Source organism: Sorex araneus, chromosome 5, assembly GCF_027595985.1.
Source record: "Sorex araneus isolate mSorAra2 chromosome 5, mSorAra2.pri, whole genome shotgun sequence".
Classification (NCBI taxonomy): domain Eukaryota; kingdom Metazoa; phylum Chordata; class Mammalia; order Eulipotyphla; family Soricidae; genus Sorex; species Sorex araneus.
In genome coordinates, this window is record NC_073306.1 from 59,397,605 (window position 1) to 59,469,693 (window position 72,089).

The 72,089-nt window shown below is 42.7% G+C and overlaps 1 protein-coding gene across 3 annotated transcripts; it reads right to left on the bottom strand.

The window, feature by feature from the left end:
- Positions 1-10,344: 10,344 nt before the first annotated feature.
- PDPN (podoplanin) lies at positions 10,345-47,178 on the bottom strand. 3 transcript variants are annotated; one of them, XM_055140271.1, is made up of 6 exons: positions 46,724-47,175; positions 22,406-22,542; positions 19,222-19,354; positions 13,802-13,840; positions 13,152-13,257; positions 10,345-12,099 (listed from the first exon to the last, which is right to left on the bottom strand). In XM_055140271.1, the coding sequence occupies exons 1-6, from the start codon at positions 46,788-46,790 to the stop codon at positions 12,093-12,095; spliced, it is 489 nt and encodes a 162-aa protein (XP_054996246.1). In that variant the 5' UTR covers positions 46,791-47,175; the 3' UTR covers positions 10,345-12,092. The 3 variants fall into 3 exon arrangements, with proteins under 3 accessions (XP_054996246.1, XP_054996245.1, XP_004603706.3); XM_055140270.1 differs by having other exon boundaries at positions 13,146-13,257; positions 46,724-47,172; XM_004603649.3 differs by lacking the exon at positions 10,345-12,099 and having other exon boundaries at positions 13,142-13,257; positions 46,724-47,178.
- Positions 47,179-72,089: the final 24,911 nt, after the last annotated feature.

Here is a 72,089-nt window from a genome sequence, read left to right on the forward strand (position 1 = left end):
TGTATTCCATTCTCCATGTCAGGGTGGGCTCTGCTCATTGTTCTGGGCCATATTTCTTTCATCATGGATTCCTCCAACATGAGTGAGATATTCGGATGACAGTATGGGAAGATCTAGTAACATCTGTCTGTCACAAAGGAAGCAGAGCGGCTGCCAAGCCATTGTTTGCAAGCATCAAGGGGATGGCTCAAGGTCAGCGTGGGTGAAGCCAGTGTTGCTCTCCAGCTGGAATGGGCTGGACAGGCAGAGGGATGCTGCCCTCACAAAGAGGTTAGTCAGGGGGTGTATGAGTTTTGAGGGCAACTTTAACAAACTGGGCAGCTTAATCCAGCAGAACGGTATTTCCTCATCGTTCTGGCGTCTACATGCCTAAAATATAGGTATCAATGGGCCCATGTTAGTCTGAAGCAAAAGCCTTACAGTTTAATCCAACTTCTGGTTATCCCATGGTTCTCAATTTATGGCATCATCACTCCCGTCTCTGTCTCCAGTTTCAGATTCTCTTACCCGTGTCTTCTGCTCATCTTACTACATTTGTTAATGGGCTTAAGGTCAACCTAATTAATCCAGATCATTACTTCTTGAGAATTTTAATTGGTCTGCAAATATCCCCAACTTTTCAAATAAAGTCAATTTTATAGGGTTGGGGAATCATAATTTGAACATTTCAACCCATTATTGGTTATAGTTTCTTTCAAAAGATGCTAACAGAATGAAATGTATACATACATATGTATGTATGTATATATACATATATGTATATACATACATATGTATATACATATGTATGTATTTTAGACCAGGGTTTACCCAAGGGATTTTTATCAGAGCCAATTTTACAATTAAAAAAATTTTTTTTATTTTAGTTCTGGGGTGAGGAGATAATACAGGCGGTAAGGCAGTCTCTTTGTGTGAGCCAATTCCAGTTCAACCCTGGCACCACTTATGGTTCCCAAAGCACTGCCAAGTATTACTCCTCAGACAAAGCCAAAAATGGCCCCTGAGTACTGCTGGGTATGACCCAGAAACAAAATAATTTCCCCCCCCTTATATTTGGGAAAATATTTTCCAACAGCTGATATATCTCCCTTGTAAGTTTTAGAAAATACCAATTTTAAAATTTAACTTATTTGCATTTTTATTAGAAATAACTAGTCCAAAAATGTTTTTAGGGAAGGCAGATGAGCCATTTTTATTACTTTGTAAAAATAACCCATATTTTCTCAAATGTTAAATGTTTTCATGAAAGAACAAAGATAGAGACAAAGGATCATTATGACATAAGAGAAAATTTATTTATTTTTTGTGGGGCTTGTTGTTTGGGGAGTTACACCCAGCTGTGCTCATGTAATCCTGGAGATCAAACCAGAAGTTCCTTTGTGCAAAGTATTCACTCCAGTCCTTTGAGCTGTCTTCCCAGCCCAGTTATTGGGTATTTAAATCCAATTCATTTGATCTTTACATAAATATCATACACAGAGTCTCTTGCCCCCATGCCTGGCTGTCTTCACCAGGGCCTCTCGGAGGTGGTGGGCTGAGTTTCCCTCCCCGCCCCGAGCAGAGCTCCCTAGGCCGAAGAACTCTGGAACCCAGCCACAGCCATGCTCAAGGCCACTCTTCACACATTCGGATGAGCCTCATGCATGAAGGAACTGGCAGAAGAACCCAGGTGTGTGGGACCCAGGACTGACATCTCCAAGCCTGCTTGGATCAGAACTGGGCCTCTTCTGCCTAGATCTCCCATTTTCCAGTAGCTAGGCAGTCACATCCAGAAACTGTCCGCAGCGCCGTGTAATCCCATCAATGGCAAACTATAAAACTATAAAACCAAGCTATAAAACCAAGCTCCCAGTTATAGGCTAGTTCTCCCTCTTGGGAGAACCTGGCAAGCTACTGAGACTTTTCCTGCCCGCCTGGCAAGCTCCCCATGGTGTATTCATATGACAAATATAGTAAACAATGATGGGTCTCATTCTTCTGACCTTGAAAGAGCCTCTAATGCGGCACCGTTGGGAAGGACGAGTAAAGAGAGGCTGCTAAAATAGCAGGGCTAGGACGAATGGAGCGTTACTGGGCCCGCTTGAGCAAATGGAGGATCAACGGGATGATAGTGATAGTGATAGTGATAAATATCATACAAAAAGAATGATGCCAAGCGTGTCCTACTCTGGATATATAAATATTTTAAAATTAATTTTGTTTTGCTTTTTTCCTAGATAACAAACTACTTATCTCTAGAAAAATGGAAGTCCTTCCATTATAATCTAATTTGTTACAAAATTGTTCAAAAAAAATTAAAACTTAGGAACATACCAGCTATCCACAGGGGGAAAAAAAACAATGGTGGGCTAGTTATGATCTAATTACCCTAAATACAGAGATGTACTAGAGCTCTGGCATTGCAAGGATAATATAAGTGGATGGAGATAGCAAGACACAGAACATGAGTTCGTGGATAATGAAGTTGAAAGTATATACAACAATGCTATTTCAGATTATGGGCACATACAAATAAACTGTCATATATATGCATATGTATATGCACACATACATACATATAAAATGTATGTATATATTTTTCCAAAATAAAATATACATGGTTCAGGAAATTAATCCCTCTGGGAAGGGAACAAATAAGAAATGGGTATCAGTATGTCAGAAAGGTCCCCAATGGATAATATGCAAAATATTTTGGTATTTGAAAATTGTGTAGAAAATAGGATACAATGTTAGATTTGGTTAGAACTGATAATAGTAATATGGGACTTTATTGTTACCTTTTTTTCAATACATTCAAAATATTTTATAACTAGGTCCTTGTTTTCCATTGGCTGAAGAAACTGTCTTCAGCGAGCACTCCTGTTGAGGTAATGGGGAGACAATTGATTAGATAAGATGTGAACTAAGCAAAGGAGTAAGAGGAGTCTAGACACCCCAGCTCTGGCTGGCTGTAGTTATGTTGTAACTCTGTAATTTTAGGCAACTGTTTGAACCTCAATTTCTTCATCGGTAAAGATGAAGATAATTTCTGCCTTGCCTACTTCACAGGGATGTTGAGAGTATAAATGAGGTTATGATAAGAGGAGTAAGACAGGGTCATTGGAATAATTGCCACTAATTATTGAGCAGTTACTGGGTTTTCAGTCAGGTATTAAACATTCATTATTTACTTTAAGGCTGATAACAACTCTATGATGTAGGTATTATTCACACATATTTTCATGTAAAACATAGTCAGGCTTATAAACAGATAGTTTTCCCACGCTCTACACTCCAAAACCGCTCTCTGTCAACAAATATCAGGTAATGGCTTGGGGGATGGGAGATCTCACCAGGCTTGCAAACCTGTGTGTCTGGTCACAGGAAGTTCTGACCACAAAAGACAATGGTGAAATATCCAGGCTATGCCGGTCATGCATCTTGATTGTCCTGGGAAGCAGAAGAGAGACTAGGAAATAGAGAGACTATCACTTCATCGATGGCAGTAGCCAAAGGTGAGAGAACACAAGAAAGCTGGTGTGAAGGTTTGGGGGACCCTGCTGGTTCACATGTGACTTGAGATGTGAGCTAGTGGAAAGTATGAAGAACAGACGGAAAGAAATAAAATAATCAGTTTATTATTTAGTAGTGGCAGCAACTATAGAGGAACAGCAAATGAGTTCAAATCACCCAAAGACTGGACACCAACAAATGCCATGTTTTGTACTAGTTAGGATTCCAGCAGGAAATAGATTGGGGCCCCCTCCCCCAGAAAAGTCTGAGAAGAGTTGCATGGCAGGATAATTATCAAGGGCAACATGGGGTTAAAAAACTAGCAAGGCTTGCCAAGCACTTGGGGTAGTGGCCAAGGGAAGCCCTTAATATTCACAGTCCTAAAGTGGAGGAGAGGTTGCTTAATGGAACATGGCCAGGCCTGTGACTGATTCAATAGGGGCTGTATCTTTTGGTTGAGAAACATAACCGCCGACAACATGTGGCCCGGAAGAAAAGGAGTCGGAGGAGAGCATACCCTAGAGTGTCAGTCCTGTTGTCCTTGGATCCCTTCACAGGGCCTCCCATTGCGCAAACTCAACCTGAACCCAGAAAACTTGGTTCATTTAGGTCATGTAGGCCAGCTTCTCAGGTCAGAGAGCCAAGTGGGGGAAAAGTGGAGCATAGACTCGGAGGGACTCACGAGAGCTGTCTGGTACAGTTACAGACGTGTCAGAACTCAGCATGTTTAGAAAACTGAAGTTTTCGGAGTGGCTGAAGTTGGTGAGCTCTGCCTCTGCCTGGGAGTTCCCGTGGAGTATTTTTTTTCTCCCTTGTTTACACATATATTTGTAGAATAGCTGCTGCAGTAGCTGCTCAGTAGATGAGTCCTTCTATCGCAGAGCTTCTGTTGGTTGAAGCTGTGAGAGCAGATCAGTTCTGAGAGGGTGAGACTAGAGAGAACTGAATAGCAAATCTTAGATATGCTTATAAGGACAGAGGGTCAAAGTAAGACAAGAATAGAGCCAATGGGCAAGAAGAGAGAGAGCCAGGAGAGGCAGCCAGATAGTGGCTTGGCATATTACCCAAAGGAAGAAAGATGGAGTCAAGGAGGGCAGGGGCCAGATAGTGCAGGGACTATGGAGCATGCTTTTCATGAAGCCAACCCCAGTTTGAGCTTAGACACCACCTGATGCCCTGAGCATCCTTGGGTGCAGTTCCAGAGGGCTGCCAGCACTGCTGGGATAACTGTTAAACCCTGGCACCACAGGGCCTGAGTAACACCACATCCTCAGGCCCCTGAATTGAAGCACCATCCTAGATGGTGGAGAATAGAAGAGAGGGTTCTTTGGGTACTCCCTTTCAAAAGCAGATCGATAGGATTGGTTGCTGCCTTTTGTTACCAAGCATATTTCTAAGAAAAGACCCCTGGCATTGACAAATGAGAGGTCAAAGCATTCAACTGAATGAGTGAAAGCTAGTGAGCAAAAGTAGGTCATATTGGCATTATAGTTGGGACTCACAACAAAAGGGCTGCCTGGGGAGGGCAGGCAGATGCCCAACTTAGCAGTGGCAGCTTGATATGCTATCCATTCTCTCAGGTTCAATCATCAGATCTGTAATCATATATGCATGAACCGAGTCTGTTCTAAGGCTGTACTTAATGCTTATCAGACCCATTAGGCACCAGTTCATACTCCACCTGTCGGTCATTTTGGTACTTTTAATGAGTGAGATTCTTTTTCAGTGATGGGAATATTTATGTCCAGTGTTGAGGTTATCATCCTATCTCAACATGAAGTTACTTGGAGAGCTGAATTGATACCCAGAAGGCTATTTAGTCTACTAGAAGAGAACAAAAGGATTTGGGTAATGCTGAGCTGTGTCTCCTCCCGATTGTCATAGGAGACTCCTCTGGTGACTTCTCTGCTATCCTGGGCTTTTAACCATTAAGTTCATCTTTGCTTGAATCTTAAGACGTGTCTGTTTCTGGTAATACTTGTGCCCTTGGTATTCTCTTTGTTTTTTGTTATTATTATTTTTTAATTGAATCACCATGTGGAAAATTAGAATGCTTTCAGGCTTAAGTCTCAGTTATACAATGCTGAAACAACCATCCCTTCACCAGTGCACATATTCCACCACCAAAAAAAACCCAGTATACCTCCCATTCCCCCCCCTGCCTGTGTAACTGATAAATTTCACTTTACTTTCTCTTTACTTTTGTTACATTCAATATTTCAACAAAAAACTCACTATTATTGTTAGGAGTTCCCCACTAGAGTCAGACCTGCTGTGAAGAGATATGAGGTTTTGGATTTCTGTATTTTAGCAACTAAATCCAGGGAAATTTTTCCAGAAATTGGATCGTTGCATGCTTGTATCTCTCATCTGTGGTCCTCATAATATGGTGGCCACCACGCCCTCAGGCATGGGGCTGAGGCTTAGTTCTCAGTCTGGAGACATTCTGCAAGGAGCTTCCGATACCAAAAGTAGTTTAGCTGACCTCTGGAATCATGATCGTGCAGCTGCGGTGAGGCCACACATGTGTGGCCCCCAGGATCACATCTCGGCGGAGCTTGGTATTCTCTTTAACATTTACTTTTTCTCTTTAAAGTTATGGACAACCCCCAAATTGTCTCCAGCCATATATCTCATCTAAGCTTCAAGTTTCAAGCTGATATCCAGATGCCTGCTTGAAACTTCCTCCAGGATCTCTACAGCTATCCTAAATTCTACACACTCCACACAAAACCCCTGCTTCTTCCTTTCAAACCTGCTTCCATAGGCTTCCTCGGTTATTTGATGAAAACTTCATTTCAGATATGCTTAAATCTAAATCCTTGGGTTCATATTGACTTGTCTTTTTTCCCATCTGATAATAATTCTGTTGTCATTCCTCAAACTAGATCAATCTCAAGCCACAGCATTTCTCTCATCTTAATCTGTACCACCATCATGTCATCTTTTGCTTGTATTATCACATTGATTTTTTAGCAGGCCCAATTTCCAATAGGGAGAAAAAATTGTATTTTCTGAACATAGATTAGTTCATGTTACAATTCTCCTCATAACCTTCCAATGGCTGCCATCACATTTCTGACTTAGTGTCCTACCATTCTACCCTGTGTTCACTCTGCTCCAATCAGCCTCTGAGCTTCCTTGCTTTCCTAGAACACCTCAAACACTCCTAATTCAGACCTTGATATTCTTCTCTCCAGAAAGTTTTTTCCTCCTTCATGTCTGTATCACTGTATCACTGTCATCCCATTGTTCATCAATTTGCTCAAGGGGGCGCTAGTACTGCCTACATTTGCCCTAGCCCTGAGATTTTAGCAGCCTCTCTTTACTTGTCCTTCCCAACAGTGTTGCATTGGAGGCTCTTTCAGGGTCAGGGGAATGAGATCCATCATTGTTACTGTTTTTGGCATATGGAATACACCACGGGGAGCTTGCCAGGCTCTGCCGTGTGGGCAGGATATACTCGGTAGCTTGCCGGGTTATCTGAGAGGGAGAACTAGACAATAAGAGGTCGCTTCTGGGAGCTCTGTTTTATAGTCTCGGGATCTTGGCCATTGATGGGATTATCCAGCGCCAGGGGCATACAGTGTGTGTGGCTGCCTAGCTACTGGAAAAGGGGGGATCTGGGTGGAGGAGGCCCAGGCCCGATCCGAGCAGGCTTGGAGATTTCAGCCCTGGGTCCTGCACGCCTGGGTCCCTCTGCAGGTTCCTTCATGTCTATTTGATTTAATTTCTCATCTCTTCAGGAACTCTGCTCAAATATCAGCGAGGCCTTTCCTGCCAGAGATCCAGGGTTTGTTTCCTGCCCCCACTTCTCTTCTCATGTTGCATTCTCTTTGCCTCTACCACTCTACTTTTTCATACTCCCTGGTTTTATTTATTTAGGGTTCTCCTACACTAGAGTATAAGTTCTACACAGGCAGAGAGTGGTTTCTGTTTACTCTGTGCTCCCAGGACCTAGGACAGAACCTGATAATAAATGTTGATTGAATGAATACATGAATGAGTATCCATGCCTTCCTATGAAAGTGTATCTCTCCAGCAGCCCAACATATCTTGCATACAACTGAGTGTTTTTGTTTCTATTTCTTGTTGGATAAACATCCACATTATGCTTCCCTTTCCAGCTGAATCCAATTTTTTTATTTCTTCAAAAATTTACATCAGTGGCCACATGGAGGCAGTTGGAGAGAAGGAGGTGGATAGAAAAAAGTGGGAGGAACAAGATTTTGGAATCATGGAAGGAAACCTCTGCATTGTGGCTCAGATCCTTTGGATGCAGAAATAGAACACATGGTGCCTTGCATCACATCTGATAAAATAATCCCCCGGGGAGAGTAGCAGTGCTAAGGAAAGATGTTCGGTGAATCCAAGCTGGCAGTTTGCCTGTAACAGGCAGATACATGTACTCTGGGCTCTTGGGCCAAAAAACACACTCCTCACCCTCCCCAGGAAATCTTTTTGCTCTAAGGTTTTAAGTTTATTCTGCACTGCTGCTCCTTAACTGCAGTTACATAATTTATACCTATTGATTTGGATACCTTCTAACCTTATTTTAAGCTCCAGGGAGTGCTCAGGCCTCTAAAGCTCCCAAGAGGATAACAGTGAACTCCAAGTACAGGTGTTAGAATCTAGCAATATTTCAGGGAAATTCTCTTCCTGCTTTCATTGCACTTTGGTGCCATTTATTTATTTTGACTGAAGTATTATTAGTTTATAAGAGTAAAAAGTTTATATATTTTAGGGATAAAATATTACCATGCTTCTACCAAACTCATTGCACTTTTTATTAGGAAATATTAAAAAGTTGGGGCCTGAGGATTACGCTCAGTGGCACACTGAGCACTTATCTTGTGTGTGTGTGTGTGTGTGTGTGTGTGTGTGTGTGTGTGAGGCCTGAGATTAATACCTTTTTTTATTCCACAAAAATTGAAAGTGCTAGTGGCCAGAGTGATAGCACAGCAGGTAGGGCACTTGTTTGCCTTGCACGCAGTCAACATGGTTTCAATCCCCAGCATCCCCCGAGAACTCCCAGGAGTGGTTACTGAATGAAGAACCAGGAGTAAACCCTGAGCGTGGAACCTCAAACAAACAAACCAACAAAAAATTAAAATACTTTAAAATCAAAATATGTGTTGGGCTATAACTGACCATACCAAGTGGTAGAAGACTTGTTTTGCTTGTTATTTTAAAAAGAGAAAGTTAAACTTTTAAAGTATGTATTATTGTTTCTCAAAATATTTGTCACAAGCAGCTCCATGCCCTGAATTAAAAAAAAAATTGACATGAATGTGAAGACAGCAAAGATTTGAGTTACTGAGTTACTCCTTGTCTATTCATTAAAATTAGTCCAGGAAGCAGAATGAATGAAATCCTGCATTTAATTGGTTCTCCCAGTTTGAAAGAAAAAAAGTAGGGGTTCAGGGGCCATAGAGATAGTACAGCAGGTAGGACATTTGCCTTGCATGTGACTGACCTGGGTTTAATCCCCGGCACCCAATATGCCCTCCTGAGCATAATTAGGTGTGGCCTAAAAACAAAACAAAATCGCCAAAATAGGGGTTCAAATAGTTTCCAATATGACATAGCTCCAACTGCACATTACCAGTCCCTAGATGTCTCTGGTGGAAGTTTTATTAGAGCCATTTTTTTAAAACCCCAAATGCCCTAGACAGTTCCATTAACTCCATTGAGGTCATCTGTGAGTGATGAGTAAAGAAATATAAGTTTACACTTGATTTAGCTGAGGCCCTTGTTCTCTTTCTTGGTCTGTGAGACTCAATGAATGTGGCTAGCTTTTAGCTTTAACCGAGGCACTTTTCAAAACATCTCACGAATGTCCATCTGAGGGGTTGCAGCCTTAAAGCAGCAAGAGGTATAATTTCTGTGTTTTTTCCACTGCGTTTCACCACTTATGTAAGGAACACATAAGATTTCTGACATCTGGAAAATTCAACAATCCTAATGGAGCAACAAAACGGTAAGTTTGTTATGTGGAAGGCATCATGCTCATGGCTCTCGCTTCTAGCATCTAACCTTTATGACTGAGGAAGGAGTTAGCCAGGAGACTCGGAGGTACTGGATTCCACGTGGAGCCATGTGGTGGGAGGCAGGGTCAGAAAGGGAAGGGTACAGAAACAGAGGACCTGGCCCATGTACCATGAAGAACATTTATAGCTAAAGATCCAAGGAATAGTGAGATATCCTGGACTTTTTTTTTTCTTTTTGAGTCACACTGGCAATGCACAGGGGTCGGCTCTGCACTCAGGATTTACTCCTGGCGGTGCTTGGGGGACCATATGGGATGCTGGGAATTGAACCAGGGTCTGCCACACGTGCAAGGGAAATGCCCTACCCACTGTACTATAGCTCCAGCTCCTGTCCAGAACATTTGAAGAGATGTGCTACCCAGTCCCAAAGCAAAGGAGTACCCCTTTACATGGGGGTCATTATTTTCTGCTCTTATAATCCAAGTCTTTGCCTGAGGTTGGTTTCTCAGGGAGAACTGGCATCAGTAAGGTCTAATTGCTCCCTCACTTCGCCCCAGCCTCCAGTACAGAGACATCAGAAGTCAAGCCAAACCTTTTTGATCCTTCGTGGAAAGAGTACTGAAGGCCTCAAGTGCCACATACTTTCTTTTCCCATTCCTTCACTTGACTGGAGCCCCTCTGCTTTGGCCGAAGGTGTAGTTTCTTTTCTTTTCCCTGGTTGTACTGCCTTATAACCATTCAGAATTCACTTCCAATCAGGTCAAGAAACAGATGCAGGCATGATGTATTGTCACACTGAGAGACAACGCATGACCCAGACTGAATGACGATTTCCAAACAAAGACTTGACTCATGGTTATACACTGTCATCTGTTTTATTTTAAAACATGTCTACACTGTATTGAGCACCAACACAGATGTGACCAAGAAACCCACAGTCCCGTCCCAGCAGGCAGTGAGTGGGTCCAGTGTACGACTTGGGCTGAACTAGTATTTTCACAACAGGGGGTGGGGCAGGGGTGTGACGAATCAGAAAGATGAAGTGAACATTATTCCTAACACCTGTTCAGGAATCTGATGAAACACAAGGATCTTTAACTCAGATAATTCTTCGAAATCCCTTCTCTCGATCAGTTATATTCAAATACGGAACTTGGGTTGGAGGTCCAGGTGGACGAGGGTGGCCCAAGGACATACAACATCCACTTATTAATGCACAAAATGGGAGGAACAGTCAATACTTTCTGACTGGTCTTATATTACACTCTGTAGCATAAACCACAAAAATTCAGAAGTTATCAGATTTACATAGCCACAATCATGATAAAGCATCTCCTCAATGGAAACACTTGTTGTGTTGGAAAAAGAACTCAATTGATCTCTGGGGACAAGGAGAAGGGATGCACGATACCCCATATTGGATGGTACCCATACAGAATAGCAGTGTGCTGCTTTATTTAGATCTTTTGAATTATGACTCCCCCGAAATGTGTGGTTTATCATTTAGACCGGGAATAACTTTTATTTTAAAATCAAGTTTCTAAATGAAGCTGCTCTAAAGTTAGTATTTTACAAATTTATTTTTGCTTCCCATATCTTTTCTCTATGGCAAGAAGTGTATGTCTGACAACTAGTAAATTCTATCCCTCATGTGAGAGGCACACATCCTGTTTCTGTTTGGGCACCACCATGGCTCTAGATTTTTGGAACACTTGAGCGTTTGTGACAATATGGGGGTCTCCAACGACCTCCCTGGCATTCAGGACTGAGCTGTCCACATTCTAGAACAAAATCTAAAGGACTTACAGCATTGGAAAGAAAGCCAGAGGCCCCCTGAGTTGTAGATCCTGGTGATGTGAGGGAAACAGAGAGGGGAGCAGTGAGCAAACCTCTGATTCATCAAATCATCACTGGAGACAGCAGTAAAGCAAGTCTAGAGACCGCCATGTGGCCTTGTTGTGAAAACAAAAAGTTTCCTCCAAAGTATCGATTTCCTGTTTATGGCCCCAAATGGATGCCTTTGAAGTGATTTATCCTGACCAATGGAAGACGGTTGCTCGTTATATATTATCCAAGTTTAGATTTTTCTGCTTGATTATTTACACCAAATGAGACTTCAAAAATAGAGTAAACGCGACTGGAATGTGTACATTTCAAGAGATCAGACATTGCAAAATGCTTATGCCATTTACTGACAAAGCACTAGACTCAAGGACACCATTTATATAAATATTTCCAGATTCCTTTGCATTTTAGCAATAACAGAATGGTCAGAATGAAGACATGATTAAACATTGAATTATATTGTCTAATCTTAGTTATAAATCAATTTACAGAGTTTTACCCCATTTTCTATGCATTCTGCCTTTTAAATCATCTTTTACAAAATTTTTATTTAAAAAAAGTTTCAAAAGACAAATGCTTAGAGGAGCAAGTCTGGCGAATTATCTTTCCTTCGGTTACTTTTGGCAAGAGGAGGGATCACCATGGATTTTGAGGGAGGGGCAAGCATTTCCATGGGTCATCTTCTCCCGCATTCTCAGGGATGAGGAGAGTTGAAGAAAATGGTTTTTTAAATATGTTGGTTGAAGGGCACAATCCTTCAGCTCTTTAGGGCCTGTGAAAACAGAGAAAGGCAATTGTCACTTCTTTTACTGACATGGTGAATGATAATTCTGTGAGTCAAAATTCCTATTGTCCTTGGTTTAAGTCCTCCAGTTCTTGGGGCTGGAGAAATGGCACAAGGGGCTGGAACACCTGCTTTGTAGACAGGAGGTTCAGGTTCAATTCCTGGTGCTTCCTGGTTCCCTGAACACTTTGGGGAGTAACCTTTGAGAACAGAACTAAAACACCTGAACACCACCACATGTGATCCCTGAACAAACAAAACAAAACAAAGCAAAGTAAATGTCTTCCAGCTCTGGGGCCTGATTCTCTCTTCTCCTTTTTCTTCCTCCAGATCTGGTCCTCATAAAACTGGGTTCACATTTCCCAGGAATTTCTAAACACAGACATCTGTGATGGTAGTTGTATTCCCTAGGCAACTCCACACCAGTGGCATAGCATGTATTTGTCTTCTTTCCACTCTCCTCCCTCCCAATACCAGTCACATGCATCAACTCTTCAACAGAAGTAAGAGGGTTTCTTCTAACTGAATTCAAATGTTCTGAATTCTTAAGGAACTCCCTTCATCACTATGTTGAAAGCAATGTGTGTGTATATGTGTGTGTGTGTGTGTGTGTGTGTGTGTGTGTGTGTGTGTGTGTGTGTAAAAAGATCCCATCACCAGCAGAATTTATCACGAAAATGGGGCTTAGGCTCTGCAAAAGTTATTCGGGGATCAGGATGATTAAGTATCGGTTTAAACTTGATTGGGATTTTCCGTCAAGTCCAGCTGGCTGACAAATTAAGACTAGAGGTCAAATTGGGCAGATTTCAACAGAAGTCAATGAAAGAGCCTTGTCTGACTAATTCAGACACTTTACTTGGAAATTTCTAAGGCCCAAGTAGATACCCATTCTTCCATAGAAACTTGAGAAACTTACAGAGGAAGGGGGCTTGAGAACATGATCTTTACTAGAGTTTTCTATTAGTCCCAACATTTAAGCACTAGAAAGGACAACTTTCATTTCCCTGCCATAAGCAGCTAAGTGATTTACTTACGAGTACCTTCCTGACATTTTTCTCACAACCACAAAGATGATCCCACCGATAAATCCAATGGCTAGTAAGACCCCAACTATGATTCCAATCAGGGTCACTGTCGCCAAGCCATCTAAATGAGAGGAGAAAAAAAATAGAAGCTTCAGATAAATAATATATCTTGAATGAAATGTTACAGTCATTACAAACAATATCAATGGCTCCAATAAACAGAAAATAATGTTCTTTGTGGTTTCTCCTGAATCCCAGGAAAGTTCTCTTAAAAGAAGAGAAACTCTGGGTCAATCTAATAGCAATTTGTGAATGAAGTGATTTCTGAATCTCAGAGTCTATCAGTATAGTATTCATACTGGAAACTTAACCATTCACTATAAATTAGCCCTAACTTTCATTATTCATAAAAAATATATTGTGATAAGATACCATTTCCCATAACTTAGCAAGTGAATGGACTCATTGTGGTTTGCCCATTTTCAGACCCAGGCAAGTCTCCTCTATGTCACACAGGAGGTTTAAAACCTATTCTCAGAGGGTTATGTAGTCTGCTTTTGTTATTCATCATAAATAAGGTTCAAAATATAAGGTTCGTAAACATAAGGTTCAAAGAAACTTTTTTAATCCCTCAAGGACTATTTTCATACCCCAATCAAGCTTACCTTTCTCAACAGTCGTCTCTGTCTCTTCATCCACTTTCTCTGTAAAGAAAAAAATGTTGTGATAGACTTAATAGGATTTAATAACTATAATTTGATAATTGGCAAAAGATTAATTTACCCTAGACGGAAGGTAGGAAAACACAAAGCAAAAAGGATAATTTCTCAAACACATGGAATCAGGGGATTTTTAAAAAGCAAGCTCTGACATGATCTTGTTTTCAAAACCATTATTACTGAATATTTTTATACACCTATGAGTCCAGAGTACTTTTGTTTATGATGTCTTCTCATCTACTTTGGGAAAAAAAACTAAACTACAGAGAATTAAATAAATGGTCAGAGGTTAAGGTAACAAGAGAATCTAAGGTTGATGATTCTTTCAATTCAAGAAAACAAAAAATTCACCTACGATGATGAGGTTTATTTTGAAAGATTTTAATTTTGAAAGCAATACTGTAATATTGTACAATATGAGAAAAATGCAGATTAAATTTTTTTTCTTCAAGCAACATAATTTTTGAAGTCCTTAACATTTAAGGTAATATTTATCTGTTGATTGATGAAGGAAAAGTCAAGCTGCCTTTATTTAATTAGACAATGAATATGGGCCCTCTCCTAGAATCTTAGTATACAACAGCAAAATATCACCAATTCTTGATAACTTTCCTACTCAATGCTGAACAGCCCATCATTATTAACAAGATGTTTAGTTTTTCCAATGGCTGGGCAGGAAAGAAACCATACTTTTTGCGTCATATCTCTTTCAAAAGAGGGAATCTTTTCTTTTCTTTTCTTTTCTTTTCTTTTCTTTTCTTTTCTGCTTTTTGGGTCACACCTGGCGATGCACAGGGGATACTCCTGGCTCTGCACTCAGGAATTAAGCCCTGGCGGTGCTCAGGGGACCATATGGGATGCTGGGAATCGAACCTGGGTCGGCCTCGTGCAAGGCAAACGCCCTACCCGCTGTGCTATTGCTCCAGCCCCAAGAGGGAATCTTTTCAAAACAACTTCAGAGTAGAGTCATTGAATAAAGCTTTCCCTGGGTAATCTGAACACATGGCTCTGGAACTGACTACTTGAGTTCTCTGAAAACTCAAATAGACAGTGCTTTCCTACCATTAAACCATGCTGGAGGGCTACTAGGTCTGGGTCTTTGCCAGAACCAAGATGAGATAGAATGAATTCCCTTAAAATTATTCCTGGTAACTACAAGCATAGATAGCTTACTAACAAGATGGATGCTCATAACATATCATTATTACCATCAAAAATTGCATTGACTAGAAAAATATATAATAAAAATAAGTTTGTGGAATATTCATTACTAACTTAAAAGATTTTAGTCCTGGGGTGCTGGAGCAATAGCACTGAGAGTAGGGCGTTTTCCTTGCACGAGCCCGACCCATGTTTGATTCCCCTGAACACCACCAGGAGTAATTCCTGAGTGCAGAGCCAGACGTAACCCCTATGCATCTCTGGATGTGACCCATAAAGCAAAAAAAAAAAAGAAAAAAAGATTTTAATCCTAGACAGATCCCTAAGTCCCTCCCAGTTACATTGGCTGTGACCATGAGAATAAATTACAGCTGTGACCATCAATGACCTTGGGTTTTTCTTGGAAAAGAACTGGACTAATAGAATTAACTCTAAAAAATCAAATATTTGTAATTAATTTCAAGTCACAAGTGAAAATTTCTTGGGACAATGACGTCTGAAATAGGAATGGATCATATAACAATTATTATCACATAGTGGGGCAGGGGAAAGGACAGAAGAATAACTATATGACTATTTCCAAGTAACTGAGAATGACTTATTTATTTAGAGTAGTGACGTGCCTGGCTGGATTAAAGGAAAAAGAAAAGACAAGTCAACCTGGAAGTCTCCATTTTCTTCTCATTGCTAGCTGTCAGTTCATCTTCCACATCATCAATTATACAAATTTTAAATACTTTCAAATAATCAATTATATTGTTGATTCTTTGCATGCTTAGCAATATGTTTCTCAGTTGTATATAAATGTTAGCTATTTTTGTTATCTTGGATTGACCACTACTCTATTTTCAAAGCACTTTATAAAACTATCTTAATCTCATGTGGTAAAAATATACATGGCACAAAATTGATTATCACCACCATTTTTAAGTATACTGTCCAGTGGTATTAAGCACATCCATGCTGTTATGCAATCATCACTACCATCTATCTCCCAAACTCTTTTCTTGCAGAACTTTTTAATCTATACTCATTAAATAATAACTCCCTACTGCCTAGTCTCTGGAAACTACACTTCTATCGTCTGTGTCTGAATTTGACAGCATTATGTACCTCATCTAAGTGCTGTTAAATGGTATTTATCTTTTGGCGAATGGCTTATGTTCTCTTAGCATAATTTTCACTTAGCACAATGTCTTCAAGGTTTACCATATTGTAGCACATGTCATAATTTTATGCCCTTTAAAGTTCAAATAATGCACAGAGATGATACAGTGTGTATGACACTTGCCTTAAAAGCGGCTAACCTAGGTTTGATCCCCAGTACCCAATATGGTCCCCCGAGGCCATCGAGAGTGATCCCTAAGCACAGAGCCAGGAGTAAACTCTGAGTAAAGCTGGGGGTGCCTCCCCCAAATAATTAAACCTTCTATTTCAAGCAACGTTTAACACTGTGTTCCCTGGCGTTAATGATCCCTGTAAGGTACTCAGACAGCATGGGGATAGAATGTCACTTTCAGAGGTTATTTTCTTTCTAATTTTCTTCTAATTCCTTATAACTCACAAAAGCAGAGAAAAGATAGGAAGTTCAGGAGTTGCCGTGTTACAGTGAACCCCTAAATTTCTAAATCTTAAGCAGTGGGCTTTTTTAGCTCTTAAAAGCTGAAAGAAAAAAAATGCTATCTTAATTTATAGATTTAGAACCAAGATTTTTTTTCATTTTATTTTATTTTATTTTCTTATGACTGAATTATCTTATAAACTTTTTTTTGAGGGCACAGTTACAGATTTATACATTTTCGTGCTCATGTTTCCCTCATATAAAGTTCGAGAACCCATCCCTTCACCAGTGCCTATTCTCCACCACCAATAAACCCAGCATCCCTCCCACCCTCCCCAATCCCCCCCCCCCAGCCACTGTAGCAGGGTCTTCCCTTTTGTAGAACCAAGATTTTAAAAGAACAATGAGAGAGAGCTGATATTATGGAAATGTTCCATATCTTGTTTCGGATCCAAAAAAAATCACCAATATCTGTACTTTAAACTATGTGAATTTTATTATCTGTTAGACCTTACTTATGTGTTTTAAATGGCAGTTTTATGTATATTCATTATAACTCCATTTCTTAAGTCCTGTTTGGCTGATGGCTCAATTTGTACAAAATATTTTGGTGCGAGTAGGGTTGTGTATTTTAATTTTTAGTTAATTCTTTGGGAGGAAAGGTATTTGGGTGCTGTTCACTGGTGTTCAGGGACTATTCTTGGCTTTGTTCAGGGTCACTCCAGGGGACTGCGTGGTGCCAGGAATCAAACTGTGGTTGGCCACAGCAAGGTAGTACCCCAGGTGCTATCTCTCCAGCCCTCCAATTAATTCCTTCTTTCCCCATGCTATTTATAAACAATACTAACAGGTAGAGATATCTATTAACATATATTAGTTGTTACTTTCCTTTTCATTGCATTAAAAGACCCAATCTGGGGCCGGAGCAATAGTACATTGGGTAGGGCATTTGCCTTGCACGCAGCTGACCTGGGTTCAATTCTCGGCATCCCATATGGTCCCCTAGCACCGCCCGGAGTAATTCCTGAGTGCAAAGCCAGGGGTAACCCCTGAGCATCTCTGGGTGTGACCCAAAAAGCAAAAAGAAAGAAAGAAAGAAAGAAAAAGACCCAATCAAAAGCCTCTTTGCAGGGCTCAAAGCCCAAGTACAATCCTCAGCACCACAGGTCCCCCATGTACCGCTGGAAGCAATCCCCAAGCACCTCTAAAGAGACTAAAAAAAAAACCCCAAAAGGTCTCTGAACCCAATCTCTGACACTTCTTTTTGGTCCTATAATAATTTATACAGAAGAGAAAGTCTGTTTTCTTCTTCCCATGGTGCTTGCTGTAATCCCAAAGATTACAGGGTGTTTAGCAAAAAATTTAAATCAATATTATTTTGATGCAATAATAATAAATAAATGTTCCTATTGATCAGCTGCACAGTGGGTAAGGTGGTTGGTTACCTTGCACGCAGTAGACCCGGGTTCGATTCCTCCACCCCTCTTGAAGAGCCCGGCAAGCTACTGAGAGTATCCCGCCCACACAGCAGAGCCTGGCAAGCTACCCGTGACTTATTTGATATGCCAAAAATAGTAAGAAGTCTCACAATGGAGACATTACTGGTGCCTGCTCGAGAAAATCGATGAACAAAAAAGATGACAGTGATACAGTGATACAGTTACATAATGTTCCATTGCATACATATACATTTTAACTATTGTGGAAATGTTGCTATAAATATAAACATAGACATATAAATATGCATTAAAATGTTCAGGAATGTCATAGAATTTTAAAAACCTGATTGGTCATTGGGTCTGAAAACATATACTGAACAATAAAGAACAACTTTCCAGGTGTTCAGCTAAACAACTGACTTTAGGAAACATTGCTTTAGTCAAGGTGACTCTGCTTACATTTATTTAAAGATGTAAACAACTATATAGATAAGTTATATAATTTTAAGATTATATAAAATTCCAAAATTAGCAAAAGTCATAACAGTTTTTGAGTATTAGTTCCTTTTATTCACTATCCCTATCAACTACAGTATAAGGTACAGTTTATTTTAATCCTAAACACATTTCTTGATATTTATAAAGAAAGCTCTAGAATGATAAACTATTTCTTTCTTTTGGTTTTGGGACCACAAAACCAAAATAAAGGGTCTGGAGCAATAGCACAGAGGGTAGGGCGTTTGCCTTTCATGTGGCCAACCCGGGTTCAAATCCCAGAATCCCATATGGTCCCCCAAGCACCACCAGGAGTAATTCCTGAGTGCATGAGCCAGGAGTAACCCCTGTGCATGGCCGGGTGTGACCCAAAAACCAAACAAACAAACAAACAAACAAATAAATAAATAAAGGTAAAGTTTACAGTAGTTTATAATACTTTTTTAAGCATCAGGTGCAAAGATATATTAATTAAATATAAGATGTTAAATATTAATATAAAATTGACTAAGATTTATGCATTTTGGCTGAGTTTATGCTGTTCTTTAAATGAATTGAATCTTGACCCCGCCACATAAAGTTTGGATCATCATTTGCACTTGCATGCCAAAGTATATCCTAATGACCATTGTATTTGTTCATATATTATTTGAAACACACTGATTATGCAACATAAAATAAACCTTTTTTGTGACAACTAGTTTTCTTACCTGTGGGGTAACTGTGACTAGTGGCCATACTCATGGTTGTGGTGGTCTGGCTTTCTTCTTGAGCCGGAGTTGTAACTTCTACAGTTGACTGGTCTTCTACGTGCATGTCAGTTATGCTCTCTGTACTTGTTACCTAGTAGAAATGTAAAGGAGGTAAAACAGAAATAACCATAATGTTTAAATATCTTCTGCCATAAATAAAAACCAAGTGGTTAGTATGGCAATTTCCTATTATCTTAATTCTTTAGAAAATGTGGGTCACTGGGTTCAGTTTTTCTCTCTCTCTCTCTTGAACTTGGATCACACTTTTTCCTGTACTATTTACTTGGCACATATGATGTATTACTACATGATGTAATGCCTTATCCAGTGAGAATAATAGGTATCTTTATTGAGAGATTATTATATGCCAAATCTTCTAAACACCTCCTATGGAATCCAAAAATATCTTATTAAGTAGGTATTATAGTATGAACAAGGTATAGAACAAGATTAACTAATCCCTCTTGCTCAAATTCACACAGTTAACAAGCAAGACTTGAAAGAGAATAAGAGAGAGTGATAAAGCAAGCAAGTGAGCAAGAATGAGAGAAATGGAACTATCATAAGATCTAGCAATCCAACATTTGGGTATATGTACAAAAAGTATTGAAAGCAGAATCTGAAAGGAGTATTTGCACATCCATGTTTATATCTGCATTACTCATAATAATGAGATGGAAATAACCCAAACCACATATTACAGAGGAATGGATATGCAAAGTATGGTATATACACAAAATGGAATATTACTTGGTCTTCTTGGGGAAAAAAAAAGGTAATTCTACAACATCCTAAAATTGAGGACATTATAATTGCCAGGAGACATTACTGTAATATAGTAGATTCCATCAGACAAGATACTTAGAGTGGTCAGTATTATAGAGATAGAAAGTAGAATGATAGTGCACAGGTGCTGGAGGAGGAAGGAAACGTTAAGTTGTTTAATGGTACCACACTTCAGATTTGCAAGATTAAAAAATTCTGGAGACCAGTTCTACAAGGGGAATAACTGAACAGCACTGTAACTTAACTATACACTTAAAGTAGTAAATTTCAGGTTTGAGGAGATAGGTTAAAGGGCTGCAGTGTATGTTCATGTCTATCATGCATAAGATGCCAAATTTTATCCCAGGCAGTATACATCACTCCCACCCCCACCCCAACACCAATAGTCCTGGTCATCCCGTTGCTCATTGATTTGCTCAAGCAGGCACCAGTAACATCTTCATTGTGAGGCTTCTTGTTACTGTTTTTGGCATATACAATACACCACGGGGAGCTTGCCAGGCTCTGCCGTGCAGGTGGGATACTGTCGGTAGCTTGCTGGGCTCTCCAAGAGGGACGAAAGAATTGAACCCAGGTCGGCCGTGTGTAAGGCAAACGCCCTACCTGCTGTGCTATTGCTCCAGCAATAGTCCTGGTGGCCCAGAATGATCCTGAACCCAGGCACTGAAGAATATTGCTGGGAAAAGCCTCCAGTGCCTTTGAGCTGTGATTTGGAGTCAACTCCCAAAATGATACAGTGCTTGTTATATTTTAACACAATAAAATATGCTAATGAGTACCTACTACTATGCCCTTAAGTTTCCAGACCGTGGGGATTTAATGTATTACGAATTCCTTCTCCTCTTGAAATTTACATTTGGGAAGTGTGGAAGCTGTGAATATTCGATAAATAAAGCAAAAAAGTAAGTTTAGATAACCTTGAGTGCTTTGGAGGGAATTAAGTTAGGAGCAGGGGTTGGTAAAATACTGTAGAAGTCAAAGGATGAATATATTCAGCATTAGAGACCACTGAGTTCTGTTGTAACACACTACCCTACTCTACCCTCAGTCTGAAAGCACAGACAAGCCTTACAGACAATTCTCAGAGGAATGGACATGGCTGTCTTCCAATAAAACATAATTTACAGGACCAGGGATGTGTGACTCAGTGGTAAAGTGGATGTTTCACACGTGTGAGGCTCTGGAGTCAATTCCCAGAACAAGACATGAAAACCAAAACCAAAATAACTTAATTTACAAAAATAGGCAGGGGGTCAAATCTCGTGGTAGTTTGTTAACCTCTGGGCTAGAGAGTAATTCTAGTATGGAAATGGTGGTAGTAAGGTCAGCATGACTGTAAGACTCAGAGATAACATTTGAATTTGAGAATTCTAGAATTTGAATTTGAAAATGCTTTAAGTTTGATAAATCAGCTGTGGGAAGCTCTGGGGAGTGTATGAAGCAAAAGAAAAAATGTCTAAGTGGTAACATGAGCCTTAGTCAGAAGGACTAACATGACTAAGATAAAGTGAGGGGGAATGAGGTGCAATGGGGTCAAATAGGAAGGTCTGTTCCAGTCACTAATTAAATGATAAGCTCCTCTGAGGTGGACAGTGTGGCTTATATAGTTCCTCAATGTCTCCCAGTACCTTCCATGGTGCTTAATGCTGCCTAAGGTCGGTGCTGGAGATACTCGTGGATTGATTAAAGTCCATGCAATGAGGAATGTGTCCATTGAGATTCTTACTTAGCCTATAATACCAGTGTGGTCTGTGGATGAGATGCTAATCTGTGTTTATGAATCGTTTATATAAGACAAGCACAAAAAAAGACACATTGTAATTTTCATAGCAGGGATAGTGCTGCAGTGTCTAGATTTTTACTGTATTGAATATTGGGCTATAGCAGATGAGACATTTAAAAGCCTACCTCCTCATCAGTCTTAAATCATCTGTGATCACCATACTAGCTACCTGCTAAATTGATTAAATTAGGGATTTAGTTAAATTAAGGATTAAATTAAACAAGGCTTTTGTTGCAAGCCTTATAAGAATCCCTCTCTTTTTTCTTCTTTTTTCTGGCTTTTGGGTCACACTGGGAGATACTCAGGAGTTACTTCCGGTTCTGTGCTTGGAGCTCTGTGTGGTACTAGGGATCCAACTCATACTTCCTGCATGCAAAGCATGCACTTTGGTCCACTGAGCTATCTCCCTGATCCTCCCCAATTTCTTTGCATGGTGACTCACACAGAATATATTTATATATGAAATTCACTCTGTCTGTCTGTCTACATATTCATCTGTATAGCTATCTTCTCCTGGAATACTATGGCATGTCTCCAGACCGAATTTTAGATAAGGCTTCCTAGGACACTCACCAGACTGTGTAAGCTCGTAGAGTCAGAGGGCTCTTCAGTGGCCCCTGGCGTCACAGCATTATCTTCTGCACCTGTTGTCTCCATGCCACCTTCCATATCTGTGGTAACAATGTCATCCTCTGGCTGGGCTGTGGTGGCTGAAAAAAAAAAGACTGAGTCAGGACTTGTACAAGCCATTCTCTTTGCTGTACATACGCACATCAATGACCTAACCATCTCCACTCAGGGGGTGGGTAGGGGAATGGAAGCTAGAAATATAAAAAGAATAAAGTATCCACCCCTGTCTCCAAGTACAACTGATTTGGGCTGGATGGAACATGTACACCTTCCTTTTAAATAATCATATTTTCATTGGAGCCACTTCATATGACAAATTGATGCACTCAGGTCAGTAAAATACTATTTAGATCTGGAGCAATTCTAAATTAATGTCACCTGGAATGATTTCAGAAAATACTCATTTTCAGAATTTGTATAAATAAATCTTTGAATCATAATGCCTAAAAAGTAGAGTCACTGTCTTCTAAAACTCAACTTTTTTTTTTTTTTGCCAGAGGAAGGGCAGAAGCTACACTTGGCAGTGCTCAGGCCTTAGCCCTGACTCTGTGCTCAGGGATCACTCCTGGCGGGGCTTGGGGACCATATGTAGTGTCAGGCATCAAACTTGGGTTGACCACAAGTGAGAAAAGCATCCTACTTTTTTAAAAAAAGTTGTTCACAATAATTTATTACATTCAATATTTTAATACCCACCACCATTACACCTTCCCACCACCATTATTTTGAATTTTCTCAACTACCATCCAAGTCTGTTCCAATAGTAGGCCCTAAATAATTTATTGTGCATTACTTTTTATGAATAATTCACTAAAAATGATCAAAAAAGATTTCCTTATAAGAAAGTGTGTGGAGATTGTTGTATCTCAGCCTGGAACCATTAAGCCTTTGTCTAAGAGATTTCTAACATGTTATTTATTACAGATTAAGCCTGTATGCTAATATTTTTTAACCGAGATTGGTTGCCTTCTATTTTACATTCCACCCAATGTAGTGTGATACTCCTGGTGCATCAGTGGTATAGAATATGAGATGTTGCGCTCTCCAGGAATCCTAAAATTTTAAATAAGGCGATGCAACTGGAGTTAAATTTTTAACTGGATGGTGACTTTGGGGTCTGGAGGCATCTCTGCAGCTTGTTGATCTCTTCTGAGATTTACTTGTGGGTCTCTGGATTGTGACCAGTTAATGAGCTAATATGGTGCCAGAGGCAGTTCCTTGTCGTAGCTCCAGGATCCCCGAAGAACTGAGGGATGCAGGGAGGTTGCCCATCCTTGAATCTGTGAGAGCCTGGAGATTTGGGTCACAAAACCAAACATCCTACTTTTTGTGCTGTTTTTCTATCCAGATCTCTATTTATTTAATTTTGAAACTGTTATCTATGTAAATAAGTAAAACCATTGGCTGTGACCAAATTACAGAATTCAAGCTCTTATTTTTGAGTTGAGTGGGTTCATGTCTACAAGGATAATATTCAAGATAATCATTGAGAGATTTACAAATGAGACCCTGCTATCCGCCTTTAATGTTGGCCGAGCTAGACTGTTGTGCTAATGAGAAAGACTTTCAGAGGAACAGCAAATAGGTGGAGAGTGCTAATGGATTGAATTCCACAACTGGGAAAGAAAAGATTACAGCCCCTTCTTCTTCAACCTCTGTTGTAATCTGAAATAAGCATGACCAAGCACATGCATCATCTCATCTCATCAAATAACCCTTTTCACGAGTTCAGAATCTGACTCATGGGTCACATGCTTCCTTCCCAAACTCAAGAGCCGCTCTGCAATTCCATGATCAAATACAGTTGCAAAATATAGCATCTCGGAAGCAAGAGGGAGTGAGGTGCTTGGACACTCCTTAGTGAAATTCAGAGTAGAAATTTATATTTCAGCAGTGCTCCACTGAGCAAACCCATCCTTGCTTTAATTATTTTATCTTTTCCTAGGCTTAGGCCAGTCAAAGGCTTAGCTAATAAATATTTGATCAAAACTTCTTTGCTTATGCCTAGAGGGAGAAAAACCTCTAGAATAAATTCACTGGTCTTGTGAGCATTGTCTTTGTATCTGGGGTCCTAATCCACTGCTGCCGATCAATAGCTTTGGAGGATCTTTGAAGCACATGCATTTATTCTTTAGCTGGGGTGAAAAGAGACGGTCATAGTTAGTAATTGAAGACCTTAGTGCCTGCAAATGATTTGTCTCTCCTCCTGGCCATTTGCTGGCCTGGAGGGTGTGTTCAGCTCTCACAAGGATTTATAACTCCATAGTGTAGACAAAAGTTGAATGCATTGATCTAGTTCAAAAAGAAAAAAAATCCTGTTGCTGCAGAGATAATGCTTATTTTTTTTTCAAATAAGAAAAGAAAATAAACTAAGTATCTCAATTTCCTTTTCTCCTCTTCTGGATTGAACACAGTTAACAAATCATCAGTTAAGAAAACGCTTTTCTGGAGTGGTTTAGAAAATTGCTTACTGAGTATCACCCCTAACTTAAGAAACAAAACTACCCTGGCTTTAAGAAAAAAGAAATATCCAGTGCTGAATGAAGTAGATTTGAATTCTTTCATAGAAAGTTCAGTTCATTGAAAGCGTAACTTGATAAAAATTCCTCCTTGTTCTTTTCTGCTCTTGGCCCACAGAGCTAAGGACTAAAATCGCCCTGAATAGACAAAGGGTGTTTTATGAATGACATTCATGATTAAGATGCATGTCTTTTGTCTTAGGGTCCTGGCTTTCTTTTTACTTCATGGGAAAGTTGATCTTTAACAAGAGGTCTTCAATTGTCCCTCTTATTATTTTGGCAGAAGGCTTTCCCCAGTGAAGATTTCCTAGGAGCCCAGCTGCCGAGTTTCTAGCCAGCATTTTACATCCTTTGCCACTGAATGGTGAAATTCAAATCATGTTTTGATGCCTTTGCTCTCCAATACTTCTTATTCCCCCTAAAATGTTTGTGCCTGTGTGCACGTGCATACTCTCTCTCTCTCTCTCTCTCTCTCTCTCTCTCTCTCTCTCTCTGCTGCTTATATAAGTACATAGTGATGAGCTCACAATAACAATGCCTGTTCTGAATCAGTGTACCCTCAGCTCACATGAACACCTTTTCCTGCCACACCCAAACAGCCTCACCCTGCTTGTGGTCAGAACCAATGGAAGTTTCCAAATATATCAAAAACTCATGCATTTCCTTGGGAGCTTTTGTTTTGTGTCATTCTTTAAAAAAAAGACTAAAGTTTATATTACCTATGAGAAGACAAGGTGATATATCAATTTATGGCTTTTAGGATTGAGAACAAATAACTCAAGAGATATTTATTTAGATGAAAATGCTAGTTCTGAAGTGCTTTGATCTCTGCATTAAGTCCTAACATCATTAAAAACATTATTCCAGTTTCTATGCATTTATGGGGTGTTATTTCTTGACATATATTCTAGAATTGAGATGCAAAAAAAAAAGAATCACAGTTATTGTAACTGTTTTGTAGTACACACACATTCTTGATAAAAATCTTCTGAACAAGTGCTTTTTCCTCTTTTGGTTTTATTTACATTCTTTGACTGGTAAGCTATTTCAACTGTTTGTAGACCATCAAAGATATTCTTTTGTGACCATTTTTATCATAATATTAAACGTTTTACAGGTTTTTTTTTTCTTTCTGGATCACACCCGGTGATGCACAAGGTTACTACTAGCTCTTCACTCAGGAATTACTCCTGGCGGTGCTCAGGGAACCATATAGGATGCTGGGATTCGAACCCAGGTCGGCCGAGTGCAAGGACAAATGCCCTACCTGCTGTGCTATCGCTCCAGCCCCAAATGTGTTTACAGTTTTATAACTACTCTTGATAACTTAAAGATATATTCTTTGGAATAGACATTGAAAACATGGTTTTTTTAAACATGGCGAGCTATACTATTTAGGTTGTTCTGTATCTCTGAAGTCATACTTACCAAACATACCTCAATATATGTACATATTCCTTGATATTTTTATGACAGTTTTGTTCTATCACTATAGTATTTCTATTTATCTTGTTTATTTTGAAGTATTATGCAAAATGGGAATACAATTTGGTATTCCCCCAAAGATAAGGCAGTTGTTTCAATAAAATTCTCTTCTCTCCACTGTTTCAAAAGTAGCTCTTATCAAAACAAATGTCTTCCTTAATTAAGTCTGGGTCATGGGAGAATACTTCCAGCTGTAAAGACCTGGGCACTGTTGATTGCCCACCCCACAACACTCTGTTCACCTCAGCCTCTTTCTGGAACAGATACCCTAAGTCTACACTCTAATCAGCGTAGGTCAGCTGACCCCTGATAAGTTAACCCAGGACTAACAAGGTTACCAGGTAAAAATGCGGTAGAGGATCAGGGAGATAGTGCAGTGAACTGAGCACACACTTTGCATGCAGAAAGCACGGGTTCAAGCCTCAGAACCTGGGTATAATCAGGAGCATCCCCCAAACACAGATCAGAGTAGCCCCTGGGCAGTGCGAGTCTGTGTGTGTGTGTGTGTGTGTGCGCGCGTGCAGGCGTGCGTGTGCATGTGAAACCTAAAGAGAACAGGGGATGCCAACCTCAAACTTTACTACAAAGCAGAAACAATTAAAACAGCATGGTACTGGAACAAAGGCAGAGCCGTAGACCAATGGAACAGGGTGGAATATCCCTACACACAACCCCAAATGTATGACCATCTAATCTTTGATAAGGGAGCAAGAGATGTGAAGTGGAGCAAGGAAAGTCTCTTTAACAAATGGTGCTGGCACAACTGGACAACCACATGCAAAAAAATGGGTTTAGACCTTGACCTGACACCATGCACAAAAGTCAGATCAAAATGGATTAAAGACCTCAACATTAGACCACGAACCATACGGTACATTGAAGACAAGGTCGGCAAAACCCTCCACGATATTGAAGATAAAGTTATCTTCAAAGGTGACACGGAACTAAGCAATCTAGTAAAAACAGAGATCAACAAATGGGACTACATTAAACTAAAAAGCTTCTGCACTGCAAAAGTTACAGTGACCAGAATACAAAGACTATCCATAGAATGGGAAAGGATATTTACACAATACCCATCAGATAAGGGGTTGATATCAATGGTATATAAAGCACTGGTTGAACTCTACAAGAAGAAAACATCCAACCCCATCAAAAAATGGGGCGAAGAAATGAACAGAAACTTTACCAAGGAAGAAATACGAATGGCCAAAAGGCACATGAAAAAGTGCTCTACATCACTAATCATCAGAGAGATGCAGATCAAAACAACCATGAGATACCACCTCACACCACAGAGACTAGCACACATCCAAAAGAACAAAAGCAACCGCTGTTGGAGAGGATGTGGGGAGAAAGGGACCCTTCTTCACTGCTGGTGGGAATGCCGACTGGTTCGGCCCTTCTGGAAAACAATATGGACGATTCTCAAAAAATTAGATATTGAGCTCCCATTTGACCCAGCAATACCACTGCTGGGAATATATCCCAGAGAGGCAAAAAAATATAATCAAAACGACATTTGCACATGTATGTTCATTGCAGCACTGTTTACAATAGCCAGAATCTGGAAAAAACCCGAATGCCCTAGAACTGGTTGAGGAAACTTTGGTACATCTATACAATGGAATACTATGCAGCTGTTAGAAAAAAGGAGGTCATGAATTTTGTATTTAAGTGGATCGGCATGAAAAGTTTCATGCTGAGTGAAATGAGTCAGAAAGAGAGAGACAGACATAGAAAGACTGCACACATCTATGGTATATAGAATAACAGAGTGGGAGACTAACACCCAAGAATTGTAGAAATAAGTACCAGGAGGTTGACTCCATGGCTTGGAGGCTGGCCTCACATTCTGGGGAAAGGGCAACTCAGAGAAGGGATCACCAACTTTAATGCAGTCAAAGGCCATGTGGGGGAAGGGAATTGCAGGCTGAATGAGGGTTAGAGACTGAGCACAGTGGCCACTCAACACCTTTATTGCAAAACACAACAGCTAATGAGAGAGAGAGAACAGAAGGGAATGCCCTGCCACAGTGGCAGGGTGGGGTGGGGGGAGATGGGATTGGGGAGGGTGGGAGGGACGCTGGGTTTACTGGTGGTGGAGAATGGGCACTGGTGAAGGCATGGGTTCCTGAACTTTGTATGAAGGAAGCATAAGCACAAAAGTGTATACATCTGTAACTGTACCCTCATGGTGACTCACTAATTAAAAATAAATAAATTTAAAAAAAAAGAGAACAGGGGATGCAGAGAAAGAGAGAGGGGGGGGAGGGAGGGAGGGAGGGAGGGGAGGAGGAAGGGAGGGAGAGAGAGAGAAAGGGAGGGAGGGAGGGAGGGAGGGAGGGAGGGGAGGAGGAAGGGAGGGAGAGAGAGAGAAAGGGAGGGAGGGAGGGAGGGAGTGAGGGAGGGAGGGAGTGAGGGAGGGAGGGAGGAAGGGGGAGAGAGAGGGAGGGAGGGAGAGAGGGAGGGAGGGAGGGAGGGAGGGAGGGAGGGAGGGAGAGAGAACTACTCTGAAGAAATTCACAGAGGTCGTTCCAAATTTTAGATTCTACATAGCCAAAAGGTGACATTTGCTCAGCAATGAAGGTTTTACTTGGTGTCTTCTGACCAACTTACTGGATAACAGCTCCTCAGGCAGGTTGCATTGACATAACTATTCTCGGTCACTTATCACATGAGGAAAGGGAGGTTGGCAAAGGCTTCTCTCTTTGACCAAGCTTTAGGTAGGCTGTTTTGAACTTTTTCCTTTTTTGGTTTTTGGGCCATACCTGGTGGTGCTGAGGGCTTGGTCCTGGCTCAGTGCTTTGGGATCACTCTTAGAGGAGCTCAGGGGATCATATATGGGGTGCCAGGCATCAAACCCAGATTGGTCATGTGTAAGGCCAGCATCCTACCCAGTGTACTTTCACTCTAGCCCCATGTTTTGAACCCCTTCTCACCAAGGCCATGTCCTTGAACTTCCAAGTCCCTACCCACAGAGCACAGTTTTTGCAAGATTTCTGCTATGTCGGTTTACAGAAAATCCTCCAGCCTCTAATATCTGATCTAGTTCCTCAGCTACCACCTCTGATGTCTCAGCCTTTGGCAAAAATCTACCTATTCTTGGGGCTGGAGCGATAGCACAGTGGGGAGGGCGTTTGCCTTGCACGCGGATGACCTGGGTTCGATTCTCAGCATCCCATATGGTTCTGAGCACCGCCAGGAGTAATTCCTGAGTGCAGAGCCAGGAGTAAGCCCTGTGCATCGCCAGGCGTAACCCACCCCCCCCCCCAAAAAAAATACCCACCTATTCTAAATGTCTCCTTTTCCTATTGGTCCATCCTAACCCCCTCAACCTGCTCCTCAGCTACAAAATCCTCATTGCCCGTGCTGAATTCAGAGTTGAGCTTGCTCTCTCCTATGCTGATAGGACTAAAGTTTTCCACCTATTTTTAACAAGTGGCAGAATCTATTTTCCTTTAACAGGAGCAGAAGTTAAATGATGAAGCAAGTTCTCGTGGTACACAAAGCCAAGTACTTCGCTGACTCAACCGTGTGCCCCCAAAGCACTTTGTGCCTCCAGGGCAGCTGTGGGCAGAAATGCCTGCTGCCTCCCTCCCTGCTTCTGACATCCTCCCTCTTCACCCCTGTCCTCATCCTCTCTTAAGTTATAGTGCCAGAGGTCAGAACTACTGCTTCCTCTAGCGCGTCTCATCTCCTGTTGTGAAATCCCATCTTGTTAAACTCTCCGAGTCTAATTACTTAATGATCAAAACTTGGACATCCTCAAATGAGCTCCTTTTAGAACTGGGCTTTCAGATGTGGCAGGTGAGAAGGAAGTGGATTTGCTTTACCAAAGTGCACATCTCTGAGCTACAACTCTTCTCTTTCGGCTCTGAGAGTTAAGGCAGCAACAAAGATCAAGACTTCTCACACTTTGCGTAGACGGACTCAGCTCCTCACACTTGCATGTGTTGTAAAAATGTCTGCTGTTTACCTGCTATCTGCTGGTCCCATTCTGGGCACTGGAGACAGAGAAGAGAGCAAGCCGAGGTCTCTATTTGAAAAGACTTGAGTAGCGGGTACTGTTGGAGTGCGTGACTCCAACAAGGAAACAAGGAAAATCTTATCCCCTTCAGAGCTTTGCTGAAAGGGTGCTTTCTCCAGGAGTTACCTTCCCACCACAGAAATCTGCACGCTAATCTCCTACACTCCCACATTTATGTGATACCCAAGTATTTGCACCCATCATGTTGTGTGTCCACTCCTGGATTGTCCCACCACAATGCAAATGCAACAAAGACCATGTATCTCAATATCCCCATTGCCAAAGACTAGGACTGGAGTGATAGCACAGTGTGTAGGCGTTTGCCTTGCACGCAGCTGACCTGGGTTAGATTCCTCCATCCCTCTCGAAGAGCCCAGCAAGCTACTGCGAGTATCCCGCCTGCACGGCGGAGCCTGGCAAGCTACCCATGGTGTATTCGATATGCCAAAAACAGTAACAACAAATCTCATAATGGAGACATTACTGGTGCCCGCTCAAGCAAATTGGTGAACAACGGGACGACAGTGCTACACTGCTATCCCCATTGCCAAAGATAGGATCACACAGATGACAGTCAGTGAGCAATGACTGAGTAAATGAGTTACCTCCAGACAGAAGAAGAACTGGTTCTAACCATCTTGGGAGCTAGGAATGAGCTGCTCAGGGAAGGGCCAAAATAGGAAAATGTGGAAGGTGAATGTTCTGGAACTCTGTGAGTAAAGGAAGGTGCCAGTATTAGTAGATGCAGGGAGACAGTTTGAACATTTCCATAGCCCAAGCAGATGGGGCTGCCATGTGAAGGGATAGGCAAATGACTGAGAAAGTCTAAAATTGTGACCCACCAACAACCAGAATCAATAGAAAACCCCAGAGCTAAGAACTAGTTTTATCACAGTGACCACTTCAGGTATGAATGAAGGTACTGAGTAAAGTAAGACTTTGCTGCATTGTTTCCCGAGTTTCACCTTGTGTTATTAGGATGGTCTACACGGGTCCCTAAAAAGAATTTAGGGAGAGAGTTTCTGACTCCCTCTCTACCTATCCATGATGTGGAAATTTCCTTGGGTCTTCTTTTCAGCTGATTTGGAGCCTCATAATCAAACAGCTTTGGCGGTGTTTTCTCTTGAAAGGGTAGAGTTGATTTTAAAAATAACAAAGCCGCAAGCTGAGTTACTCTTGGAGTTAAAAAACAAAGTCTGGGGTGTTGGCCAATAGATCCAGGCTGTCTTTCCCACTGCAGGGTGTGCTCCAGCATCCCGGGTTGTCCCTGCATCTTAATGTGCCTTTGAAGCTGGATGAGCACATGATCATGGAATGACTTTGGCGCCAGAGAGAATTGCAACACTCTTTCTTTTCCCTAACAGCATTCTAGTTTCTCCCCCTGAAGAAGAAACTGGAGGTTAACCATTAACTTTAGTGTGTCCCCTCCCAGTTACATTTGGAACGAAACAATACTTTTAGAGGGAGGTCAAAATACTCACTTGGAAAATAAAACGAACTTTCCGGCTTCTGCTTCTTTGCCCAGACACAGACCTTTGCAAATTATTTTCCTCTCACAATCTCAAGACATGCTCAGAAGTCCAAAAATAAACATACCTTGATCTGTACCACCAAATTTCCAACATTTTCGAGGGCCCTGCAGACCACACGCCATGATCACTGAGATGGTCAGATCTTTGTAGGGGCCTTCACCTCACTTCAAAGAATCCCCAGTTTAGCTGTTTGATGGCGTTCCCTTCCTTGCCGTGATGTGGGTTTTCACAACCAGGAGGAAGGTGTTAGGACTGTACTTTTATTCACCACAACTTTGAGTGACTCCACATGTCTGATAGGCCACCGCTTTGCTTGATCTTGTGTAGAATCTTTCTTTGAAAAATTAAAAGGCGTGCGCTAACCCCACGCTGTGTACTGGAGCCTCAATTCCTGGTAGACTCTGGGTTCTGGTGAATACGATCACTGATGTGGCTGAAAGGTTCTGTCTGCACACACCCTTTCTGTGGGTCGTGGTACATTGCTTTCTGGATCAAAAAGTTGGGCATGAAAAGGCCACACAACTTTGGAGGTCTGCCCCTGTCCTCAGTCTACCACTGACATGCACAGTCTTTTTTTTTTTCTTTTTGGGTCACACTTGATGATGCACAGAAGTTACTCCTGGCTTTGCACTCAGAAATTACTCCTGGTGGTGCTCAGGGGACCATATGGGATGCTGGGAATCAAACGCAGATCGGCTGCATGCAAGGCAAACACCCTACCCGATGTACTATCACCCCAACCTTCATGCACAGTCTCTTAATTTCCCTCCAGGTAAATGCCTAACGCCCACAAGTCCAGTAATTCCAATGTCTGGCACCATACATGGTAAGTACTTTTTGTAGGGTCTTCCAAGAGTTCTTAGGGAGCACATGATCATAGAGACCCCAGAGATACTTAGCCAGGGTTCTTGGGCCCAGCAGTACTTAACAAGGCTACCCCAGTGGAACCTAGAGGGGACCATGTAGTGCTGAAAATTAAACCCAAGGTCTCTACATACCAGGCACATGCTCTCGGGTCATCTCACTAGGTCACTGTAGTAAGCATTTACATAGTTTGTTGAATTATTTGAACACTTTACACTCAAGTGAGAACTTTATTTCTTTAGGGGGGAAGAAAGTTGCTCAGAGGATATTCATGGTGGGGCTCAGGTGCAACCATACATGGTGCCAGGGATGGAACCAGAGTCAGCCACATGCAAAGCAAGTGCCTTACCCCTTGGACTCTTTCTCCAGCTGTGGGAACTTTATTTTGAGTTCTCTTTTTAGTGTAACAGTCCTGCTGCTGAACGCTACACGGTACTCCGACTTGTTAGACACCTTTCCCTGATGAAAAGAGAACAAACTCCTCTCAAGGTTGAACTCTGCTGCGTATAAGCCCACCTAACCAGCAAGTGACAATGTGAGAATCAGACTTGAGAGTCTGTCACTTCCAATCACTGTGCACACAGCCTTCTCATGGGCGCTCTCAGCTCCCACTCATAGTCCTCTCTTCTCCACGAAGGGATGGAGTAGGATGAAGCTGCTATGATTGCATGCCAAAGGCACTGCAGAATTCAACCCATCACTACCAATTTCAACCCTTCTCCTCTTCTACCTGGCAAAGGTAAAGTCTGTATCTTCCCAGCACTACCTCAAGGTGCCAGGGGAGAGTAATCTCACTGAAACTAATATGAGACCCGATAACCCTGGCATATGTGATTTTTGTTCATATTAGCACTTAGAAGCTTCTTGAAGGCAACAACCCATCCATCTTGGCCACTGTCAGAATCTTTGATAGGTGAAGGACTGGATAAATGAGTGTTCACAGATTCAGTTGTCTCAAGAATGAATCAACTTATCTGCACAGCGCTAACCACAACTCAGAAGGGCTTAAAAATTGAAACGAGATGCTTGTTTATAACCTCAGCAAGAGTACCGAACCTGGGAGATGTCTGTTTCCAGAATGTTTTCAGCAAAAAGAGAAAATGAGTCCAAAGGCAGTAATCAATACCTCTGTAATAACTTTTCTGAAACCTCTCCGGGACCAGGGTCTTCCATGAAGACTTTATAGGAAGGATCAGTTAATGCACAGGTAACCATATGAAGAAGGATTGCTTCATAAATGCTGCCCTGGGGTGACAGATAGTACAGGTATTTACTGTGTTTGCCCTGCAAACAGCTGACCCTGGTTTGATCCCCAGTATAACATATAGTCCCCTGAGAACCAGCAGGAGTAATTTCTGAGTGCAGAGCCAGGAAGAAGCACTGAGCACTACTAGGTATAGCACCCCCTTGCTCCTTGGTTCCCCCCCCCCCACACACACACAAAGTGCTGTTTAAGAGTGTAGTATCTTGAGGAAGGTTCATGTGGGTGGGTTGGATGTGATGTTTGGGAAACACTGGCAATCTGCTTGGAAATAGAGTTTGATTCACTCAGACAGTCCGCTGAGTGGCTTCTGGTTTTGCAAGAGTGAAGAGAGAAACCCCCTTTCGATTGTGACCTCACTACCCACCCATGCAGCTGCGGACAGCCCAGGATGAGGCTCTGCAGGAATGTGCAGAATGTGGCTATGTTTCCCCTGGCTGCCCTTGGCCTTGACCCAAAGCCTGGCTTGGGAGTCTGACATGTGCTTTGATAGGTTTTAAAAAGTGTTAATTGTTCCTAGATAGGAATATTTCTTCTGACTTCCTTGCCATCTTTTCGTCTTTGTTTTTAGTAAGCTCAAATATATTTAAAATAGAGTGATAAGAACAGTCAATAAAATCTTGAGAAAGAACTAATAGGGGAACTCGTACTTTCCAGTTTTAAAATCTACTACCAAACTACAGTCAGAGATTGGGTTATACCAGCTTAAGGGAAGAAATGTAGATCAATGGAATCAGTTTGTGAATTCAGAAATAAATGCACACACAATATACAACTAATTTTTAAAAGATTTTTTTGTTGTTGTTGTCTGTTTGGGGGCCACACCCAGCGATGCTCAGGGGTTACTCCAGGCTCTGTGCTAAGGAATCATTCTTGGAGGTGCTCAGGGAACCATATGGGATGCTGAGGATTGAACTCTGGTTCAATCATGCAAGGCAAATGCCCTTCCTACTGTACTATCTCTCTAGTACCTCAATTGATTTTTTAAAAACAAAAATTAGTTTCTACAAAAGTACAGGACAACGGGATATATAGACAGTCACAAGCAAAAGGATGAAGTTAGATCTCCACTTCATACTACATCTAAATTAACTTTAGGAGTTGGAGAAAACTCGACCGGCAGAGTAAATGCTTTTTGTACAGAAGAAGGGGGTTTGATCCCTGACATTGTGTGGTCCTCTTGAACACTACCAGGAGTGACCCTGGAGCACTGAGCCTGGAGTTGTCCCTGAACACTGCCTGCTATGATCCAAAACAGCAACAACAACAACAAAATATTAAATCCAAATGAATCAGAAAATAATGTAAGAATTAAAATGTAATTTAATTACATTTTAATTTAATTACAATTACACTGGAAGGCAATGAGTAAATCTTGTACTCGGGTTAGGAAATTTATTCTTAGATATGACAGCAATAGTCTAAATAAATGTATGTGCTTCAGTGAACATTACGAAGAAATTAAAAAGGAAACCAATAAAAATAGGAGGAATATTTGTAATTCACATGTATGAAAAAGGTTTAGTATATAGAATAAATAACTCAATAAAGAAAATACAACTCAATTTTAAGTGAGAAAGGCAATTTTAATGGGAAAGGATTTAAATAGAAATGTCTCCAAAGAAAATATATAACTGGCCAACAGTCACATGAAAAAATGGCCAACTTCACTGGGGAAAGACAAATGAAAACGAAAATGACATACCATTTCAGACTCATTTGTAAGGCTCCTATCAAAAATTAGAAATTACTAAGTTTTGATGAGTACTAGACAAATTGGAACCTTTTTGCATTGTTGATAGGAATGAAGATGGTGCAGCCTCTTAGTAAAACAGCTTCCCTAAGGATATTTACCCAATACCCATCAGATAAGGGGTTGATATCAATGGTATATAAAGCACTGGTTGAACTCTACAAGAAGAAAACATCCAACCCCATCAAAAAATGGGGCGAAGAAATGAACAGAAACTTTACCAAGGAAGAAATACGAATGGCCAAAAGGCACATGAAAAAGTGCTCTACATCACTAATCATCAGAGAGATGCAGATCAAAACAACCATGAGATACCACCTCACACCACAGAGACTAGCACACATCCAAAAGAACAAAAGCAACCGCTGTTGGAGAGGATGTGGGGAGAAAGGGACCCTTCTTCACTGCTGGTGGGAATGCCGACTGGTTCAGCCCTTCTGGAAAACAATTTGGACGATTCTCAAAAAATTAGATATTGAGCTCCCATTTGACCCAGCAATACCACTGCTGGGAATATATCCCAGAGAGGCAAAAAAGTACAATCGAAACGACATCTGCACATGTATGTTCATCGCACCACTGTTTACAATAGCCAGAATCTGGAAAAAACCCGAATGCCCCAGAATGGATGACTGGTTGAGGAAACTTTGGTACATCTATACAATGGAATACTATGCAGCTGTTAGAAAAAAGGAGGTCATGAATTTTGTATTTAAGTGGATGGGCATGAAAAGTTTCATGCTAAGTGAAATGAGTCAGAAAGAGAGAGACAGACATAGAAAGATTGCACACATCTATGGTATATAGAATAACAGAGTGGGAGACTAACACCCAAGAACTGTAGAAATAAGTATCAGGAGATTGACTCCATGGCTTCGAGGCTGGCCTCACATTCTGGGGAAAGGGCAACTCAGAGAAGGGATCACCAACTTTAATGCAGTCAAAGGCCATGTGGGGGAAGGGAGTTGCGGGCTGAATGAGGGCTAGAGACTGAGCACAGCGGCCACTCAACACCTTTATTGCGGGCCGTAGAAGCTAAAAAGAGAGAGAGAACAGAAGGGAATGCCCTGCCACAGTGGCAGGGTGGGGTGGGGGGGAGATGGGATTGGGGAGGGTGGGAGGGACGCTGGGTTTACGGGCGGTGGAGAATGGGCACTGGTGAAGGGATGGGTTCCCGAACTTTGTATGAGGGAAGTATAAGCACAAAAGTGTATAAATCTGTAACTGTACCCTCATGGTGATTCTCTAATTAAAAATAAATAAATTAAAAAAAAAATAAAGTGCTGAATAGCAAAAGAAAAAAAAAAAAACAGCTTCCCTGTTCCTCAAAAAGCTAAACATAGAGCTACCACTTGATCCAGAAATTCTCCTCATAAATTTATACTTAATATTTACATATAATATTCAGAAGTAATATTTATAATTGCCCCCAAGTGGAAACAACCCACACATCCATCAATAGTGAGTGGATAAACAAAATGTGGTGTGAAATAAACTACTATTTAGTCATAAAAGAAATGAAGTCCTGACATATACTACAGTATGTATGGACCATGCACACATACTGAGTGAAGTCAAACATTTAAGGTCCCATAGTGCCAAATTCCATTCAAATGAAATACCTGGAGTAGGCAAAACCACAGTAAAAGAAAAAATGGGGGAAGGGTTAAGGGAGTAACTGCTTGATTGTTTGGTTTGGGGAGGAAGTAGCACTGTCAGCCCCTTCTTCATCGATTTGCTTGAGCGGGCACCAGGAATGTCTCCATTGTAAGACTTGTTACTGTTTTTGGCATATTGAATACAACCCGGGGAACTTGCCAGGATCTGCCGTGTGGGCAGGATACTCTTGGTAGCTTGCTGGGTTCTCCGAGAGGGACGGAGGAATTGAACCCGGGTAGGCTGCGTGCAAGGCAAAGGCCCTACCCTCTGAGCTATTGCTCCAGTCCCGTTGGGGAGGATGTACTAATAAAAATGTCGTTCTAAAAAAAATGTCGTTCTAGGGACTGGGTCTCCTTCCTTCAGCTCCCCAGTTTTCCAGTATCTTGGAAGTCACACCCACAAACTGCATGCACCCCCCCCCCCCATAATCTCATCAATGGCCAAGAACCAGAGACTATGAAATAAAGCTCCCAAGGAGAGTGACACAGAAATCCTGGAGCATGTGGCCACAAGTCACGGCTGCTCGACCTCTCATACTCTAGCCCAGTGATGTACCAAAAGTAGCACACATTTGTTTGGGTTGAACATACATGCTTGTAATCTCTTATACAAGGGTTTAAATGGCTCCAGGATGAAATACAACAATCTTCACAGACTTTCCTCTTATGGTGGTGGGAAGGTGCACAGTGGTGGGATTGGTGTTTAAATATTATCTGTAATGAACTATTGTGAACAACTTCATAAAAAAATAAAAATAAAAAATATAAAAATAAAAATTTTGTTTTTTAAAAATTTTTATTAGTGAATCATCGTGAGATAAAGTTACAGACTTACAAATTTTCATGCTTGCGTTTCAATGATCGAGTAGCCATTCCTCCACCAGTGTCCATTTTCCACCACCAATGGTCCCAGCATCCCTCCCACCACCCCCACCCTGTCCCTTCTACCCCACCCCACCCCGCCTCTGTGGCAGGGCATTCCCTTTTGCTCTCTCTTTCCTACTGGGTTTTGTGATTTGCTAGAGGTATTAAGAAGGCATCATGTTCAGTCTATAGTCTATTTTCAGCCCGTATCTCCCATCCCTAGTGGGCCCACCTAGCACCCCTTGCTTGGTGGTCCCTTCTGTATCTGAGCTGATTTTTCCCCCAGCATGTGAGGCCAACTTCCAAGCTGTGGAGCAATCCTCCCGATACTTATCTTGACTATTATTGGGTGTTAGTCTTCCATCCTGTTACTTTATATTCCACAGATGAGTGCAATCTTTCTATGTATGCCCCTCTCTTTCTGACTCATTTCATTTAACATGATACTTTCCATATTGATCCACCTATATGCAAATTTCATGACTTTATCTTTTCTAACAACTGCATACTATTCCATTATGTAGATGTACCAAAGTTTCTTTAACCAGTCATCTGTTTTCAGGCACTGGGGTTTTTTTTCCAGATTCTGGCTATTGTAAACAGTGCTGCAATGAACATATAGGTGCAGATGTCACTTTTACTATACTTTTTCACATCTTCGGGATATAGCCCCAGAAGGGTCAAATGGGAGCTCAATTTCTAATTTTTTGAGAAGCGTCCATACTGTTTCCAAAATGTCATTGTAAAAAAATGACAGTGGTAAAGGCGGAATAATTCTAACGATGCCAAAAATAATCACAGAATTGTTTACTTTAAAAGTATTAATTTTGAGGACAGGAGGCACACGCCTCCCGATCCTGGCATCTCATATGGTCTCCTGAGCCCCACCAAGAGTGATCCCTGAGCACAGAGCCAGGAGTAAGCCCTGTGCACTGCCAGGTGTGGCCCACAAACAAACAAACTAAAATCAGTTTTACTGTATGGAAATTTCATGTCGACTAGAACCTCTTTCAATGTAGCGATGAATGTCTGAAGAGGTGAATAATGAGAAAGCAGGAAAGCAGGAAAGAATAAGAAGAAAACAGGAAATACTGAGCTGCAGGTCATACTGCCCCTTTATTCACAAACATCTGATTCATTCCTCCCTCTGCTATCATCTCCACCCTTAATCTCTTTGTCTCCTGACCCTCTTCTATTTTTTAATTTACTGAATCACCGTGAGATACAGTTACAAAGCTTTCATGATTGAGTTTTAGTCATAGAATGATCAAATACCCATCACTCCACCAGTGCACATTTTCCACCACCAGTGTCCCCTGTCTCCCTCCTGCTGCCCCCAACTCATCCCACTCCCTGCCTTTATGGTAGTCACCTTCCTTCTTACTCTCTTTCTCCTTTTGGGCATCACAGTTTGCACTATAGATACTGAGAGGCTATTATGCTTCCAACCCTCTTTTTTGGGGGTTGGTTTTATAAATTAGATTTAATCTTATAATATTAATAATATTAATTTTTTTCTCTGACAATCACTGCTCATAAATCACCTCTTTCTGATTTTATGTTATTTCCTAGAGGTAAAGGTCCGCATCTCCAACCCAATATGGGTACATTCTTCTCCTTGTTTTCTCGCTTCTCCCCAGGCCCACCTCAACTCTCCTTCACCCCCTACACCAGACAACCATGAACGCTTATTCTACATACACTCCCAACTGTCTACTTTCCATCAATTTGTTCAAAAAAATCTCTCCTGTCTGGATTACTCGTCTCTGCCACCATGTCCAACCAACTGTACCAGTTTTTCATAGCCAAGATCAATTCCCATCTTCTCCAGGAGGCTTTGACTAACTTCCAAAGACCACAAGAATACGATCTCCAGCTCCTAATGGTAGATAATTGAGTGTGCAACTCAAGACGTGCTATGCTCTCGTAGGTTGTTGGTCTATATATTCCACACCTCTTTTTTGCTTCTCTCAGTGAGCTGTGAGTCCATGTTGTACTTTTTTTTTAAAACTTCAAGTTTTTTAATATGATGTTTTATAGAACAATTCTTTAATTAATTACATTTGTATTGAGTATCATACGTTACAATACTGTTGAGGTGGCTTTCTATCTGCAGATTTTTAAGGGGGCAGGAATTGTGCCTAATTCCTACCTCTTGCAGTCTCAATCTTCAACGGGAATGATATATATATATATAAAAAATAGCAATTGATTTTACTTCTATAAGAGATACTTGAAGAACTCAGCTGTTTGAATTTTCTGTGAGTCCCTGACCATCTTGATTCCAAACATAGCAAGCTGTTTGGTCAAGTGGCTAAAAGTATAGACTCAGAACTGGCTACCAGGATCCAAATGTCACCATTGTCATTCACTTGTTCTCAGTGGGTAATTTACAGAATCTCTTTAAGCCTATTTACTTGTCTACTATATATAAATATTCCTATCATATAGTTTGGTTGGTTGGCTTAAATGAAAAATTTTAGGACGTGCCTAGTAAATTATCACTGTCACTGTTATCCCGTTGCTCATAGATTTGTTCCAACAGGCACCAGTAATGTCTCTCATTGTGACACTTATTGTTACTGTTTTTGGCATATTGAATACACCACAGGTAGCTTGCCAGGCTCTGCCACGCAGGTGCAATACTCTTGGTAGCTTGCCGGGCTCTCCGAGAAGAGCAGAGGAATCGAACATGGGTTGGCTGCGTGAAAGGCGAACGCCCTACTGCTGTGCTATTGCTCCAGTCCAGTAAATTATGTGTTGTTATTATTATTATTATTATTAACATTTTTTAATAGCAGCAGCCAATGCTGTTATTATAATAACCTATCCAGAATCTATTCCTCTTAGCTTTATAGATAAAGAAAACTAATTTACTTTTAGTGACCCATCTCATAATCTAAACTCACAGGAAACTAGAAATATTAAGTAGGTTATTTGGCATGGAAAATAGTTTTCCAATGTGATATATACATATGTATGTATGTATGTATGTATGTGTGTGTACATATGTATACACACACATACATTTGGTCTTCAAGGTAAGTTCTTCTCAAGAGTGAAATTGAAATATCTGAGATTCTCTTTACAAAAGCAAGGAAACATTTCCAGATGATGATAAAGTAGGTATCCCTGATTCACCATAGACCATCTTTGATTTCCTTATGCTTGTTTTGGGGCCACACTCAGCAGTGCTCAGGGTTTATTCCTGGTTCTGTGCTCAGGGATCATTCTTGTAGGGACTTGGGGAACCAGATGGGTTGCCAAGGATTGAACCTGGATTGGCTATGTGCAAAGGAAGCATCATACTTGCTATACTATCTCTCCAACCCCAGAACCACTTTCATTTTGATCAAAATACCTCTAGCCACCTGATATGACATCTTACATACTCTTAGCAATTTGTCATGCCTAATGCACAACACAGCTAGTTACTCATTAAATATTTGTTAAGTAAATGAATTCCTTGGAAAATCCAGGTTAAATGTCATCAAATCCTTATCCCTTTCTTCCCCCTTTCTAGATTCTAGACAAACTGTCTCCTCTCATCTTTGGGCAGAATATTCTGCAAAGCAGAATCATAGTTTTGCTTATATTAGCTGTATTATATTCTTCCAGATGGTGATTCCAAGATAAATTTGTAAAGATGTTCCATTTATGTTACACATCTTTCTTCTGTAGCACTTCCAGTACTTTCTCTATTTAACTGACATTCCCTGATTTAACTGACATTCCCCAGTAAACTGTCAACATTAACAATGGTTAACAATGGCAATTATGGCAATTATTACTCCACTGTGCCTCAGTAATTCTACGGACTAGGTCATGGGCAGTGCCTCCTGAAAGACCATTATCTTTTTGGTTGACTTGTCATTTAGGGTGTTGTGGTTGTTGTTTTTCTGCCTGCATGTCATTTTATGTTGCCTGATCTCTCAGTGTTTAGCTCCTCAGACAACAAGGTCAGTTTTGTTGACCAGGTTTGTAGGTTTCACTGTTTGGTTTGAGTTCTGGTTTCCTGTTTATTTGGTGGTTTGGTTCTTGGTTTGGGAGCCACACAGTGCTGAGAGCTTAGTCCTGGCTCTGAGTTCAGAGTTTACCCTGGCAAGGCTCAGGGACCAGATGCAGTCAGTGCTAGGGATTGAATTTGAGTAGTCTGCATGCAAGGCAGATGTTTTACTGCTATACTATTTCTTTAGGCCTGCAAGAAATTCACTCTGAATTGAGCTTGATTCTCTCCCTCTACCCCCATACTCTAAGGACAAACCTACCTCCTTTGAATAGGCAAAAGCACTGGGTCAGAACAAATGGCAGAGAAGCCTGCTCATCCCAGGAGTTGAAGCTAAAGGGAAAACCTGTCGTCACAGGCTGGATTGGTAGGCTCTGGGGTGACACATGGAAGGAAACAGTCACCTCGATTTCCTGCCTTGTCTGAATCTGGCAGAATTCCAGTTGGTCCCTCACCTGGCTCATATATCATTGGCTTTGGATATAATTATGATTCGCTATATTTTCCCAAATATTTTTATGAAATTAGTAGGGAAAGAACTCAAAATTACAATTTAGAGTTGTTTTATGGCTTGCCTATTTCTGTGGACTTCTAAACCTCTCTTCATACTATACACTCCATCCCTCGATCATTTCATTTCTTTTTCAAACAAAAATCATACTCTCATTGGGTAGTTAGTCCCTTGGAGAGGTTTTAGGGTGACAGAAATAGCCAGACCTCCTTAAAGGCCTTGGGTACTTTTTAGATTCAAGGGACCTATTTAGATTCCCAAAGTAAGTTTCACAAGGAAGAGCAATACTCCATACTGGGTTTTCTCTTCGCCTCTAGCCTCAGTCTTTGTCTTTCTCTCTTGTTCTCCCCCATATTTCTACAAGCTGTAACCTGGCGTACCGGTTCTCAGAAGCCAGAAATATGACAAATATTCAGATAAGCCCGTGGAATTTAAAGCATGGGTCTACTGCTTTGGTAATCGGGATTCCAGAGCCTGCTTTACAATGTTAGGTGTGGCTCTCTTAAAAGTGCATCTTGGCTCAGAGCCGTTAGCACCAACCACAGGGAAGATGCTAAGCCACTATTAGAGAACCATTTAATACGTCTGATTCATTCGAATGTACTGTGACATTCCAGTGCTTCGAGGAATGTTGTGAGATTTAATGTAAAGGACTTTCAATGCCTTAAAAATTTTGTTTTCGTGTCTAAGGGGATTAAGAAGTTAACCTTTTGTGTTTCTTTTTGTGTATGTGTGGCAATGTAATGTCATGAAAAGAACCTGGAGTTTGGCATGAGATTAATTTTTTTAGTCCAAATTCTGGCATATCTTGATGATTATAATGTGTATTTAGAGAGTTGTGATGAATAACGGTGCTATTCCCAACACATGGTTGTGTCTGGGAATGGAGGGGAGAAGTGTCCTTCCTATTCAGCCTGATTCATGTTGTCACACCAGGATTGGGGTTGGGGTTGGGCTCTACAACATACTATAGAAGCATGTGGGTGCTGCTCGTTTCAGAGGCCAGAGAAAGAACTATGAGGCCCTGGACTAAGTCAGCGTTGAACTCCTCACACCCCAAGTGATTTCTCACTTCCTATGCTTGGGTCCTTTTAAAAAACATATTTGCTCTATATGAAATACTGTTTTGGACCTCATACACTGGTGTAAAAGCTAGATCTTTCTCCCTCACACAGACCCATTTGTTTTTCCTTAAATGTTGGGGAGATGTCTGAAGTTCAACAAAAATTCTGCAACTCACGAAGGACGTCAGGGCCGGCCTCTGTTACTGGCAAGAGTTTCGGGGAAATCACAGGGAAATTTGTTCACCAAATGATTAATCCTGAGTGGTTTGGTCCCGGAAAACACATGTGGGTTTTCAGCGAGCAGACGCCTGCAGCAATTCTTCGACTAAACTCTCCAACAGAGAGGCCCAGAAATACATGTTTTGGATAAAAGTTCAGAGTGAAGGTGGGGCCTGACAATCGTGGAGAATACCAGATGTGGGGACAACAGAGCGCCTTTGAATCCGCTAACGTGCAAAGCAACAACACGGGGGCTGAATTATAAAACCGAACTAGATTCTAAGGCGAGAGGAGAGAAGCCCAACGGGGTGTCCGATCCTCTGAGAAGGATAATAAAATTCATCACCATAATTACCCTCAACCTCGCTCCTCCACAAGGGCTAACAGTAACTCAGCTCAATAAAGTTATTCATCCATATTCAAGTCACCTCGCTCATTAATCCTCAGACAAAACCTCTCCTGGGCCTCAGCTTCTTGCCAGCAATCCAGCAACTCAGCATCCACACCCCTGCCAGCACCCGGCCCTCTCTCTCCCCACCGGGTGTGGCTTCTTTCTTCAGCAGTGCAGTTACCAGGAAAAATCTGCTCTGGCCTGAGGACGCTGATTCCTCAGCTCCCACTACTCTTAAAGGAGAGATCTCTGGCTTTTGTGAACTGCCTGAAGGTAAGATAGCTAGTGTGTCCCGGGAAGAAAGCAGAGGGAGTCCCCCTGACCGCTGGCGGCTGTCCGTCCGTTCTTAGCAGGACTCGGATATGATGGCCCAATTTGCCTGCCTCCCACACCTTGCATGGGCAAGCACAGAACCATGTTATTTGCACATCGCCCCACCAAAAAGGAAATGTAACCGAAACACAGAATTGTAGGATGGCCTGGAAAGAGAAGCTCCAAAGATAGGACTACCACAAATAGTTCATAGTCTCTAAACAGAGTTCTCTTCGAAAGCAGACAGCCCAGAGTAGAGCTGTATAGGCCTTTTCCTTGAAGCGGAGGGGGGGGGGGGAGGTGGGAATGGGGGTGGGTGGGTAGGTCTTGGCCAGGAATTAGAGAAGCTCAGGTTTGAGTCACGCCTCCCTCAAACCGCTCCCTTCAAGAATTCTTTAGGCACTCTTTGGATCCTAAGTGTTCTAAGAGTTTACTTTTAGAGCACAACTTAGCAACCTCTAATTCCAAAGATCACTAGTGAACTTACAATTCCTTCAACCAACGTAAGCAGAGCTCGGCTTTTATCGCACTTGGCTTGTTTGCACCCTACAGATATAACATTTTTTTAAAAAGCAAAAACAAATAGGAAGTTTCTAGCAATTCTATCGGGCAAGTTTGTTGACATTGTTTACCAACAGTTCAGAGGATGGTTAGCACCTTTCAGCAAGATATGAACATTGTGCGATAAAACCTTTTTAAAATGAAAATATGTGCTTCTTTCAGAAGTACTGCTTCTACATACTACAGTGCAGCGCAAATACAGCTTTGACACACAGGGGGAAATCAAATACTAGTGGACTTGATTTGCGGTGATATTTGCTTCATGAGCTGTGCTTCTGAAACCTGACCTGATATGTCTCTGAGATGTGCCTGATTCAGTGAGAAACTACTAAAGCATTCCACACATTTGTTTTGGCCCAGGGAGTAAGGCCAAGTGATCGCTGTGTCTTTGGGAACTTAACAGTCTATTGGCAGAAAGCAAAACTAATAAAAAACCCAAGGCAAGAAATTTTAAAACATGGACCCAAGTGCATGGACACCAACCATCCACCCAGCACACTGAACCAAAAAGAGACCAGGGAAAAGTGAAGAATACATTAGAAGGAGGGGGGATGGGAAGGATGTAGTTGACAGGTAAACATTCACGTGGATGCAGCCAAGATCAGACCATACAGCCAAAACTTATGGAATCAGCAGCTCCCAATCCACTTACACCTCAAAGTTCCCAAACGTTCTCTAAAACTTCATGCTCCCTGGGAGTCCCTCCCCAAACACAGTCCTACTAGGCAGATCTCTGAGGTCTCTTCCAGTCCTGGCTGAGACCCACCAATTCGGAAGATCGCATTCCACGCGACTTCTCCCCAGGCCGTGTGCCAAGCGCTGGTACACAGAGGAGCAGCAGAGGCCACGACCTGTTGGGGAAGTGCTTGGCTTCGCGCTTTCTTCCGTCCCCTCTCACTTGGGAGCAGAACAAGGGTGGCAGGTGGGCTGCCTCCTGGAGGACGGACCCCTCTCCTCGCCCCCCACCACCACCCCCAGCCTGCTTCTCTGGGGGTTCTGGGCTCCTGCTGGCACTTAGCTCAGCTGTTTCCTCGGGCTCTGGCACCAGCTAAGCGACTGGCCCTTCTCCCTCTTCCCTTGGAGAGCGCACACACACTCACACATACTGGCACACACATACTCTCAGTTCCCCTCTGCTGTCCCGGGCAACTTCAAATGCCAGGCCTGGCATTTCAGCAAGCCGGGGCTCGCTCCAGCACCCCGAGGGAGCCGCCGTTCAGCTCACTCTTACCTCCTTCGGCCGCGATCCAGAGCGATGCGCTTCCCAAAACGAAGAGCAGAACTGGTACCTTCCACATCGTCTTAGTTGATTATCTTCTCCGGGGGCTCGTCTCTGGGCAGGGGTGGGGGGGGGGGAGACGAAAAAGTCTTTCACCACGGACCCCCTGCTAATAGAGGGCGAGGAGGGGGGAGCTGGAATGCGGGGCGCAAAAGCCTAGCGCGGGGAGGGCGCCCCACTCTTGCTCCGTCCGCGGCAGCCGGAGGGGTGCGAACTTGGCAGTTGGGAACTTTACGCGCTGGTGGAGTGGGCATTTATCTCGGCCGAGGAGGAGGGCGGGGAGCGCGGGCTGTAAGGTGGTCTCAGTCCCCGGCCCCTAGGACCGCCCTCTGCCTCTGTTTGGCCAGCGCCAAAACGATGACCTCAGGCCAGGTTTAAAGTTACAGGGCCGCAGCTGCGGGGGCTGCCGGGGCTTGCGGAGGCGCCCGCCCCAGGCAGAATTGGCAGCGGTACTGTCCCCCAGCTGGACTGGGGGGGAGGGGACGGGTGCGGCAGGCAGTCCACGGTTTATTATCCACGCCCCCCTCCAATTTTAAACTTTATTATTGTGTTTTAAGAGTAAGGCACAAGCCTAGGAGTTTGGGTTTTTGGTGTTTTGTTTTGTTTTTTTTCTTGGTAGGAGAAGCAAACTGTGACTTGTGTGGCCGCACGCATCCCAGCACAGATTGTGCTTGTAAATATTGAATTGGATGGCTTCGAAACAAAACCAGACCACCGCGCAGCGGACCTCCTCTGGGTGGGCGGGAGGCGGCCGGCTTGGAATCAAGGGTGTTTTGTCCTGGAGAGGATAGGGGGCTGCCTGAGAGGGCGTCCTGGCCGGGAGCCCGGCAGACCTCGGGGCCCAAGCAGTTTAGGGAAAAAGCCCAGCTCCAGACCCGCCTGATTTGGGGCATCTAAAGGCAGGCTCAGGGCAGTGGAGGGCTCAGGACATCAGGGTACTCCTAGCTCAGGCTCAGACTTAGGTCCTGGAAGCCTGCCGGTGGGGTCCCTAACGTGCACTTTATCTGTGTTAGTCATCTCTGCTCTCAGAGAGAGATGTTAGCAAGGACCTCCCGTTCCTTTTGAAACACTGGAATGTAATTTTTTTTTTTTTTTTAGGAAGACCTGAGGAGGTGACCTTCTTTTTTCCACTCCTCAAATGCCACAAATTCCAACTAAGAATAGAACCTGAGGGTCAATACCTCATTCTGGAGTGAACACTGGTTTTCAGTGCCGAAGTCTTAACTCCGACTCCACGTTTGCGTCAGAATTAGATTCTTGTGCTTGCAAGGTTCAGACTCCTGGATTCTGCCCCCACTCACTCCGTGAGACACGTCGGGAATTCCTAGTTTAGGCCAGTGTCCCCCCCTACCCCCTACCCCCCCCATCCGGAGGCATCCCCCCCACCGGGAGGCACCCCCCTGGGGGTGCTGTTGAGATGTAGGCTGGCTGCTAGAGACCCAGCCTGGGGGAGAGCTTCCATTTCTAAGGATCTACCAGGTACTGTCTTAGTTGGAAAAGAGAGACTCAGATCCCACGGAAGGAGAAGAAGGACCCCAGGAAGTCAAGGAGTTGGGAACATAAAGAGAAAGAGGGGGACAGAGATAATCTGCTCCCCCAGATTGCTAATATGTTTCCAGTATCATCCAGATGTGCAAATAGATGGGCATCACCAAACCGGTTAGGGCGGGAAAGCAGATGTTAAGGCTGCTCCAAAATATAAGAAGAAAGAAAAGTTTAGGAGGGTGGGGACATCATAGACTATCTTCATTTGAGATGAGCTCAACCCTCAGTGTCAGGACATAGATTGCTGTTCAAAGTGATGCCCTTCTAACTCCTTTCTCCCCTGACCCCAAATCCCTGTGTCTAGTCTACACAGCTGGTCACCTGCTTTCTGGAAAAGAGTGGAAGAGAGGATATCAGGGAAGCGTCCCTGGGACTGGGGGGGGGGGGGGGTCCAGGCGCTATTAGTCTATGGTATTAGAGAGAGCAACTGGGCTTGACAGTGGGACCAGCCTTACAACGCAAACAGCAGAGGGGAAAGAAGGGGATGCTGGCACTGGTCAAGGCCAGGGCCAAGGCCAGGTCACACTGCAGAGGATCAAGGCCAGGTCACACTATGTGGCAGCTATATCACTGTATCACTGTCATCCCATTGCTCAAGTGGTGCCAGTAATTTCTTCACTTGTCCCTGTCGCATGCTAGTGTAGCCCAATGGCATACTGGAGGCTCTTTCAGGATCAGGGAGTGAGGACTGTTGCTGTGAGTGTTTTTGGCATATCGAGTATGCCACGGGTAGCCTGGCAAGCTGGCAGCAATATATGGGTACAAAATTGCAAGCCTGAGACCAGCCCAGGTAATGGGGAGAAGAAAACCAGCAGAACACAAGTCAGAGGTTTCTCCATTCTTGGGGAGGGGCTGAACTCCTAAAGATTTGGCCAAAGAGGGGCTGGAGTGATAGCACAGCTGGTAGGGTAGGGCGTTTGCCTTTCACGTTGCTAACCCGGGTTCAATTCCCAGCATCCCATAAAGTCCCTCAAGCACCGCCTGGAGTAACCCCTGAGTGCAAAGTAACCCCTGAGCATCGCTGGGTGTGACCCAAAAAGAAAAAAAAAATTGACCAAAGTGACTGCAGTGCTATTTACAGCCTTTTCTCCTGCAGGCCTCAGCTCCACTATCCCAACAAAGACTCTGACCCCCCTTTGGGCTAGCACTGAAGATTTCCATTTGCATACTAGGAAATAAGTTCAGAGTGGAGGCTTTCAAAGCTAAAGTGATGGGGTGTGGGGGCCCCAAGGTATGTTGGGAGGATTGAAATGGAATTGGCTGGGTGCAAAGCAAGTGTCCTAATTGTTGTACTATCTCTCAGGCCCCTGTTTCCCCTTCTCTAATAACGTGGGTGTTATTCTCTCTTTGGAGGCCTCCAAGCACCCATCTGATCACTAAGCCTCAGCTTCAGCCTATAGGCTAAAAGTTCTTAACCCAGACCCAAGAGAACTGGGTGACAGATGGTAGGAAATCCAGGTGCATTAGCCTATGGGGTTTTGGCATCCTCTCTGCTTGCCAGCTCCTCCTCTGCTAGCCAAACCCCAAATTGGGGCATCATTAGGATTCTAAAAGCTCCTATCTCCTTTCCTGAGCCAAAGGCTCCCCCTGGGATACCCGATCGGTTTCCGGTCCCAGGAGTGCTCTGTGTGAGAGGCTGGCTCCTGGCATTCATTCCACAGGTAGCAGCAGATTTCTGACTACTTAGATTTCTGACCCACTGAGCTGTCCCTCTTGGCTGAGAATCTGACGTCTGGTCTCCCCCAGGTCTCCCCCAGTGCTGACTGCCCTGTCCTATGTTCAGAGTCACACTTCCCTGCCCCATGCCTGAAAATATAATTTTGCTTGTGGACCCTAAAAGGAGCAATAGCACAGCAGTAGGGCGTTCGCCTTTCACGCGGCCGACCCGTGTTTGATTCCTCTGCCCCTCTCGGAGAGCCCGGCAAGCTACCGAGAATAACAAGCCCACACAGTAGAGCCTGGCAAGCTCCCCGTGGCCTATTGGATGTGCCAAAAGTAGTAACAAGTAAGTCTCACCATCGAGAGATGTTACTGGTGCCTGATCGAACAAATCTATGAGCAATGGGATGACAGTGACAGTGACCCTAAAAGAATTGTGAAAAAATGAGATACTGTCATCCCAGGAAAATCCCAGAAACAAGTGAGTAAAAAAGAGAAGCTTTATTGGCAGTGACACAACTGAAGTTGAGAAGGATGTTCACAGGGCAGACTGCAGAGCGGGTCCAAAGATAAAGGGTGGGGTGGGGGGAGCAACAACACAGCCGCTGGGACACTTGACTTGCATGCTGACCCGAGTTCGATCTCTGGGACCCCCTATGGTCCCCTAAACTCCCCAGAATAGATCCCTGAGCACCGCCAGATGTGGCCCCCAACAAAAAACAATACATAAATAGATAAATAAAAATAAAGACGGGGATGGGTGGGTAAGGAGAGGTCTGTTTTTCATTCCCAGCAGAGATAGAGTGATTAACAGCTGACACATTCCAGCAAGTTTTCAGGAAACTCGCATGTATTCATGAGGGGAACATCATGCATTTACCATTGAGAAACATTGGTTGAGAAACAACCAATGAACATATGTTGCATGTCTAGGAAATCTCAGAGAACTGTTATGGGGGGGTGTCTTTTAGATGCTAAGAAAGAGCGTGGAGGTCGAGGAGGCCTCTAAGATGATCTCCACTGACTGGTACCATCCAGCCAGGGGCCTGGGTACCTGTCAATGCAAAACTGTTCTTAAGATTTCACTTTGGCCCAGACAGATCCACAGAATGCAACAGGGCAGCTTCTCCCAGAGAGGGGTGGTCACACCCTCCAGGCTCCAAGCCTCAGTCTTGTTTTAGCTTTTCCTAAGCCCAAAGAGTCCTGCTGAGTTTTGGCAAGTCAAGAGAAGGGGCAAAGTTAGAAAAACAAGGACAAAAACCTGACAGTACCTATTATTCTTCATCATTGACGTCAATAAGTGTATGTGTTGTGGGTGGAAAGACAGGAAATATTTCATAATAAGAAGTTAGATGGAACGGCCAGGGATGTAGCTCAGACCCCGAGCACATGCCTTGAGTGTGTGAGATACTGGATTTGCTCCCTGACATTACAGAACAAAAAAGAAAAACCAAAACATGAACCCCACAACTCCTAATAGCCAAACCAACAATACTTTTTCAAAAAGGAATAGAAAATGAGCATAATTTAGAAGAAACAGTTCATGACATGATTTGGTTAAGGTGGCTGGATAAGCACACTGGCCATGAAAAAGTTACATAAAAATTACTATTTATAAAAATTACATAAAAGTTACATAAAAATACTATCACTGTATCACTGTCATCCCATTGCTCATCGATTTGCTCAAGTGGGCACCAGTAACGTCTCCATTGTGAGACTTCTTGTTACTGTTTTTTGGCATATCAAATATGCCATGGGGAGCTTGCCAGGCTCTGCTATAGGGGTGGAATACTCTCGGTAGCTTGCCAGACTCTTGGAGCAGGGCAGAGGAATAGAACCTGGGTCGGCCAAGTGCAAGGCAAACACCCTACCCACTGTGCTATTGCTCCAGCCCCACTAAGAAAAATAATTTGAAAACTTTTGCTTTTATACAGTTACATGATACAAAGAATGAAATGTCTCCTTTTTCTTGTTAAAACATTTTCTTATAATGGGACTTCCTTCTTTCTCACCCAGCATATCCTTACATATACTAATGTTCTTGCTTTGCAAAGTGTTACGTCTCTTTTTCCACTTCAACTATCTCCCTTAGCAATACAATCCCATCACAGCATTTTCACTCCATTCCTTCAAAAAGTTTAAAAGCGGTGTTAACTTTAGCTTAAACATTCTTCAATCAACTTTGTCTGTCCCTTGTTATCTGATTTTAAAGTATCCTAGAGGAAGGGCTAGATAATACAACGGGTAGTGCTCTTGCCTTGCAAGGGTCCAACCTAGGTTCAATCTCCAGCATAGCAGAGTCACATGAACCCCACCAAGAGTGATCCCTGAGCACAAAGCCAGGAGTAAGCCATGAGCACTGCCAGGTGTGGCCCAAAAACAACCAAAAGAAGTACCATAAGGAACCCCATTAATACATTATTGAAGAAAAAAAAAACAAGTTAGCATGAGACTGGAAAGAAAAGAACAACCTCAGCAGGATTTTGTGGTAGTGTAGTAGGATGGGATTTGATTGGGAGTGGGTGTTGGAGGGAGTGGGGAGGAATCTAGGAAAGGCTGTGAGGTAATGTGGATGACTGGGTTAACTCTTAAGACAAAAGCATGGGACCGAAGAACTGAAATGCTAAAGGGACAAAAAGCAAAAGATCTGGCCAGTGATACAGAAATAGTAAAATACATGATGTAGTCAAGGGGGAAAATTCACTTGGAAGACTACGGAGACCAGAATCCTGAGGAATTACAATGGAGATAAAAAGATTGCTTTGTAAAATTATGGCTGAAATTTAACTGGCAGGAAAATCTCAACGACATCAAGTGAAACCAGGGAGGAATTTTAAAAGCAAAAAGTGGTATGCGTGACAGAGGATGTACAGTAAAATTCATACTATGAAATTTAATTTATACTATTTGACATTGTACAACAAAATGTCTATAAAATGTTTCAGTTTTACGTAAGAGACATAATTACTAATAGGGGTTCTGATTTTTTTTAAATGGTATACAGGGAGCCAGAGAGAGTACAATGGCAAGGGGGGGCACTTGCCTTGCATGTGGCTGATTTGTGTTTAATCCCTGTCACCTCATATGGTCCTCCAAGCCCTGTCAGGAGTGAACCGTGAATAAAGCTGAATGTGGTCCAAAACCAAAACCAAATAAATTTTTTAAATGGTGTGTACTGAGGGCTAAGGATATGGCTTAACGGAAATCTGTGTGCATGAGATCCTGGGCTCTCGCCCCCCCCCAACACTCACACACTCCTATGAGAAATGGTTCACTTTAATTAATTTTTAATATTCATTAAATTAATTACACTAATTTCCACAAAATGTGGAAAACAAGAAACTAAAAGCTGTCCAAAGATTTCCTTGTATGTTTGTTTGCAAGTTTTCCTCTGGACAATTTCAAATTTACAAAGAAGTTGGAAAGACTACCTTTTGAACTCATAACCTTTATTAATGATTGCCAATTTGATTATATTTGCTTCAACATTCTATCACTACAATATGCATTTGAATATTGCTCCATCTATTTCCATGTTATCACGAATCACGAATCACAAAATCCTGTTAATCGTCGATTTCTCGAGCGGGCTCAGTAACCTCTCCATTCGTCCTTTCCCTGAGATCTTAGAAGTCTCTCTCGACTTGACCCTCCCAAGGATGTCACACTAGAGGCTCTTTCAGGGTCAGAGGAATGAGATCCAGCTTGTTACTGGATTTAGCATATGAATACACCATGGGAAGCTTGCAAGGCTATTCCATGTGGGCAGGAAACTCTCAGAAGCTTGCCAGTTTCTCCCAGAGGGAGAAGTAGGCTATAAGATATTGCGTGGCCGCAAAGCGGCCATGTTATATCAATATTAATAAACAATTGCATATTGGTTTTATTCTCAACCACTTGCAAGTATGCCTGCCAGTCCTAAACACAGTGTGAATTTTCTGAGAACAGACACAGGTGGACTTGTGAAATCACAATATTTTACATTAAAATGAGACTTATAGTCTAACCCATAATTCACCTTAAAATTGTGAGAGTTGTCAAAAAAAAAAAAAAACCGTCTTCTACAGATTGTTTCTCCCAAAATCTCATCTAGGATGGCATGGGATTGGGCTTTAAAATCCTTCAAGACATCCAGACTCTATTTCAGCCTTTTTGTCTTTCTTGAACTTGATACATGTTGGAAACCTTGGGGCTTGTGATTTTATTGGATTTGGGGTTGTCTGATCTTTTTGCATGATTAGATTCATGTATGCACTTTTGGCGGGACAGCTGCAAAGTGATGCTGTGTTTTCTCAGCATATCCTCTGAGGAGGCCCGTGATGTCAGTTCCTGGTACACTTGAATGTTCACTTTGACTTCTGGATGAAGGCATTTGGATTCTGACTCAGAACACTCCACTGTGGGTGAGTTCCACCCTTAAAAATATGTACAAGATGCAGAAAGAGAAAGTCTTTCCCATTAGCGCCTTGGAGCTTAACAGATATTTATTTTCTCCTGGGTGGGGGTGGGGTGGGAATGCTTCTTGATAGAATTTCGGTTGCAGTCGGAATTGTCTTTCCTTTGTAGAGAGTACTATTGCGAAGGTATTGCAGCCTCCTTATAGCTTTAGTGAGGGAAAAAAAGTACGAAGAGAGAGGGTTTGCAAAATGGATCCCTTGCTGGCTGCCCCTGGGAAAATATGTGCACACGCCCCATTTGAAGACTTCTGCCCAATGCCCCCTGCCTTGCTGGAGCTTCTCTTTGCATTAGGGTCATTTCATGCCATCCTGCATGTTAAATGCTTGAGCCCAAATGTGTTCCCAATGCTGGTGTTTCTCTGCCTCCTTGGAGGATTTCAGGAGCTTCTTAAAGCCAAGAACATACTGATATATTTAGTCATCTTTGTAGCCCAAACCTCTGGCATGGGATATTCTCTACAAGTACTTGTGAAAGGAAAATGCGATCCTCATCATTGGGGACCCAGCCCAAGTCATAGATAGGGTCTTTCATGGAGGCAGAGACGCTGCTGGCCAAGCTAACTGTGCAAATGATGAGCCAGTGATGGGTGGCTTTTCAGATTTTCATGAAGCTAAAAAGCCTTGAATGCACCTCACCCAATCTCCCGGTTCATGCTGACAACAGGCTAATGACGACAACTCCAGATTCTTTTTTTTTTTTTGCTTTTTGGGTCACACCTGGCGATGCTCAGGGGTTACTCCTGGCTCTATACTCAGGAATTACTCCTGGCAGTGCTTGGGGGACCATATGGGATGCTGGGAATCGAACCCAGGTTGGCCATGTGCAAGGCAAACGCCCTACCCACTGTGCTATCGCTCCAGCCCCGACAACTCCAGATTCCAAGAATTTAATCTTAAACTTAGGAAGGCCGGCAGAGGACTGGAGATAGTTCAATGGACTGAAGTACATGTTTTGCATGAAGAAGACCCTGGTTTGATCCACTACATGGTATCGTCCCATAAATAATGCCAGGAATACTTCGGAGCACCACTGGGTGTAGTGCCCGCCCCCAGCCCCCCACATACACTCCCTGGGCAGAATAGTATTTAGCATGACCAATCTTGCAGAGTTAGTTACAATTGGGTTTCTCTTTCTTTCCAGAGAGCAGTCTTGAGAAGAAATCAGAGAATTTGATTCTTGGAGACTCTCAAGGACAAAATGCACTCCATAGAAACGCTGGAACGCTAGAACAGGGCTTGACCATTTCATGGTTTTTGTTTGGTGGAGCAGCGGCTCCCCATTCCTCCCGTGGTTCCTGTGTAACCCACTGATCTGCTGTTTCCTGAGTGCCCTGCCACTGTGGCAGCCCCCCTGCCCCCCAGCTCCCTGGACCTGTGACTCCCCCTGAGTTTGACTGGAGCTGATCCCCTTTTGCTACAGACACAGCAGGGCACTGGCCTCTCTGTATGCAGCTCTGCTTCTCCTCGTCTGGGTAGAGAAAGGCTGAGTCTCGGTGGTCCACAGGGGGTTCTGTGGCTGCCTTCGGACAGGGGATGAGGTGTGAGGGGTCAGGTTTTCACTGGTCTATTAAAAGTCTCGGGTGTTTGCTTGCAGCAATAAGGAAAACATTCAAGTCTGTGGATCAACAGGCCTCTGTGCTGTTTGTTGCTCTGGGGGAAACCGGGGCCTCTGCTGGGAGTAGAATGAGACCCGCAGACTCTCAAAAAAAGGGGGAGCTCTGACCTGGCCAGTGGCGCCCACATTCCCTTCCCTAAGAAAGGGAAACACCCCATTTTACACGCTCTAAATGTGATGCTGGCACTACCCTGCACCAAAGAAACCACAGAAAGAACTCACTCAGGCCAGGGGGGATTTTTTTTTTTTCACAACAACAAATTGCTTATTTACATACTACTCTTCTCCACCCTCTTCCACACCTCCCTACCCCTAGAACAAAATTGGCGGCCCCCTGCAGGTGATTAAAATTCAGGTATGATGGGGAGATCGGGAGAAAAGGGTCACTAATGAATGGCTGGAAGCCTACAGTCAATTTTTCGTTTGTTTTTTGTTTTGTTTTTCAATTTTTTGCTCTGTGTGTGTGTGTGTGTGTGTGTGTGTGTGTGTGTGTGTGTGTGGTGTTGTTTTTGGAGTTTAAATGAGTTTTTAAGGACAGACAAGCACTGGGGGAGAGGGACTTTTTTTTTTACAATTCAGAGGGAGACACAGAAAGCTCCTTTCATTAGTGAGCTCAGAGAGCCCTTCATTAAGAAGACTCTCCTCTTGGAAAAACAATCTGAATGAATACGACTCAGTGTGGAAGGTTAGGACACGCTGAGAGGCAACAGGGCCTGGGCCCCGCATCTTTCCTCTCCATCGAAGGCTCTGGCCTTGAAGACATTCCGCCTGACCTTTCTGGCCCTCAGATGCCCTGGGTGGAAACCAGACTTGTGAAAACGTGAGCTGGCGAAGTGACCGCACATGGGTGAAAACATACCCATGAGCCACTTTGCCCTTTATTCTGCTGACTCATCCCCGTACCGAGAGCTATGCAGGCAAACTACCCCTGAGCTCTCCTACCCTGGGGCCTGGACTCTTCTGGTAGGAGCTTTCCCGCCTCCCCACCCTGGCTCCTTCCACAGGGCACGATCTTCTTGGACTAGTCTAGAATCTATTGGCATGAAGAAATCTTGTTTGTTGAACTCCCGTATCTGTCTCAATCACCATTTAAAAATCAGATCCCCAATTCAGACTTGAGTATCTGCCAAGAAACAACAGGGTTTGGTCAGGATAGGAAAACAGGAAAAGACTTAAAAGTTAATAAAGCTGAAAGAAAACAACTATTCGGGTAGCGGTGCCAGGGGACTGCTGTGTCTGTCTGTGCCCAGGTGCGTGTCCTGCAGCAAGCGGCCCCTTCCATTGCAACAGCACGTTTGTGGGTTCCCATGGGTGAGAAGCCCAGGGGAATTTCTGGGAGAATGTTATGGGAAGGATGTTAATCTGTTCCTTAACAAAGCAGGGAAACCTGATGGCTTTTCTTTTCTCTTTTTAAAAAAAATCACTAGCATCACTAGCAGGGCTTACAGTCAGGTAAATGCTGCTTCCATATACGACCTAGGCATGGATGATCTGCCATATGCCAGACAGAGTTCAGGGACAACGCAGGGCATAAGGCATCGAAGTGGCTGTTTTTAGAGTCGTTTGTGCCAGTGGAAGAAGCAAATGATAAGGTACAAAAATGAATCAAGGAAGTACAGGTGGTGCCTCTGAGTATTATTCAAAAAGAAGTTAAGATCAGGGGAGTGCCTTCTTTGGTGGGTTGTGCATATGAGTTCCAAGGCCAACTGGGCATCTGGGCAGCCGTGTCCTTCCCCGGGCACAGACAAGGGAAGCTTCTAAAAGATTTCTGTGTTCAGATTCTCAACCAAGTGTTCTCTCTGCTTCTCCAGAATTTTCCCTTCAACTTTGCTGCCAAAAGTCCTACTGGGCTACATTTCTTCAGGGACATGCCAACCTGCCCCACACCCAGGTATCATTTCGGGGAGAAATTCTGGGAAACAGAGCATTTCCCTCTACCTAAAAGATGGATAAATGCTAGGAGACTGTTCAAGACTAAAGAAGATCAAGTGAGTAGAACTAGAGTGTTTGAGTTCCTCTCCTATCCAATATCTGGATCAAAGTGGGATCATCATTTTAAAATATGAAGAAAATGTCATTTTTCATCGTATTCAATAAAGTGTTTAATTTTAATCTCTGCTACAAAGTGGCTTTCACTAGTAAATAATGGATTCTATAGTGAAACGTGATTTTTCTTCTTCTTTATAGAATTGTTTGATTAATGTCACATTAAGGTATGTAATATGAATAAAAATACCAAAACACCATATAAAACAAGCTTTTGCCAATTTGCTGCATGACTAAAGAACCAAAATATCATCAATATATGGGATTTTCCCTCAAGCATCTCTGCTAATCCCAAGAGGTAACCCCATTACAGTTTTTTAATTTAGCTAACCCTTGGTTTCCTAAAAATAGACATATATAAGCATGATACAGATATACATGTATACTTAAATTATGTTTTAATTTGCTTTTTTAAAAAATTGACTAATCTAGCACTATAATTTCAATATTATTTGTTTTTATTTCATTTATTCCCCTTCCTCTTCAATGATGTTTTTGTTGTGATAATTGGAGGTGAGACACAGTTGGCTGTAGTGCCCATGGAATTAAGGGCAGGATCACAGAGGGTGTGTCCCGGCTCAAAAGATCAAGGACCTCACATGTGCAAGGCAGGTCCCCAAGTTATCCCCTGGCTCCTAATTTGCTTGCCTTTGAATGAAATTTTTTTTTAAAAAATTTCTAAATTAGGTGTTTTTCTGCAACTTGCTCACCCCACTTATAATAATTAGGTTGTCAACATTCATCCCTGTTGTACATAGCATAATGTTCACCTATTTGTCACTAGGATATTACTAGTCCTTTGTACAGAAATGTCAGTATTTTTCACTTCCTATTGATGCTTTGCATTCACGAAATTGTTTTTGGTGTCACAAACAGAAACTGCTTTGAATTATTTGTGTCTTTGGATGCCAACTTTCAAGAACTTCTCTCAGCCAGTCGTTCCTGAAGTATAATTCTTTGAACTTGTTAGAAATGCAAATTCTAGGGCTCTAATCCAGATCTCTGAAACCATAAGCTCTAAAAGTGCGGCCCAGTAATTGTTTCAGCAAGCCCTTCAAACATTTCTGTTACCCAGTCTGAAAGCCGTAAGTATAAACGTCAGAGTGGAATTAGTGTACTATAGGGAATGTGCTTATGTTTATGTACGTCTATGCCTTAAATAGGATGTTTGTGCCCTTCCCCTCCCCCCCCAATTCATATGTTGAAACCTTCCCCCAATGTGAATTGGATTAGTACATGGAGAGAAGAGACCTCAGAGAGTTTTATTGTCCCTTCTCCATGCAGGGACCACATGAAAGGACAGCAGTGAACGAGCAAGCTCTCTCTTTTCTCAAACAGAGTTTCATGCTACCTTGATTTTGAACCACCCAGCCTCCCAAATAAACATCTATGGTTTATGAATCACCTAGTTTTTACTATTTTGTTATAGCAACCTGAAACATATGAAACACCGGCTTGGTAAAATAATGCTAAGTTGTTTCCCAAAGTGAGTGATTGTTCTGATCGACACCCTTTGACCCCTCCCCTTGACCCCCAGCAGCAGTCGAGTTTCCATCACTCCACATCCTGCCATTACTTGTCATGTCAGATTTTTCAATAATACTAGAAACAATCCTTGCATGATACTTCCTCTGTCTTTAGACATGGTTTTACATTTTACATTTACTCATTTCCATGCATTCCTCAGCAATCTTATTAATTAGGTCTTACCATAAAACTCTGCCAAAACTTATAAATGAGATGCCAAGCCCCAACTAAGATATTAGGCTGTATTGCCATAGGGTTAAAGGAATAAAAATAAGGGCTGTGTGGCTAATAAGAGCAACTTTCAACAGCATTTTACTAAGATAGTGTCTCATTCTACTAGTTAAAAGCTGAGGCAATCTTGTTGCCTTCACAAAGCCTGGAGGTGTCATGGAGTTTATGCTCTTAATGCTTGCACTATGCAGACCTAGAGAATACAAAAAGTACAATTCGGGCTGGAGCAATAGCACAGTGGGTAGGGCATTTGCCTTGCACGTGCCAATTCCCAGCATCCCATATGGTCTCCTGAGCACCGCCAGGGTAATTCCTGAGTGTAGAGCCAGGAGTAATCCCTGAGCATCACTGGGTGTGACCCAAAAAGTAAAAATAAATAAGGAAAGAAAGAAAGAAAGAAAGAAAGAAAGAAAGAAAGAAAGAAAGAAAGAAAGAAAGAAAAAGAAAGAAAGAAAGAAAGAAAGAAAGAAAGAAAGAAAGAAAGAAAGAAAGAACAATTCTCGGGGCTACACTATGCAAATTAGGATCTGATTAGTATAGATTTTTATCTCTTTTTTTAAGAAAAAGCATGACTCAACAAAAGTAGGCACTATCCAATGTGCTTTATCTATTAAGTATAATATTTAATATATAGATAAGACACTACCACTTAGTAGTTATCAGATAGATAACTACCTAAATGGGTCATATAATATTTTTTATTATATCCTATATTTCAGAGATCGCTTTGACTCTGATCTCTGATTAGCATTCTGGATACTTTATTCAGATTATCTTCCAGTTCACCCATTCTCTAACTTGCTGTTTTAATACATTTGTTGAATTTCAATGATTTTGCTTTCATTTCTGAAAGTCTTATTTGGTTCGTTTTCTCGCCTGCCTGGTCATTTTTTAGTCTCCTACTCTTTGTTCATTAACATATTAGTTTTTCCTTAAACATTTCATATTAAAAGCATTTCATCTGTTTTGTGTCTTTCAATTTCAATATCACAAATTTATGATTCTAAATCTGCATGTTATTAATCCTGCCAATCGCACTCCATCCAGTTTGTTTCTTTGAATAAAGGGTAATTATTTTATTGTGAGTCTACATTCGGTTGAACATTATCTGTAGGGATCCTAAGATTCTAAATTGCTGATGCCTTTCTTCTGAGGAGGATTGATATTTGCTCTTCTCAAGAGCCAGACGCTGTTATCACTCTGGGCACACTTGAGCTCCATTCATAGGATGAGGGCTTAAGGCAGAAGTCTCAGATTTAATTTTCCCAACTTTCTGAGAGCTCAAGGCTTAGTGTCCTGATCCCTGGACTCTCACTTACATCATCTCCATCATCTCCTGCTGACACATTTACTGACTATCCACATTCTGCTGTCATGCTAATATTCTCCCATCGCCCAGCAACCTTGAAGATTCTCATTATTTTCACGCAAAAGTATAAATCTTAAGATATTTTTTATTGTCATCTTCCTAGGGTCTAGTCTAGTTATGTAAGTGAGAGAGGGCCTTCTGAAGAACTGAACTTTTTCCTGGGTGATGGGTGGGAAGGATTTGGGCCACACCCAGCAATGATCAGGGGTGACTCCTGGCTCTGCAGCCAGGAATTACACACCTGGTAGTGCTCGGTGGGGCCATAAGCACTGTCGGTCAACCACACGTAAGACAAATTTTCAGCTCAGCTGCATGCAAGGCAAATGCCCTACCTTCAGTACTATCGCTTTGGCTCTAAGAATTGAACTTTTTGCAAGAAAACTCAGTTCACTTTTAACCTCTGGATTAAAAGTCTGAATTAAGTGTTCCTGTTTCTTTAATACCTTGTAATACCCACTAAGAGTCAGAGATTGCACCAGCTATAGCACCTAGCTAGAATTTAATACCATTGTTTTGTTTTCATTATCTTTTTTCAGGGGAGGTTTTATTCTGGCTCTGTGCTCAGGGATTACTCCTTGGCTGACTCAGGGGACTCTATGGGGTGCCATGGATCTAACACGTGTCGGCTGCACCCCGTTCGCTGGAATATCTCTCTGGCCCCAGATTTTGCTATCTTTATCTTGTACTCTATGGTAAAAGTTATACTAGTTTTCCATTTACTTTAGTGATATACAGTGTCCTTTAAGGAGGAATTAATTTATATGATTCCATTTAATTTTGTTGTTTTTGTGGTCATACCCAGTTATGCTCAGGGCTTACTCCTGGCTCTGCGCTCAGGGATCACTCATGATGGGGCTCAGGATCCCATATCTAGTGCTAGGAATTAAACCTGGGTTGGCAACTTGCAAGGCAAGTGCCCTGCTACTGTACTATCTCTCTGGCCCATATATTTCATTTAAAGGAAGTCTAAACAAACAATAATTAAAGCCGTAGCCAAATTTTGTAAAATCTTGTCTGAGAATGAGGTCTGTATCAATGTATCTCCGTAGATCCCATGTCCCCTAGAAACTTCCATTTTTAGTCTAACTCCAGTGTTCCCATTTTCTCTGAGCAACTGCTTCACGGCCTTAATTTAACTGCTAATTACCCCTTTATTCTGTGCCATTCCTTGAGAATAATAAAATGAAAACTCAAACTCAACTCCCCAGGGGGCCAGTGTATCCACTAGATATCTTTGTCTCCCCGTGAGTTCTTTTTTCTCAGAGACCCTGTCTCCCATGTTCCCTCATGAACTCCTCCCATGAGTACTGTTTCCCCATCTCTTCCATGAGACCTTGGTTCCTGTGTGTTCCCATGAGTCTTTGACATCCCCAAGTCCCTGACTCCCCAGATCCCTCAAAACTACTTATCTCCTTGTGATACCAAGGAGTACCACATAGCTCCATCAGTCCTTGACTCCCTGTGGATCCATATCAATCGTTGTCTTCCCTGTGTTCCCTTGAATCCACTTGAGCTCCCTTGAGTCCTTGTCTGCCGCTGTCTCTCCATGTGACCTTGACTATTCCATTTATCACCCCTTGTCTTTCTCTTCCTCTGTCTCCTCTTAAGTTCTTTTCTTCCTCTGTTTCACCATGAGATCCTGTCCCCCCATCCTTCCCACAAGCCTTGCTCTGTGCTCAGACACAATTGGTGCTCTTGTGACAGTTGGTAAACTCTGATGGAGTTTGGCCATTTAACTGTGTTGGTACAAGCAGGAAGATACAGCTTCCCGGGTATAGGGCTAAGTGTCACTAAGGATACCAGAGGGTAACAGAAATTGGCTGTTGCTCCCAGGCAGGGAACAATTCGGATGGAAATAGTAAGACCTTTCACAGATTGTCTCTGGTTCTTTTATATGTTTTTTATTATAGCAAATAAACTCTGGGTTTCTTGGGAAGTGCAGGATAAACCCATCCACATTTCTCAGTGTTCCCTGACAACGAGCCAGCTACAGAGACTCCTGGCTAGCCTCGAGTGCACATTTAGGGGAGCAAATTCTCACCAACTGCTGCTTTGCAGTGATTTTTCACAGACAACCTGGGTTAAATTATAAAGGCAGCACCTACCAGAGTGGAAATAAAGAACAGTCTTACTTCTATTTCCTGGTCCATACATCAACCTTTTATAAACTCTTTTGCAAGATGTTCCCTTCTTTTTCTTTCAAATTTAAGTTTATTTCTACATCCAGGAAAAAGTGATGTAGGAGTTAAATTTTCTCTAGAACTTTTCATGGTTCAAAAACTTTAATTTCTTAGGGTTTTTTGCCCTTTGGTCAAGTCAATCATTATTCTTAAATTCAATTATTTCAACATAGATTTACTGACTACCTCTCTGATATGGGGTTTAAGAGAAACCCTGAGTCAGATGAGCCAGTTTCAAATCCCACTACTGGTGCTTGCTAACACACTAACTTCTCAAAGATTGATTTTGCTCTCTTTATCAAATGTGGGATAGCAATAACACCTGATATAGAGGGCTGTGGATGTGGATAGAGAGTATTCCTGGAAAGGAATCAGAATAGTCCTTGACACATGCTCGTCACTGGTGATGGGAGATGATGGTAATACATGGCTCATTGTAGGATATCATTGGGTTGTCCTTTCTTCCTTGCTACAGAGAGCTTAGGTTTATTGGGTTACCCCTATCACAGTGCTCCCAAGTAACTCCCATTCCTTTGTTTATCTGTAAACTCTTCTCTATGCTCTCTTCCCCAAAAGGTCTAACATCTTTCCCCCCTAATCAGCTGTTAACTTGTAAGGCCATATTCCTCAGAAATCTATGATTTTATATGTATGAGTGAAATATTACCTTTCTCCTCTCCTTATGTCTTTTGAATAGTTTACTTTAAAGCAATGTCCTTTTTGTATAGACATAGGAAGACAGTTAATATTATGCTTTTGTAACTTGGGATTTAATTGGCTTTGAATATTATTCCCTCCCTGGCATCTGCTTTCTTGACTTAAGCCTCAGTTGCCCTTAGTTCCTAGCAACCCAAAAGCAGAGTCCCAAAGAGGGACTGAATGGACCCAGGGCAAGCTGTGAGCTACCCTGGCATCGAAATGGGCCAGGCCAAAGCGCCACAAGTCTTAACTATAAATTAAGAGCTTGATCATGGACAAATGCTGTCATGATCCTAAAGTAACGATAAGACTAGGACTCTACTAGGGATAGGAAAGACTAATTTGGCCTGAACACTGTAGTCCGAGATCAAGACAGCCCTAGGAGAGCAATCCTATAAGCTTAGTGTATCTCTTACTGTGTCCATACAAAATGATTAATATTATGAATGCTTATATGTTTGTTGGACAAAAAGAGGAGAAACACACCCATGGAATTCTGTTCTTGGGTGGTTCATCTTGCTGTATGAGAATCTGTCCTAGAAGAAGCATCCCCTGAGGGAAGAACTTTAACCCTATTGATTGTGACCATATCTATATGTAAGCCCCAACCCCTCATGCTTGGGGATTTAACTAGGCTGTCAGAGTGGGCTGGGGGAGTGGGCTGGGGGAATCCAGATTTGGGGTCAAAGGAGAAGGAGAATGAGAGAGGCAGAAGGACATTGATGAGAGATCGAGAAGGAGAATGAAGTATCGTGGGGGAGGGAGAGGCAGAGGAAGAATCAAAGTAGAATGAAAATGGGAATGAAATAAAATGCAACTGAGACCAACCAGCCTGGCTCTCCTTCCTTCCTTTGCCTGCTCATAACCATTGACCTCACCGGGGTGGGGGAAGTGGTGTGAGACTACAGAAAGCGGGCAGCAGGAGAGATAGAGTGCCGCTGCCCTGCTGTGATTACACAGCTCATGCCATGCACTGTGTTAGGTTTTGGAAGCGCCAGTTCAATTGTTTGTGGAAATATCATTGTCCACAGAGGTATCCATAAAGCATCCATCCATTATAGCAAGCAGTGATGGATCAGAATTGATTGGATCAGATTGTTGGTGAGAAATCCATTTCCTGGCCATCTTTTCACAGGAGGGCAGATCTGTTCGAGAAGAATTCCCAGCTTCATGAGAGATGATTGAGCTGGGCTCGGCCACTGGAAATGTTACTGAGCCTGCCCAGCTCAGTTCTCTCTTTATTGAATGTATAGTCTTCACAGTACATTCTCTGCTCCTCTATGCATTACACGTACCTTCTCTTGCAGAGGGACCTGTGGTTCCCTGGCCCTACCTGCAAGGACAAAGTATTAAGAAGCTCATCATGTGGTCTCTCAGTTCACGACATATATTTTGATGCAGTTATTTTCCTTTAAGTTTAAAAGTCATTGTTTTGTTCTCCATCTATGTGATAGGCAGCCTCCAAGATGGTACCCAACAATTCCTACCTCCTGATAATTGTGCCCTTGTTTAGTGTCACATTGTGACATGCATAATCCTTGGGGGGCTAATTTTTTCTTTTTTTGCTTTTTGGGTCACGCCCGGCGATGCACAGGGGTCACTCCTGGTTCTGCACTCAGGAATTACCCCTGGCAGTGCTCAGGGGATCATATGGGATGCTGGGAATCAAACCTGGGTCAGCAGCATGCAAGGCAAATGCCCTACGCTCTGTGCTAACGCTCCAGCCCCTGGGGGAGCTAATGTTTTGTGGGAAACAATGATATCTGTCACTTCTGAGTTATCTCTCCTTCCTTTCCATCATTTCCTCCAGGAAAACTCAGCATCCATGTCAAGACCATCCCTTAGGAGTGGCAAGGAGTGCAACCTATATAGCAAGGAGTGCAACCTATAGCTAAGTGAATGAACTTGGAAGCAAACCCTCCAGTGTGCTGAGCTGGGAGCTGACCTCTTGACTGCAGCTTTGTTAGAGACCCCACCTCCTATTCACCCTGATGGTCCATCATTAACTTCCGGGTTCCTGACCCTCAGAAACAGAGACAATTCATATGTAATGGTGCTTAAAGCTACTAAATTTGAGGAGACTTTTGTTGTGCAGCAACAGATAGTGAATACAATCTACTTTGCAATGTTTTATGCACCCCTGTCACTGTCATCCCATTGCTCATCGATTTGCTCAAGTGGACACCAGTAACGTCTCCATTGTGAGACTTGCTACTGTTTTTTGGCATATTGAATATGCCACGGGGAGCTTGCCAGGCTCTGACATGCGGACGAGATACTCTTGATAGCTTGCTGGGCTCTCCAAGAGGGGCGGAGGAATCAAACACAGGTTGGCCGAGTGCAAGGTAAACGCCCTTCCTGCTGTGTTATCACTCCAGCCCTTATGCACCCCTATGGGGAGTAAAGGACATCGCTGGCTAGATCTGAGATACACTCTTGGTAAGCTTTGACCTGGGAGAAAACAGCCCAGGGGGTTGGAGAAGTCTCCTGACAACTATGAGGTTGCATTGCGGATCTGCATTAATTTTTTTCCTGCAAAATCATAGTCAAGTCATTGAGTCCTATTATTTATTTTTGGGTCTGTTTGGGGGATACATTTTGCTATTATTGGAGAACACTCCTAACTCTGTAATTAGGGGTAAATACCATATATGGTCCTAGGAATCAAACCCAGGTCAGCTTTGAGCAAGACAAGTACTGTATCCCCTGTACTATCTCCCTCACCCACACCATTTAGTCTTTCTGTGCTTTTGCCTCTTTATTTTTAAGTGGAAGCAATAATATCTACCTCTTAAACTTGAAATAATCAAATGAGACAATGTACATGAAATAATTAAATGAGACAATGTACAAGACTCTAAGGACTATAAGGGTAAGTAATGACTCCTGTGCTATCTATTAGTATGAATTTATGCCGTGTCTTTTTAATAATGATGATAAAAAGTCTTATTTATATTTGATTATAATATAAAATAAAATTATAATATAAAATAAAAATTTGATTATAATTTTTATTTTTGAAATATTGAAAGAAACTCTTAGAAAGAGGAAAAAACTCACAAGGAGTGTTCAGTGTCATCTCAATTTTAGCATTTTGACTTGCGTGTTTCTTTTCTGATTGTCTTCTTGTACAATTGTTATCTTATGTACAATTTCATGTATTGATTTTTTTCTACCAAAAAAAATGAGCATTTTCTAGGTGACTACATACTTTCCAAAAGGCAATTACTATAACAGGCAGTAAACTTTTACATCCACTGAACAGTGCACCTATACCTGTTCAGTGGATGGAACATCTATTTTCTTACCAGAAAATTCTAATTGCTGCCAAAGGACAATCCTCTAATTGCCCCCATTCCCCGAGCATGCCCCCAGGGGTGGGGGAGAGAGGAAGACTCCAGTTTAAGTAGCAAACTGGCTGTGAATCTAAAGTAGCATACACATATTTGACTTTTGGAAATAAGCCCAAACCTCACTCTAATTTGTGCAAATCACAAAATAATACTGCATGTACATCACAAATGTGCACGGGCAGTTATTTGACTGGCTTGACTTAGAAGATATTTGAGCTATCAATCCCCTTCAGGGTGGCCCCTCCCTTTAAAAATTTTCCAGGAGGACAGAGACTGACTATTTTATCAGGAGTCCTTCCCAAGTGATGCTTCCCTAACAGACATCCAGGCGCTTGAAAGCAAGCATAATGCCCCAGTATTAAGCTACTTGGCTAATTTTAAATTTCTGGGCTTCCATCATGTACTTAGCTCTAAATTATATGGTGGATCTGGGTTTTTCTTAGGCCTCATCCATGCAGCAGGTAAATAAAACAGCTCTGTGAAGAAACCATAAAAAGCTATGTAAAGACTCAGTGTTTCTATCCAGAGAGATGTCTTCCAAATCCTGTGCAGTTTGAAAGTCGAGGGACGGAGGGACAACCCAGGATAAATAACAGCCCAGGTGAATGCAGGCCACCAGCCCAGGAGGCCTCTAGCTTCCCTAACCTCTCAGGCTGCCCATTCTTCCTTTTGACCAAATGGTTTACAATCCAGAATTTGGTTCCTTAGCCTTTGGGGAAAACAAAAAAATTGCTTTGGGGTCAGATGCCATATCCATTCTGGCCACGAGAGGGCACCGCAGGGTTTTGTTCCTTGTGGGTGCACTAGCAGGGAGGAAGGGCTTAGCAGGTTCCTTCCTGGCCCTCGGGATGATGCTTGGAGACAGGACAAATATAGTGTAAACAAAACTTGGAGGCTACAATTTAAGTGCCACAGCCTCGGGTGCCAGCTTCTTTCCTTTCTTTTTTTAACTTTTTTTTTTTTAAAAGCATGTAATGAAAGGGAAATGTGCTGGGTTTGGAAATTGAAGACTTCTCTTTCAGGTCCAGATCTGTCACACTGGCCCCACGGAAGCAAGACTCAATCCTCACACGAACGATACAGTTATCCCTGTACCTGGCTGATCAGCCAACACCAGCTCTGGGCTGGGCACCTAGGGCAGACACTTGGTGACATAAGACATTCCTGATCCAACTGAGGAAGTGAGTGATGCCTGGGGTGGGTGCCAGGGGGCGGCCAGGGAGCTAGTCTGCCTGATCAGACTTCCCAGAGGGGCAGGCTTTGAACAAGGAGCACAAGGGTACTGGGCAAGGTCCCTCAGCTACAAGACACTCTGTCTTTTCAGACCCAGAGTGGGGTATGAATGAAGATCCTGAGATGCGTCCATTTGGTGCCATGGGTGTTTGGGGCTCACCCTGTATCAAGTCTCCCTCCTAATTTGGCTACCTGCTCCCCTCAGGCCCCACTATACATTAGTCTCAATTCAGCAGCCAGCCAGATTTTCAAAAATTATGACTCAGATCAACTCCCGCTTTGAACATCATCTCCAGTCACACCTCTTTCACAGGCTATTGGACTGCCTGATTATCTTTTCTATGTACATTTTGTCTGCTTCTCCTGCCCTCTGATCTTCACTGGTCTTTCTAATTAATCCAACTAAAAATCCATCTTTTCTAAGTCCATCCAACTGGAACTTGGGTTTCTCACACTGACTTCTACCATGACTGCTTCTTGGGCCCATGGCCCTGGGTCAAAAAGGGACCCACATCTGGTTTAAGGCAATGTTGTGACCATCTTGAAATTTGTGATGTGTTTTCAATGAGGTCTCATATTTTCATCTTGACTGGGACTCCAAGAATCAAGTGACAGCTCCTGCCTTTACCTGTAGCATGCTACTCTTGGCACCCCTGGTTCTTCTAGTCATCTCACTTAGGTTTCCTCAACTCAGGTATCTCCTCTTCAGAGAACCCTTCGCTGACCACTTCTCCCAAGGAGCTTCCCTTGGGAAGGAGCTTCACTTGGCTTCCCTCAGTCATGGCACAATATTTTCCCCCTTAGGACACCAAGTCGATCTGACATGACTTATCTTTCTTTTTCTTTTTCTTTTTGGGTCACACCGGTGATGCTCAGGGGTTTCTCCTGGCTCTGCACTCAGGAATTACTCGTGGCGATGCTCAGGGGACCATATGGGATTCTGGGAATCGAACCCGGTTCGGCCACATGCAAGGCAAATGCCCTACCCGCTGTGCTATTGCTCCAGCCCCAGGACTTATTATTTATTTAGTTTGTCTGTCTCTGTTTGTTCAACTCGCCTGACCACATAGTGTCCCCTCTCAGGGCACAGAGCTGATTGTGTGGGTGCTTGGGGTCTGGGGTTGAGCGAAGAGAATGTGGAGCGACTGGAGGTGGAAGTGTTAGAAGCAAAGTACGGCCATCCATTTTCAGCAGGAACAAAAGTGCAGTCTTTTTAGTTGTTCACAGCCATTTTGCTATTCTGTATGGTTATATAACTGATGGCTGAACTGGGCATGAACCTGAGACCACATCTTGGAAAAGGGAACAGAATGAACAAAAATCACAATACCTGCAGCTAGTGCCAGCTAATCAGTAAAAAAAAAAAACAGGAACCTAGTGGTTGGCCAGGCATAGAGAGACTAGAACAAAGGGGCACCTACAGGTGGCACTAACCAATTAGCTTATAGGTCTGTTAGGGAGAGAGAGCAATGTGGACAGCCAAGGATGTGGTTTTAGACTACTTAGACCCTTCTCCTCGGTTGGTGGGGGTTGTACCCTGGCCGGTCAGTCTGTAACAGCTCTCTTTAATAAAATTTTTGAACTCGGGGCTGGAGCGATAGCATATGGTCCCCTGAGCACTGCCAGGGGTAATTCCTGAGTGCAGAGCCAGGAGTAACCCCTGTGCATCGCCGGGTGTGACCCAAAAAAGCCAAAAAATAAATCTTTGAACTCCTTGAGGGTGTCTTGTGTTTGAATTGTGGACCCCAATAGAAGGGTGGGTGGCGGCAAACTGCACACGGCAGATGGGGGCTGGCTGCCCTGGGAACTGGGCCTGACTGCAAACAAGCGGGTTGTTTTCTTTTTAAATCTATGCTCGCACTCCCATGCCGGCCACGCCAGGTGGCCATGCCAGCAGCCTGGCTCTGTCCCTGAGTCCTTTATGTGGTACAATCCTCCCTAGCACGAAGCAGCTGTGGAATTCCCGACCAGATCCGTGGAGTCAAATCTCTGATCCAACCTGTTTTCTGACTCTCGGAAAGAAACAACTGGTATTTACTTTCCATGTGGAACCTTTCAGAGGCAATTCCGGAGCTGGAAGGAGGATCCCACAGCCTGCCAGGAGCTGTTTATAGCTTCCGGGTGCTCGGCAGTTTGATTTGAGCTACTCAGGCTTAAGTTATTAAGTAAATGTTTGCGTGTGGATCTCCAGGTTAGAATTATCAAGAGTCTCCAAGGCATCTGGAACCACACAGCTGCGGCCTCTGAGCCTGTATTTTGCTAACGGATGAGATTTCTCCTGAAATTTTTACCCAGGGTGGAAGAGATGCCTGAAGTTAGGACAAAGGCTTATAAGACAAGGGGGATGTGAATTGTACCGTCTGTTCTACATCATTCAGTTTAAAGCACGCTTTCACTGTCATTCTTGTAGGTCGTCAATTTACCGAGAACTAGAGGGCAGGACTATTTCTTGGAGAAACGAGCTGTTTCTTTGAATCAATTCAAGAATCTGGGGGGCTGGAGCAATAGCACAGCGGGTAGGGCGTTTGCCTTGCACGCGGCTGATCCGGGTTCGAATCCCAGCATCCCATATGGTCCCCCGAGCACCACTGCCAGGAGTAATTCCTGAGTGCATGAGCCAGGAGTACTCCTGTGCATTGCTGGGTGTGACTCAAAAAACCAAAAAAAAGAAAAAAAGAATCTGTATTGAGCATCTACTCTGCAACCAGCACAGAGAGGGGCTTGCCTGACTGGGACCCAGAGAGTAGGATGGTTTCTGCTGAGGGAGAGATCACCAAGATGGTGAGAGAGAAAGTTGTTGGCTTAACTCCCAAGAGAAAAAGTTAAAAATGAAGCAGGAAGATATGACCCTGAGAAAGGTCTGTAGCTCCGGGAGAGGACAAAGAATCTGCTGTACCTCAGAGACCGGCACAGGCTGTACTGCAGAGGACAAAGATGAGATTCATGCTTAGCTAGACACGGGAAGAGGGTGAGGGGGCTGGAGAGAAATGCCTGGAGGAAGCAGCCTTGGGTGGGATACTCTGAGGCTAGGACTGCCTGCCCAGCTAAGGGCTTGCTTGAGAGAAGGCCGAGTGAAAAACTGTGCAGGGTCCCAGGTGCTTGATCATGCAAAGCTAGAGAGAGGAGCCACACAGGGCAGCTAGGCAAGAAAGACAGCAGAGGACTGGATATGGTACAGAGGGTAAGACAGGTGCCCTGCTTGCAGCCAACCCTGGCATCCCATATGGTTCCCCATGCCCAGTAAAGGGTGATCCCTGTGTAACATTAAGAGTAATCCCTGAGTACCACTGGGTGTGACCCAAAAACAAGCAACCAAAAAGCAAAACAGGAAAAAAAAAAGACAGAGGAAACACTTAAAATTATTAGTGAGTCACTCACTGTGAGGTAGTTATAGACTTACA

What these genes read in the sequence shown, in the direction of transcription:
- PDPN (XM_055140270.1), bottom strand. Translation starts at nt 46,790, where the DNA reads ATGTGGAAGGTACCAGTTCTGCTCTTCGTTTTGGGAAGCGCATCGCTC. An exon ending in CTACGAGCTTACACAGTCTG is followed by an intron (nt 19,355 to 22,405) that starts GTGAGTGTCCTA and finishes CATTTCTACTAG; the next exon opens with GTAACAAGTACAGAGAGCAT. An exon ending in AGAGACGACTGTTGAGAAAG is followed by an intron (nt 13,258 to 13,801) that starts GTAAGCTTGATT and finishes CCTCTCATTTAG; the next exon opens with ATGGCTTGGCGACAGTGACC.